General features: G+C 38.3%; 4 protein-coding genes and 1 long non-coding RNA gene across 8 annotated transcripts; 3 read left to right on the top strand and 2 right to left on the bottom strand.

Moving 5' to 3' along the window:
- The first annotated feature begins 6,106 nt into the window (after positions 1 to 6,106).
- Positions 6,107 to 8,701, top strand: LOC103420768 (uncharacterized). Its single transcript, XM_008358803.4, has 4 exons — positions 6,107 to 6,786; positions 6,985 to 7,070; positions 7,569 to 7,636; positions 7,789 to 8,701. Exons 1-4 carry the CDS (start codon positions 6,493 to 6,495, stop codon positions 8,523 to 8,525), a joined length of 1,185 nt encoding a protein of 394 aa, XP_008357025.3. The 5' UTR covers positions 6,107 to 6,492; the 3' UTR covers positions 8,526 to 8,701.
- Positions 8,702 to 32,870: 24,169 nt separating this feature from the next.
- LOC103432235 (uncharacterized) lies at positions 32,871 to 34,941 on the bottom strand. Its single transcript, XM_008370416.4, has 2 exons — positions 33,535 to 34,941; positions 32,871 to 33,116 (listed from the first exon to the last, which is right to left on the bottom strand). The coding sequence occupies exons 1-2, from the start codon at positions 34,798 to 34,800 to the stop codon at positions 33,051 to 33,053; spliced, it is 1,332 nt and encodes a 443-aa protein (XP_008368638.4). The 5' UTR covers positions 34,801 to 34,941; the 3' UTR covers positions 32,871 to 33,050.
- Positions 34,942 to 36,839: 1,898 nt separating this feature from the next.
- LOC108173059 (uncharacterized) lies at positions 36,840 to 37,315 on the bottom strand. The gene is made up of 2 exons (XR_001789669.3): positions 37,149 to 37,315; positions 36,840 to 37,014 (listed from the first exon to the last, which is right to left on the bottom strand). It is a non-coding gene; the product is annotated as an uncharacterized lncRNA (long non-coding RNA).
- A 1,042-nt stretch (positions 37,316 to 38,357) lies between these two features.
- On the top strand, positions 38,358 to 53,380 carry LOC114821068 (uncharacterized). The gene is made up of 8 exons (XM_070812253.1): positions 38,358 to 38,390; positions 40,893 to 40,918; positions 41,021 to 41,093; positions 43,480 to 43,549; positions 44,148 to 44,649; positions 45,450 to 46,226; positions 49,883 to 50,163; positions 51,899 to 53,380. The coding sequence occupies exons 5-6, from the start codon at positions 44,150 to 44,152 to the stop codon at positions 45,484 to 45,486; spliced, it is 537 nt and encodes a 178-aa protein (XP_070668354.1). The 5' UTR covers positions 38,358 to 38,390; positions 40,893 to 40,918; positions 41,021 to 41,093; positions 43,480 to 43,549; positions 44,148 to 44,149; the 3' UTR covers positions 45,487 to 46,226; positions 49,883 to 50,163; positions 51,899 to 53,380.
- Positions 53,381 to 54,716: 1,336 nt separating this feature from the next.
- Positions 54,717 to 61,943, top strand: LOC114820872 (putative disease resistance protein At4g19050). Of its 4 annotated transcripts, XM_070812354.1 has the most exons (5): positions 54,717 to 54,939; positions 56,711 to 56,846; positions 57,373 to 57,490; positions 57,595 to 61,481; positions 61,662 to 61,943. In XM_070812354.1, exon 4 carries the CDS (start codon positions 57,597 to 57,599, stop codon positions 61,479 to 61,481), a length of 3,885 nt encoding a protein of 1,294 aa, XP_070668455.1. In that variant the 5' UTR covers positions 54,717 to 54,939; positions 56,711 to 56,846; positions 57,373 to 57,490; positions 57,595 to 57,596; the 3' UTR covers positions 61,662 to 61,943. The 4 variants fall into 4 exon arrangements, with proteins under 4 accessions (XP_070668455.1, XP_070668457.1, XP_070668458.1 ...); XM_070812356.1 differs by lacking the exon at positions 56,711 to 56,846 and having other exon boundaries at positions 54,752 to 54,939; XM_070812357.1 differs by lacking the exon at positions 56,711 to 56,846 and having other exon boundaries at positions 54,752 to 54,939; positions 57,591 to 61,481.
- Positions 61,944 to 72,089: the final 10,146 nt, after the last annotated feature.

The raw sequence follows: 72,089 nt of genomic DNA, 5'->3' as shown, positions 1-72,089 counted from the left end.
ATACTTTGTGTCATTCGACACTTGCTACAATGTGCCTAGACACCTTGCCCTTATTCTCACCAACTAGGTGATGAAATGTGAAGAATAAACTCATCTTCATGTCACCAACCAGGTGATGAAATGTATAACCCGTACTCTCCTTCATGCCATCAACCAGGTGATGAAATGTACAACCCGTACTCTAATATCATTTGGCAACTTGCCACTCATGCCACCAACCAGGTGAAGAAGGAACTCATCTTCATGCCACCAACCAGGTGGTGAAATAAACAACCCGTACTCTCCTTCATGCCACTAACCAGGTGATGAAATGTACAACTCGTACACTAATATCATTTGGCAACTAGCCATTAATGCCACCAACCAGGTAATGAAATGTACAACCCGTACTCTCTTTCATGCCACCAACTAGGTGATGAAATGTACAACCCGTACTCTAATATCATTTGGCAACTTGCCACTTATGCCACCAACCAGGTGATGAAATGTACAACCCGTACTCTCCTGCATGCCACCAACCAGGTGATGAAATGTACAACCCGTACTCTAATATCATTTGGCAACTTGCCATTCATACCACCAACTAGGTGAACAAGGAACTCATCCTCGTGCCACTAACCAAGTGATGAAATGTGATGAAGGAATTCACCTTCGTACCACCAACCAAGTGATAAAAGCAATTCACTATTCATTCCACCTACTAGAAGACGAGTGCTACAACTTGTACATGTGAACTCCTAGCATTCACAAATAATAAAAAACCCTCAAGCTTGACAACTCAACTAGGGGAGCACTTATGCCCAACAAGAGTTATAGTCACCAACAAAGTCTTATTGTAAGCCAACAATAACTTCAGTGCATCGCATACGAAGATCAAGCTATTCAGCCCTTTTGCATCTGCTTCAAACATTTCCCCTCTGTAACAATGTGAACACTACAACTCGTAGAAAGCTTGACACACTCTTAATCAAGATAGTGGGAAGCAAAACCAATTTATGGTGCCAACAAGAGCTTTATCAAAGGAGTTCAACCACAATTCTCAAAAGCTTCACACACTTTTGATCAAGACAGTGTGAAGCAAAACCAATTTATGGTGCCAACAAAAGCTTCATCAATATAGGGCAACCACAATTCTCAAAAGCTTCACACACTCTTGATCAAGACAGTGTGAAGCAAAACCAATTTATGGTGCCAACAACAAGAGCTTCATCAATGGAGGGCAACTACAATTCTCAAAAGCTTCACACACTCTTGATCAAGACAGTGTGAAGCAAAACCAATTTATGGTACCAACAAGAGCTTCATCAAAAGAGTTCAACCACAATTCTCGAAAACTTCACACACTCTTGATCAAGACAGTGTGAAGAAAAAACAATTTATGGTGCCAACAAGAGCTTCATTAATGAAGGGAAACCACAATTCTTAAAAGCTTCACACATTCTTGATCAAGACAGTGTGAAGCAAAACCAATTTATGGTGCCAACAAAAGCTTCACCAAAGGAGTTTAACCACAATTCTCAAAAGCTTCACACACTCTTGATCAAGACTGTGTGATGTAAAACCAATTTATGGTGATAATAAAAGCTTTATTAATGGAGGGCAACTACAATTCTCAGACATTCGAAGCAAATTCAATTTATATAGTTCATCCAAACCTTTGACTACTACAAGGTGTGGCTTGCATCACAATCTCTTTCTCAATAGTGTGGAAGCAAAATTTGTATATGTTGTCTCTCCCACATTTTCAAATTTCAAGTTTCCCAAAAAAAAAAAAAAAAAAAGAAGGGAAATTCAACAAAGCTTCATCAATGGAGGACAACTACAAATTCTCAAAAGCTTCACACTATCTTGATCAAGATAGTGTGAAGCAAAATCAATTCATGGTACCCAATAAAAGCTTCAACTCCAAAACTTCACCTACAAAGCTTCAACTCCAAAGCTTCACTTACGAAACTTCAACTCCAAAGCTTCACCTACAAAAGCTTCATCAATAGAGGACAACTACAAATTCTCAAAAGCTTCACACTATCTTGATCAAGATAGTGTGAAGCAAAATCAATTCATGGTACCTAACAAAAGCTTCAACTTCAAAGCTTCACCTACAAAGCTTCAACTCCAAAGCTTCACCTACAAAAGCTTCAACACAAAAGCTTCACCCACAAAAGCTTCACCCACAAAAGCTTCAACACAAAAGCTTAACCTACAAAAGCTTGACCCACAAAAGCTTGACCTACAAAAGCTTGACCCACAAAAGCTTGACCCACAAAAACTTGACCTACAAAAGCTTCACCAACAAAAGCTTCACCTACAAAAGCTTGACCCACAAAAGCTTGACCCACAAAAGCTTCACCTACAAAAGCTTGATCCACAAAAGCTTCACCCACAAAAGCTTCACCTACAAAGCTTCAACACAAAAGCTTCACCTACAAAAACTTCACACTATCTTGATCAAGATAGTGTGAAGCAAAATCAATTCATGGTGCCCAACAAAGCTTCAACCTCACAGCTTCACCTACAAAGCTTTAAAATATATATATTATTTATTTATTTATTTATTCGGAAATTCGAAAATTCAAAAATTTAAAAATTCGAAAAAAAAAAAAAATTTGCCTAGGCCTCATCTTCTTTGGGCCTAACAACTTTCATAACAAATATATATGAAGAAGTTTGGGGCTACCACTTATAAAGGAAATGCCTCATTCGTTAACTCTTTCGACCAGAGATTTGGGGGACTCCTACTACATTGCTACGACTAAGAAGGGTAAAAGAATAACATTACTACTTGTTGTTAGGCAGAATCCTATATATGTCGACCTCCATCTTCCACGGACATGCAGACCTGCAAAAATGCTCAACCCTTCCTCATATCTAAGAGGGCACTCCCAACGAAGCCTCTCGAAATACTCAGCTTTCTTCCCCCCTAATAATACCTATGCAAACCAGCCACACCAGAGCAAGAGTATCTCATATCATCAGGGTCAAAAGCAAGAGTATCCCATATCATGCTTTTTCCATGTCTTTTCCTTTGCCCTTGTTCTTACCTGCAAGACAAGGGGAAAGAGAGTAATCAGTCAGCATTTGGAATCAAGCTTCCAGTCAGGAACTGATTGCCTGGAACCCCTTGCCTAATTACTTACTTGGCATTGCTCTTGAGTACTTATCTTCAACATCTTATGCTTCTAGAAAAGATACCACATCTGGCTGATGAACAGATAAGCTGCATGAGGAACAGATAAGACAAGTGAGAAGGATACAAGGAAACATGTGGAGACAAGCGCAACAGAACACATGCCAATTCATCTATTACTTCGTCAAAGTATCCCATATCATCAAGGTCGAACACACTCTTGATTTGATGGACTTGTTTTGACCCTCAAATTCTTGAGTCGGCCTTATACTCTAGAGGAAACCAGAAAACCCTCCAGACCAGTTCAAGAATAAGCCTGTGGAAAGTTACTTCTTCAAAAGCAAAAGTATCTCATATCATCTCTTCTCCATTTGCTTCTCCTTATCCTTGTTGCTGTTTACGACACAAAGAGAATGAGAACAATCAACCAGAAGCCGAAGTCGAACCTCCGATCCAGGTTGCTTGCTTGGAAGTCTGATTGCTTATCTTGTCTGTTACCTCTTTCGTCAAATCTCCTAGCTCGGCGACTTGGGGGACTCCTACTATAGGGTTTTGTATCGCACTTGACCAAGCCCGAAACTACAAGTAAGCTTCAAGTGAAATTGATACATTACCTTGTGCATCTTCATCGGTTAAAGATACCACCCCTAGATGGAGGAAAAGTACTTCCAGAGAAGATGCCACATCTACGTATGAGACAGATAAGGCAAGTGAAAATGATACCACACTTCGGTACTTAGAAGTTTCATGATTACTCGATGGCTTGGATCTTGCAAGTCTCCAACCGAGGAGTTTCCCTCACTCGGGAACTTAGGGAAGCACTGTTTGTACCATACTTGACCAATCCCAAAACTACTGAGCACCAGTCAACGTTATACGGTCAAGGACCCAGAAGAGTTTCCCTACAACCAGGAGGCCAATCACAGTGCGACACGTGTCGACATTAGAAGCAAATCATACGCGACACATGTCAACATCATAAGCCAATTACAACACGACACGTGTCAATGTCAGAATGAAACTAGAAACTCTCTTCTATAAATAGAGATCATTCTCTCACAATATTTCCTAATGTCATTTGTACTAAATCATTCACTAGTACTCACAAAATGAGAGCTTGAACCTATGTACTTGTGTAAACCCTTCACAATTAATGAGAACTCCTCTACTCCGTGGACATAGCCAATTTGGGTGAACCACGTACATCTTGTGTTTGCTTCCCTGTCTCTATCCATTTACATACTTATCCACACTAGTGACCGGAGCAATCTAGCGAAGGTCACAAACTTAATACTTTCTGTTGTACCAAAATCCTTACTGATTTTGTGCATCAACACACATCAACACAATCATCCTTTTGCCTATTTGAATTAGATCAAAGAGGCACAACAAATGTGGTGGTGGTCACTCTTTGATGTGAACTCAGCTATGTTAATACTTATCGGAAAAACACATCAGGTGCAAATGTATGGCAAAATATGATTGCCTCCAAAGAAATTGAGGGTTATCGATAATGCTTGCAAGGCCGCTCGTTTGGACTCGTCGGCAATGGCTAATCATCCTGCTTGGTTTATAACCCAAATAATTATCTTTTTGTTTTCTCCTAATGTGATTAAGGTATGTGATTTGGGCTCAAATCCCAATATTGATATTGGAAGCCTAGTGGGTTGCTATCCTCCTAGAACCAGTACAGATCACTACACCAAATATACTCGACATATACGCAAGGCAGGGAGCCACTATCCACATATAAAACAAGGAACACAACGTTGCACATGACCAAAGAACTTGCGGAGGCATTGTTCTTTAGCCTTGGAAACACCACCACTAGAAAAATTTCAACTTCTCCATACACATGAAAATTAAAGCAACTTGCACGGCATAATAAGTATACTGCTATCATGATATTGAAATACAATATCATGTAAAGATAAAATTATACGTGATATTGTAAAATTCGTAAGGGACATCTTAATTATGGTATACTAGTATCACATAACTTATTCTTCATAAAAATATGAAAATCACTATCTTCCTTGAGTCTTTTCTGTTTGGAAAATTTTATTCAGACTCAACATTTCTCTTTCTAAACCCAACTTATATTTTTTATTTTGAAATTCCTTTTTACCCTATATACTAAATGCATTTAGAAAAAGAAAAAAAAAAGCAAAATAACAATCCATTAATGAAAATACTGCTGATTACCCCGTCCCACCCCTCCATGAAAACAACCCCTCTCTCGAACCTCCGACCGCCAAACCCCTTTATGTTCCTATTGAATGGTTTAAACTCATTGAGTTTAAACCTCATATTAGTTTATCACAAAATAGTTGAATTTTTGTGAAAAATGAAGAATGAAAGAACTAGAGTTCTACATACATACTCATTGAACTAGTTTTTAGTGGTTGAGATTAAACAAATTGGCTTAATTATATGATATCTTATACTTTTATATTACCGTGGGATGAGATTTCGATCTTTGATTGTGGGTGGCAGGAGAGGTTCAAGTGGTGAGGCTAGGTGGTTGGTTTTTTTTTTTTTTCGGGGGGTGGGGGGGGGAGGGTGGGGAGGGGAGGGGTTTGAATATCATTGGTTGTTTTTGGGTTTGAAAAGGTAGGGATTGATGTCATAGGTGACTTTAGCTGAAATATGAGATAAATCATATATTTCTATGAAAAAAAATTATAAGTTGAATTTAGAACGAAAAATTATGAGTCTGAATAAAATTTTCCCTTTCTTTTGACTGCCACAATTTGCACCAAGTAAGAATACGTTATCGATAGTGGTGGGGAGAGTTGGGAAAAATAGTTTCCTTTTTTCCCTAATTTTTATTTCTTTGGAAACAAAGGAAAAGAAAAATCAAAGAAAGGCATCTGATGTGGGTCGTTGTTACATGGACTCTCAAAGGGTAGGCGGGACCCACCAGTGCCTTCTTAAAAGTATAAACGATAAAACTACCCACTCCCATCATTTTGTATTCTCTTCGTCCTCCCCCCTTCCACCCTGGCAATAATCGTCCGTACCCTGTACCCCTCCCTTCCTCTCGTTTACCGGCTACCCGCCCAGCTGGTTCCCACACATGTGCAGCCCCTCCTCCCCTTCCACTTCCTCCCATTTGACCGTCCCACACGTGCCACCCCTCTCCCTCCTCCTCTTCTCTTTGGTGCAACAAATAAAAGTTTGATACTTTCTCTCTCCTGGTGTAGTTTTTGACATGGGTTTTGGGTTTTCTTGCACCCCTCTCTCTCTCTAACTTTCTCCATCTACAACTACATCTTTTCTCTGTGCGTTTGTGTGATTGAAAGCATCAGAATCTGGCCTGAGAAAATCCAAGTAATAATATCTTCTTATCCAAAAAAATACCGATGAGGATCCGGAAACGACAGGTGCCCTTCCCTCTGTCGTCTCTCTCTCCGGTGCCTTTATCAGATCCCCTCCTCCACGACCTCAACTACTCACCACCACCCGTGGTGCAACTCCACCCCCAGCACCGCCATGATCCTCCAAATCCCTCCCAACCAGTTGAGAAAACTGTCCATGTGGGCCACCCCCCTCCTCAGCCCTCCGATCAGCGAGTCTTTCCGATCGGACGAGCAGGCAAGGGTTCTGATGGTTCTGGGGAGAATAAGAACAAAGAGAACAAGCAAGATTGTGGTTTGGTTAGTGAAATTTAATGCTCACAAATTTACAACCCTTTTGTTGTTTTTTACTTAATTTTGTTACACATGGTGATGTTGGTGCACTTTTATTTGTGTTGATTAATTTCATGGTTCTTTCATTTGCACCCACCATTGGAGTTTCAATACAAGGCCATATATATATGTGTATATATATAATATCTGGTGTAATTTTTGAAGGAGATATCGATATTGAAAGGGGAAGAAGATGAGAGAGAGTCCAGAGAGGGAGGAGATCAGAAGGGAAATGATGATGATGATATCAGGTAATTAAGATAGATGAGAAAATAAATTAATAAATAAGTAAAGTAAATTCTTCAATATTTCATGTGAAAGGAGACTTGATTTACTTACTTATACAGCTCATTAAAAGGAAAAATGAAAAAGGATGAAAAAGAAAGGAAAATATTTATAGTGTAAGTGGAAATACTGTTTTTATATCAGCTTTGGCTAGCCACCATACCTTCCCATCTAATCTAATCCTTTAGCTAGCTGCTCCTTTTTATTTATTTTGTTTTATTTTTATTTTATTTCCTTCCTCCTTATATTTGGCTTAACAAATGTACCCATGCGGTGCACGTTAGCATGGGTTAATATAATATGGTCCCCAATACTATAAACTCAAACTACATATATGTTGCACTTCTTATTTTCTGGGTTATTTGGGTTATTTTTTCTTTTTTCACCTGGACTAAAATTTGACCTACGTATTGATCTGTGTGGTTGTTGATCCATCGATCTTCTGGGTGTGGTTGTTTTTTTAGGGAGGAAAGCATATTGGTTGCAGAAACGTTAATGGGGTTTGCTTCGGGATCTAGTTCTTCTCACCCAGGTGAAATATTCATACTATTTCCGTATATAAATATGTACACACAAATTATTCATGAAAATTGTCTTTACCATTTCTTGCTTGCATTGTATTAATTATTGGTATGATCATGTTGTGACTGTTGTTGGGTTGCACTCATATATGTATATGTATAGCTGCTGGGAGTTGGTTTAAAGGAGAGAAAGCGTTTCCATTGAAGAAGCGAAGAGGAAGCTTCGAGAGAGGAGCCAATAATATCGGACAGACGATAATGGATGATCAGAAAGACAAGAAATCAACGAAAACGAAGACGAACAAGAAAAGTGAACCTCGACAGCAACAAAATGACGATGTTCATCAGAAACAAGACGATCATGTGATTGATGGCAATAGAGTCACTACTAGTGCTAGTGCAACAAGAAAGAGGGCAAGGGGAGGTGCACTCATGGAGGGGTCGCGGTGCAGTAGAGTTAACGGAAGAGGATGGAGGTGTTGCCAACAAACGCTTGTTGGGTACTCTCTTTGTGAGCATCACTTGGGGAAGGGTAGGTTAAGGAGCATGAATAGTGTCCGAAGCCGGTCAACGCCTGCGGCAACTGCTACTACCACTACTACTAGTACTAGAATTGCTTCTACTGAGACTGAATTCAAGCAACTATCAGCGTCTAGAATATTATCCGTGGAGTCATCACCGCCACAGAAAGAAGACACGAAAGCTGTTTGGCTGCTGGACGATGGTGATATTGGTGAAGGTAAAGGAAATGAAGGTGAAGATGAAGAGATCAAGAAGCCGTTGCTGGTTACAAAGAAGCGGATGAAGCTTGGGATCGTTAAAGCCCGATCCATGAGCAGCTTGCTAGGCCAAACGATTAGTCGTGCAATGGCTGATGAGGATGATGATAACAACAAGTAGGTCAAAAGCATATGTAGGCAAATCAATGGGGGATTTTATTCGGTGTAACTTGGGAGAGAGAGTATTTGAGGTTAATTTAGAAGTGTGAACTTGGTGCAACTATAGTTTCAACTTGCAATATGTGTGAGATTCTTATATATAAACAGATGCTGGATAAAGTGTTGGATTTATCATTATCGTCCTCATCTTTTTTTATCTTTTTGTTTTAGTGCTTTTGTTTCGTGAGTGATGGGTTTTTATATTAAATTAATAGATGCGATCGGGTCTATTTAATTTTGAACATTGGCAGAAATTCTATACTTTAACTTGAAATTTATATAGAATTTGGGTACTACCTCAGGAGAGGAGAGGCCTAAATTCAGTTGTTACTGTGTATCTTTTGACCAAAGCTGAAGCGTTGTATTTGTTCGTTTTATCAGTTGCGATGGATATTTAATCAGACGGTATATAACACGCCAACTTTTTAATCAATAATTCTACGTGGTATTGAATGGAGGTCCAGCTTTATTAGAAAGTGTGTCATCAAGTATATCAAGTATATTAATTTCGTACGTTTGAATGCAATATTCTTGTTTAATTAACTAGAGATTTCAAAATCAAATTTCATTCCTTAAGTAATTAATAACATAATTTCTGCAAATAATGAGTACTACATACAACGCTTATTTCACAAGTTAACATGAATGACTACATATGAATAATTCATTATAAGAGCAGGAATGTTGTATACACATGTTTGTTTATATCTCGAATGAATTCAAGGACATATTCAAAGTGTCAGTAAGAATGATTTTGTGGATTACGAACAGTTGGGTCAAGCGTTAAGCTTTGATTAGGTAATGCAAAACTGAAAGAAACAATTACCATGTAGTTTATTTAGTATATATATTTAACAAGAAACCCTAACTTCAAGGCACCGAATCCTAGCCTGTTGAGTCCTTAATTTGTGCTAAATTTTCTTGTAATTGATCGTGTATTAATTGTGTCCAAGTTGTGATGAAGTACTGAATCCAGATCTACTTAATTAAACCCCCACAAATATTTCAAGACATAAAGATCACACATCAGTTTGTGCATTGATTTTGTTTTTTCTTCTTTGTTGCTTGGTAGTATTTTCACAAGCTGGTTAGGGTATTCTTACACTTGTTCCTAGCATGCAAGAAACAATTATTGCTCACCAAGAAAAAAAAAAAAAACAATTGTTGAAGACGTTGCTTCTGACATTGATCATCGCCCCTTAGGTTCATAAGGTTGACTAATATAATCATTATTAAGTATTATAATTAAACTTAGTTAACGTTAACACAAAGATTGCCTCCCATCACATTTTAGGTTGGGATTAGTACTAGGAAAGGGTTAGGATCATTTCATCCAATTTAAGCAAACTTTTCATAATTTTTTAGGCTTTGTGGTAATTAAGTTGGAATAACTTGCATTTTTCCTTAAAGATGAGCTCATTTCTTCACTTGCAAAGGCTTTATGCTAATTAATTGTACGTATTTGTGCAAGGTTTCTTTTCTTGGTCAATACTTGGAGTAAGCCTTCAATAGGTCGGACTACTGGGTAACCCGGCTTTATATCCATTTGATTGATAATTAAGTAAAAAAAATATTTACTCAATCTAATCTTAACCGTTCATTTTTGTATTCTTGTGTAGTCCGAATTTTTGACGAAAAATTACAATATTTGTGCAGAGTTGTGAAGTTCGAGTAGTCTGGTCGAGCATATGTTTCACTAGCTCCTTAGATAAGGGGTCCCAAAGTGTTGTAGAAAAGTTTGGTAGTACACATTATGTACGAGTGAAAGCCTTATGATTCCGTGGTGGTGCTGTTTTAAACTACTTTTGTGGACACACACACACTGACACATCTCAACCTGGATTGTCCACTGGGACTACGACAGTGTCGGAATTGCCTATTATTGCAACATATACGACAGTGTCGGAGTTGCATAAACCACAAATATAGTCATGCCATAACTCAATCATTTCAAATAACACCATAAACTCACCTGAACTTACCTGCACGTCCCGTGTTCACCTTAGCACTTCAAAGCATTCACAACAATTATATATGTAATATGCATATGGATATGCCATGATGTAATCTAAAACTCAACCATATCATAGTATTTTAGAATATATATAACATGGCATAAAATGCATAAATCAATTTAAAAGCGTTTGTGGAACTATCGGTTTTATATATATATATATATATATATATATATATACGATAAAAAGAAAAAGATCCACTCACTTGAGGTCTGCGCTACGACTCCCTAGCACGAATATCAAGACGTCGCAAATGATCATCACCTAGAACAAATATTCAATAACGTCTCAGAACTCTTATCAATAAAACACGTAACTTACATAAAACACATCCCAAGGACATTCTAGAATGATTTGAACCCATTGACCAAAAGTCAATTGTCGGTCAAAGATCAATGGTAGGGTCCACATCCCTACGTAACTTAATCTGGAAGATTTGCATCTCGGATTTCTGATCCGTAACTACTAAAGATTCACATTATACTTCTAGGACATCATACTAAAGTTTCATTACGATCCAACGGTTGGATCTTCGCCAATTGTCAATTCAAGTGGCGATCAACGTTTTATTTTACGAACTTACAAATCCAATTTGGGAAGATCTATACGTTAGATTCCCAATCCGTAAGTTTCTAATATCCTCAAATATTACATACTATAATGTACTAAAATTTGGTGACGATCCAATGGTCGGATAGTCAATTCACATAATGTTCAGGTAGCGGTCTTTAACAAAACTATGTTCAAACGATGAGATTTCATCAATCGGACTTCACCTATGGAATTGGGGTGTGAAAGTTAGCTTAGGAAGGTCAGGGGGTGACTCGACTCATGCGCCGCTGCACATGGCGGTCGGCCACCCGATTCGCCGAAAAATTCAACTATCTCAAAAAATTCTCAAATTCTACAGAAATGAAGATCTCAAAGAGTAGAGCAAGTTTTATACCTGTGGACAAGTCCAATTTGGCTGAGAAAGGCTCCAATTTCATTCAAACCCGTCGGAACCCTAAAATGGGGGAACTTCGATTCTCCTTCCTCGGTGTTCCAACGTCTCTACCACTGGTTGGGTCTTATTCCTGGGTCCAAGGGAATTTGATTAAGGGTAGTTTTAGGTGGTGGAACTCACCGGATTGGAGGAATCACCGTCGAGCACCTCCGGTGCTCCGGTGGAGTTCCTCACGGTTTAGGCCTTAAAAAACCTTGATCTTTAGTGAAGATGGAAGAAGAGAGGTTGAGGAAGAAGTTACAAGTGGAGAATGGATGCAAATCATCTGAAAAATGGTGGAATTTGGCCAGAACAACTCGGATCCCCGTCGAGTTTGGTGTGCACGTTCACGGGAAGGAATAGCTGAGGCTTCTCTCCCCTCTCCTAATTGGTTGACTTCTTTTCTAAATTTTCTGATTAGTCACTCCTTTCTTCCCTTAAAACATATTGGTTACCACTCCCACATGGTGGGAGTTTGAATTAATTTATAACTAAACTTTAAATAACCAATTTCAAACGTCTATAACTATAACGCTATAATCCGGACTTGCAAACGGCTTTTGCCTATACGTTCGTAGCTTCAAAATCTATTCGGAAACATTGTGACTTCGAACGGTCAACGAAAGTCAAACATCCTCACCTCTAAGGGCATTTTTCGTAAAATCACTACTTTAAAATTTATAAAACTTAAAATTTGGGATGAGATGTCACACACACACATATATATATGAAGACATTAAAGGTACAAGTTATCCCACTTTAATTTTGTCAATTTCCTTGCTACGTGACTTTGTGTTTGCTTAACATTCGAAAGAAAATAAGTTGTAGAAAAGAAGGATGACTAGTATTTCACAGATCTCTATGTTTCTTATTGTAGAAAGTATGTGTGTATATATATATATATATATATATATATATATATATATATATATATATATATATATATATATATATATTGTTGTGACATGAATTACAACATATTAAATGTATGATTGTATAAATCTCTCGTAGATTGTATTTAGGATTCCTATGTAATCCAAAAGATCTTATTGCTTTAGGTTTGTATTACTTGCAAGGCAAGTAAGCCTACTAGATTTACTATAAATAAAGGCACAAATGATGGGAACATTATCACATAAATTACCCAACTCTCTCTCTTTTCTCTTTTGCCGCCACACCCTATCTCTCCCTTCGGTAAAATAGGCCATAACACATTATCAAGCACCCTCCTGACCCTGCGCTAAGAAACTGAAGGATATTCTGCTACAAAACCGTTCATAATATACATTAGTGCAATCCAAGTAACACGATTTACCATTGAACATTAACCCTAATTTTTTTATTATTGGTATATTCTATTTAAATTATTGTTTGCAATTATATTATTATATTGTTGTTATAATTGTGGTGAATTGAATATGTATGGATAAGAAAAGAAAAAGAAAAAAAATAGAGATTTTTCAAACCCTAATCGTGCCTGAGTTACGACATGAAGTCGTTGAGCTGTGCCAAGCCAAGCTGTCCATTCCAATCTAAACCCTAGGTCTATAATGATGCATATTTAGGCATCTTTTCCTTCAGAGACCAGGGGTGCCGCCTAGGTTGGCATGCAATCCACCTTGCCACATTCTTTCACCGTTCCTTAAGTGAAATCCAGCCATTTCCGATTACAGGAAGTTGTCCTTGATGACTTCTCCGCCATCCCTAATGATATAAGTGCAACTGGTACTTTATTGTACTAGCTCAGTGCACTAGACCATACATTTACTTCACAGTTAATCTTTTGGCAAGATATAGAAATGCACCGACACATAAACACTAGAATGACCCTTCATTACCTCAAGGGTACTTCGAATTTGGGCTTTTTTTTTTCTTATGCATCTCATAATAGATCACACCCCCTTTGTTTTTAGAATGATGTTTTCCTTGTTGGTTATGTTGGCACATGTTATTTGTCTAACCTGCACAAGACAAGTTCTCAAATAGGTTATGTCTTTACTGTTGGAGACATCGCAATATCTTGGAGGTTAACCAAACAAACCTTAGTTGTGATTTCTTCAAATCATGTTAAGATTCTCACCTTTCATGAAGCTACTATGAATGCTCCTGGCTGAGAGCTGTTGTTGAGCATAATCGAAGAATTTGCGGACTTAGTTCTATCATTGATGTCCCTACAAAGATGTATGAAGATAATGTTGCTTATATCAACCAAATCAAGAAAGGATACATCAAAGGAGGCAATATCAAGCATATTGTACAAGGTTCTTTTTCTTCCATCAGCAGCAAGAGCATCTGACACGCCCCAACTCTGATATCCCCAAATACCAAGATTAGCACGTGTTGGCCGACACCTGAGGGTGACGAAGCCATTTTTAAACATGCATACTAATGAAATATGTAATTAGAAAGAATTACACCAATGCAGAATTGTGTTTAGAGCATACAACTAATTAAGAATAATGTGAATGAATTATCATAGAAAGGTATGAACCGAGGAATGGGTCCTACATAGAGGAGACTCGAACTGCCTAAGTGAGAGTGCCCTGATGCTAGGATCGTGCGCCTCAAATCTAAATCCTGAAGGCTCAAAACAAAGAAGGTGAATGGACCATAATTTATATTAATACTTATAATAGGAAAACCAATTCATTTCTGACATACTAACCTCATGTTTTGAAAACATATATATATAATACTATGTTGATGCACAAAATCAGTGGGGACTTTGGTACAACAGAAAGTGTTAAGTTTCTGACCTTCGCTAGATTGCTTCGGTCACTAGTGTGGATAGGTATGTAAATGGATAGAGACAGGGAAGCAAACACAAGATGTACGTGGTTCACCCAGATTGGCTACGTCCACGGAGTAGAAGAGTTCCCATTAATTGGGAAGGGTTTACACAAGTACATAGGTTCAAGCTCTCCTTTAGTGAGTACTAGTGAATGATTCAGTACAAATGACATTAGGAAATATTGTGAGAGAATGATCTCTATTTATAGAAGAGAGTTTCTAGTTTCATTCTAGCATTGACACGTGTTGTGTTGTGATTGGCTTCTTATGTTGACATGTGTCGCGCTATGATTGGCTTCTGATGTCGACACGTGTCGCGCTGTGATTGACCTCCTGGTTAGAGGGAAATTCTTCTGGATCCTTGACGGTATAACGTTGACCGGTGCTCAGTAGTTTCGGGATTGGTCAAGTATGGTACAAACAGTGCTCCCCTAAGTTCCCGAGTGAGGAAAGCTCCTCGGTTGGGGACTTGCAAGATCCAAGCCATTGAGTAATCACGAAACTTCTAAGTACCGAAGTGTGGTATCATTTTCACTTGCCTTATCTGTCTCATATGTAGATGTGGCATCTTCTCTGGAAGTATTTTTCCTCTATCCAAGGGTGGTATCTTTAACCGATGAAGATGCATAAGGTAATGTATCAATTTCACATGAAGCTTACTTGTAGTTTCGGGCTTGGTCAAGTGCAATACAAACCCTATAGTAGGAGTCCCCCAAGTCGTCGAGCTAAGAGATTTACCGAATGAGGTAACAGACAAGGTAAGCAATCAGACTTCCAAGCAGGCAACCTGGATTTGAGGTTCGACTTCGGCTTCCGGTTGATTGTTCTCATTCTCCTTGTGTCGTAAATAACAACAAGGATAAGGAGAAGCAAATGGAGAAGAGATGATATGAGATATTTTTGCTTTTGAAGAGGTAACTTTCCACAGGCTTATTCTTGAACTGGGCTGGAGGGTTTTCTGGTTTCCTCTAGAGTATAAGGCCGACTCAAGAATTTGAGGGTCAAAACAAGTTCATCAAATCAAGAGTGCTTTCTCACTTACCCTATCTGTTCCTCAGGCAGATATGGTATCTTTTCTGGAAACATAAGATGTTAAAGATGAGTACTTGAGAGCAATGTCAGGTAAGTAATCGGGCAAAGAGTTCTAGGCAGTCAATTCCTAACTGGAAGCTTGATTCCAAGTGCTGACTGATTGCTCTCTTTCTCCTTATCTTGCAGGTAAGAACAAGGGCAAAGGAAAAGACAGGGAAAAAACATGATATGGGATACTCTTGCTTTTGACCCTGATGATATGAGATATTCTTGCTCTGGTGTGGCTGGTTTGCATAGGTATTATTAGGGGGAAGAAAGCTGAGTATTTCGAGATGCTTCGTTGGGAGTGCCCTCTCAGATATGAGGAAGGGTTAAGCATTTTTGTAGGTTTTGTAGGTGAAGCTTTTGTAGGTCAAGCTTTTGTGGGTCAAGCTTTTGTGGGTCAAGCTTTTATAGGTGAAGTTTTTGTGGGTGAAGCTTTTGTGGGTGAAGCTTTTGTGGGTAACGTTTTTGTAGGTAAAGCTTTGAAGTTGAAGCTTTGTAGGTGAAGCTTTGGAGTTGAAGCTTTTGTTAGGTACCATGAATTGATTTTGCTTCACACTATCTTGATCAAGATAGTGTGAAGCTTTTGAGAATTTGTAGTTGTCCTCCATTGATGAAGCTTTGTTGAATTTTGCTTCCACACTGTTGAGCAAGAGATTTGAAAATGTGGGAGAAACAACATATACAAATTTTGCTTCCACACTATTGAGCAAGAGATTGTGATGCAAGCCACACCTTGTAGTAGTCGAAGGTTTGGATGAACCATATAAATTGAATTTGCTTCGAAGGTCTGAGAATTGTAGTTGCCCTCCATTGATGAAGCTTTTCTTGGCACCATAAATTGGTTTTGCTTCACACTATCTTGATCAAAAGTGTGTGAAGCTTTTGAGAATTGTGGTTGAACTCTTTTGGTGAAGCTTTTGTTGGCACCATAAATTGGTTTTGCTTCACACTATCTTGATCAAGAGTGTGTGAAGCTTTTGAGAATTGTGGTTGAACTCCTTTGATGAAGCTCTTGTTGGCACCATAAATTGGTTTTGCTTCACACTGTCTTGATCAAGAGTGTGTGAAGCTTTTGAGAATTGTGGTTGCCCTCCATTAATGAAGCTCTTATTGGCACCATAAATTGGTTTTGCTTCACACTGTCTTAATCAAGAGTGTGAAGTTTTCTACGAGTTGTGTTTGCATTGTTACAGAGGGGAAATGTTTGAAGCAGATGCAAGAGGGTTGAATAGCTTGATCTTCGTATGCCATGCACTGAAGTTGTTGTTGGCTTGCAATAAGACTTTGTTGGTGACTAGAACTCTTGTTGGGCATAAGTGTTCCCCTAGTTGAGTTGTCAAGCTTAAGGGTTTTTGATTATTTGTGAATGCTAAGAGTTCACATGTTCAAGTTGTACCAGTCGTCTTCTGGTAGGTGGAATGAATAGTGAGTTGCTTTCATCACTTGGTTGGTGGTGCGAATGTGAGTTCCTTCTTCCCCTGGTTAGTGGCATGAATGACAAGTTGCCAAATGATATTAGAGTACGGGTTGTACATTTCATCACCTGGTTGATGGCATGAAGGAGAGTACAGGCTGTACATTTCATCACCTAGTTGGTGGCATGAAGATAAGTTCCTTTTTCACCTGGTTGGTGGCATGAGTGGCAAGTTGGCAAATGATATTAGAGTACGAGTTGTACATTTCATCCCCTGGTTGGTGGCATGAAGGAGAGTACGGGTTGTACATTTCATCACCTGGTTGGTGGCATGAAAGAGAGTACAGGTTGTACATTTCATCACCTGGTTGGTGGCATGAGTGGCAAGTTGGCAAATGATATTAAAGTACGGGTTGTACATTTCATCACCTGGTTGGTGGCATGAAGGAGAGTACAGGTTGTACATTTCATCACCTGGTTGGTGGCATGAATGGCAAGTTACCAAATGATATTAGAGTACAGGTTGTACATTTCATCACCTGGTTGGTGGCATGAAGAAGAGTACGGGTTGTACATTTTATCACCTGGTTGGTGGCATGAAGATGAGTTCCTTCTTCACCTGGTTGGTGGCATGAAGATGAGTTCCTTCTTCACATTTCATCACCTGGTTGGTGAGAATAAGGGCAAGGTGTCTAGGCACATTGTAGCAAGTGTTGAATAACACAAAATATGTTTAACCCTTTGAAAGCACAGTTGGCTTATGTATGAATGTGTTGGAATGTATGATTGAACGAATATACTGTGAAGCTGTTTGTTTATTTGTATAGTCATGTAGACATATACTTAGACTTTGTTTCATGTTGGAAGCATTCATGTTGAAGCTTTGAACCCGAGTGTTTCATTGCTAGGAATGTAAGAGGATTAGGATAGATTTGTCTAAATCACATCTTTATTGAATTCATGCCAAATAGTCTTCGTTACATAGGATGCCGAACGGCTGAAGCTTAACACTTGTACAATGTGAGTTTACTTGTAATAGTACTTCAAGTGATCAGTGTTCCATTGATGGCCAAGGGTCTTGCCATTGGAGCTTCTAAGCTTGTAGGAGCCAGGGCGACTGATGCCAACAACTTCAAACGATCCATCCCAGTTTGGACTAAGTGTTCCTTCACTCGGGACTCTGTCGCAGAGTAATCTTTTCTTTAATACCCAGTCGCCCACTTTGAAAGAACAAGGTTTGACCCTTGAGTCATAGTAGTTGGAAATGCGCTGCTTGTAGGCGACATTCCTCAAGTGAGCTTGGTTTCTGTGTTCCTCGACTAGATCTAAGTTGAGGGTAAGTTGTTTATCATTTTCGCTTTGCACATAGTTTTGGACTCTGAACGTTGCTTACTCAAGTTCAACTGAGACAACTGCCTCTGTACCAAAGACAAGTGAGAATGGGGTTTCTCCTGTTGATGCCCGATACGAGGTGCGGTATGACCAAAGAACTTGGGGTACAAATTCTGGCCAACAACCTTTAGCCTTGTCCAAGTTGGTTTTCAAAGTTTGCTTGATTATTTTGTTGATGGCTTCAACTTGTCCATTAGACTGAGGATGAGCTGGGGAGGCAAAACATAAGTTGATGTTGAACTTAGAGCAGAACATTCTGAACTTATTGTCGTCGAACTGTCGCCCGTTGTCAGTGACTATCGCATTGGAAATGCCGAATCTGCAAAGGATGTTCTTCCATACGAAGTCTTCTATTTTTGCCTCAGCAATGGTTGCCAAGGGTTCTACTTCGGCCCACTTTGTGAAGTAGTCAACTGCAACGATTGCATAACGAACCTTGCCCTTCCCTGCAGGCATTGGGCCGATCAAATCAAGTTCCCATTGGGTGAAGGGCCAAGGTCTGATCATTGGAGTAAGCGGCTCGGGAAGGGAATGAGGAGTAGTTGTGTAGCGTTGACACTTATCATATGAGCGGGATATTTTGATGGCATCTTGGTGGAGTGTTGGACAGTAACATCCTTGGCGAAAAGCCTTGTGTGCTAGGGATCGAGATCCAACATGATCTCCGTAGACTCCTTCATGTATTTCCCGAAGGACAGTTTCCGTCTCTGCGGGCGTAAAGCATCTTAGGTATGGTAGGTTAAAACCCCGCTTGTAGAGTTGGTCATTAATAATCGAGTAACGAGTAGCCTTGTATCGAATCTGCTTAGCTTGGACTTTGTCATTTGGAAGGGTGCCATGAGCAAGGAATCTATAAATCGAGGTAATCCAACTATCTGCTTGTTGTAAGTTGCACACTTCCGCACCATGGTGCTTGGTGCTGCCAACAATTCGACCTGAATTTTTCTCCCAATCTTGTCTTCCACCGCTGAGGTGATGTGAGCCAAAGCATCTGCATGATTGTTTGCTGCTCGAGGAATTTGGGTGATCTAGTAGTAAAAGTGCTTGATCAACAATTGTGTTTATGCCAGATATGCTGCCATGGAGCTATCTTTAACGTCAAAGTTATTGGTGACCTGGTTAACCACTAATTGGGAGTCACTGAAGATAACAATTCATTTAACCCCAAGGTGTTTGGCCAAACGTAAGCCTGCTAAGAGGGTTTCATATTCGGCCTCATTATTCGACGCTGAATTTGAAACGAAGAGCATACTCCATCGCCACTTTGTCAGGGGTCGTAACGACTAGTCCTGCTGCACAACCCTGTTGGTTTGACGAGCCATCAACATATAGACTCCATGCTGGGGCTGTTGGTTATATTTTCTAAGCTTCCGAGGGTAATGAAACCACTTCTTTAGGCGTAGAAACAATGTTAACATGATATGTAAAGTCGACGATGAAGTCTGCCACTGCTTGGCCCTTCTCAGCTGGCTTTGGTTAGTAAGAGATGTCAAACCCACCCAATGCTATCGCCCATTTGATTATTCGCCCGGAAATGTCAGGACTTTGAAGTATTTGTCGAAAATGATGATTGGTAAGCACGATGATGTAGTGTGCTTGGAAGTAAGGGCGAAGTTTTCGAGCAGACATAACCAATGCTAGAGCCAATTTCTCAATGTTGGATTATTGTGTCTCCGCATCTTGTAAGGCCTTGCTAGCGTTGTAGACAGGCCGTTCGACATTACCATCATTTCAAATGAGAACGGAACTTACTGCTGAAGCCGATACCGACAGATAGATAATGAAAGTGTCACCAACCTCAAGGTTTGAGAGCAAAGGGGCTTTACTCATGTAGTCTTTGAGGTTCTTCAATGCCTCAGCACATTCATCAGTCCATTTAATGTACTTCTTACTTCCCTTAAGTGCTTTGAAGAAATGAGCACATCTGTCTGTGGCCTTAGAGATGAACCTAGTTAAGGCTACCATCTTACCAGTAAGGCTCTGGATATCTTTTGAAGTTACCGATTCCTTCATGTCGAGGATTGCTTTGATCTTCTTGGGATTAGCCTCAATGCCTCGTTGGCTTATCATGAAGCCTAAAAATTTACCAGAGCCTACGTCGAAGGCACATTTGTTGAGGTTCAACCTCATTCGATACCTCTTCAGAATGGTGAAAGTTTCAGATAGGTTGGTGATGTGTTGGTCGGCATGTTTGCTCTTGACTAGCATATCATCAACGTAAACTTCCATGCTCTTCCCAATCTGTTCGGCGAACATTGAATGGACCAGTCTCTGATAAGTCGCTTATGCATTCTTTAGGCCGAAGGGCATGACTTTATAGTAATATAGTCCCTTGTCAGTAGTGAAGGCTGTGTGTTCTTGGTCCGGAGGGTTCATGAGGATTTGGTTGTATCCTGAGTAAGCATCCATGAAGCTTAGGAGTTCACACCCTGCCGTAGAGTTTATAAGTCTGTCTATGAGAGGAAGAGGAAAGCTATCATTCGGGCATCCTTTGTTTAGGTCGGTGTAATCGACACACATTCTCCACAATACCTTTTGGAGCAGGAGACTTTACTTGGTAGGATTCTTCTTAACAAGGACAACATTTGCTACCCACGTTGGATAATTAACTTGGCGGACGAAGCCTATGCCTTTTAGTTTTTCAACTTCTACCTTCATTGCCTCGTACCGTTCAGCGTCATAAGATCTTCACTTCTGTCTCATTGGCTTGGTCTTAGGGTCAATACTTAAGCAATGACAGATTATATCAGGAGAGATGCCTGGCATGTCCTCGTATGACCAGGCGATGACCTTAGTGTTCTCTTGTAAAAAAGAGATCAATGCCAACCGAATGGGTGGTGACAGGTGGTACCAATCTTCACCATGCGATCCGGATAATCTTTTGAGATAGAGACATTCTCCAACTCTTCAGCGGGTTGTGCTTGTTGGGTGAAAGAGTCATATCGAGGATCGTCGGGTTGACTATTGCCACCATGAAGATCTAAGTTGGCTTCGTCTGGGCTGGTCTTTATGACTTGGTCATGTATAGAAAGGGTTTCCTTGGGTACATGCAGGTGTTGTTGCCTGACCGAAGTGTTGTAACATGATCGTGCACTAAGTTGATCTCCTCTGATGTAACCATTGCCGTAGGGGGTTGGAAATTTCATCAACAACATATGTGTGGATACCATGGCCTTATGATCATTGATGCATGTGCGTCCGAAAATGACATTGTATGTCGTTGGGCAATCAACCACCAGGAAGTTAGTGGTAATGGTAGTTGTGTAAGGGCCTGTACCAATGGTGAAAGGTAAGTGTATGCTCCCCAAAGGTTGCACGATATCACCGGAGAAGCTTATTAGAGGGGAAATCGAGCGGTCGAGTAAGTGTTCAGCTACATTAAGTACCATGAAAGCTTCAGCAAACATGATATTGATCGAAGCCCCCGTGTCTACCAGGATTCGTTGTACTTCAAAGTTGGCTATATGAGTTTTCACGATCAGTGGGTCGTTGTGAGAGTAGATGATACCTCTTTCTTCCTCAGGGTAGAAACATATTGGATCCTAGTTAGGCTTTTGATACTTACCTCCCCTGACGTCTTCCACGTGAAACACTTGGTGGCCAGACCTTAAAGCTCGTTCACTATTTTTCATGGCCCTGTTAGAAGATTTAGATATGGGTGTGCCACCACTTATGGAATATATCACATTTACCTGGCATTGGTTATGGTTACCCCTTGGAGGGTGAATGAGGAATTGATCAATTTTTCCTTCACGTGCCAAAGCTTCAATATGATCACGAAGGGTGATACACTTCTCACCGTCATAGCCGTTATACTTATGGTTGCAGTAAAATGTGCCGTGTTCTTCGTGGGTTTGTAATCCAGGTGCCTCGGCTTTGGCTTCGGTATCAAGTGTGCTATGCTGGGGTAAATGGCCACGCATGTGGCGTTCAAAGGTGTGTATGCCTCATACCTCGGGGTAAGGGCTATCCTGACACATGCTTGACTTACTGTGTTGACTGCCTAGGGTCGAGGATTATCATGGCGATACCCTTGGTTATCGCGGTAGTGTCCCTTACTCCTTTTACTAAAATGAGACTAGTGAGGATGGAAATCTTTCCTTTTGCCCTGAGGTTGATATGTATGTTAACTTGGCAAAGTATTAAGTAAGGCAGGAGGAGGCACTGCTGCCGTTTGGAAGGTTGAGGTCTTCTCATTTGGTTGGATCTGGCTTCCACTCCCTACTTGCTGATAAGGGGTGGTTGTGGGGGGTTTCCCTTAATATGTCTTTGCCTTGGTGAAGGCATGGTTGTAAGCCTGTGCCATCACCTCAGAGTAAGTCTTCCAAGTGTTGGCATTGATCATGTACTTAAAGAAACAATCATGTAGGCCTGCCGTGAAGGCCTTGAGGGCGGTCTTGTTATCTGCCTCAGCGCAACTCATGGCTGAAACGACCAACATACTCTCATAGTGACTCGTCCGGCTTCTGGCGAATAGTGTACAAGTCATCTGCAGAATGCAAGTGATCAGTCTGGAAGATGTGTTGAGAGACAAACAGTTTCCTCAGTTCCTCAAATGTGTTTACTGTCTCGGGAGGAAGACAGCAATACCAGTTTAGAGCTCCGCCAGAGAGGGTATAGAGGAAGAAAAGACATCGTTCTTCGTCGGTGTGCATCCGATATGCCATGGTGGACTCAAAGAGGTTAAGGTGTTCAATTGGGTCCTCCTTTCCAATATAGAGTTGTAAACCAAGCTTTTGTTTTTTCTTCACTTGAAGGGGGTGTCAAGGATCCTCCTTGTGAGAGGGCCAAGCCTGGGTTGGTTCCAGTCAGGTATCTCGGCCTGACATTCGACGTTCAACTTGTTTACTTCCTCAATGAGCTGTATGACAAGGGGGTCTTGAGTGGAGTTATGTACCACTGGGATTTTCTTTCGTAAGTCTTCATCGCCTCTTGGAAGTAGGAAAGTTTGAGCAATGGCGTGTGATTTTTCCTTGGACTCACCTTACTAACTTGTAGGGCGAGTCTGTCGGAATACCTTAGAATCCCCTGTACCTTCATGTTCCTCTAGGACATGTTGTTCCTTCCCTAGATTGGCAACTGGCTTGGGTCGTGGGAGGGGACCGAGTCTTTCAGAAACTCTTGGGTCATTGATCTTCGAGCATATGTGGAGGGGATTCTCTCGACGTTGCTTTAGGAAGTCTCGGCAGTCACGATAAACAGTTTTCGATCCTTCCAACCCTTCTGCAAGGAGGTGTCTTCCTCCACTTCTCTTGCTTCAGGTCGAAGCAGCTGGGTTGAGAGAAGTCTTATGTTGATCAATGTTTTGATGATTAGCTCGTTCCTCATCAGGGATACCCATGTCGAAGGAAGGTGACCCTCCGTGTTGGGGGGCACCCAAATGATGGTTAATGTCCACAGGGGCAACAAGCTCGCATGTTTGAGTACGCATAGTTTCGTGGAGCATCTCAAAGAGCTTCTCATACTTCTCCTGGAGGACCTCATACTTCATTGTTATCTTGTTGTTTTGTGCTTCTAGCTCATCGACTTTAGCTTGAAGAGCAACCCTCTTTCCTTCCTTCTTTTGTTGCTTCGCACTAGGTGCAAGAGGGGTGTCATTCTGTGTGCTGTGGCTTCCTTCTCTCCCCATGTTGGAAAGAAATGCCTGGTCAAAAGAGAGTGTACGAATAATGGAAACCAGCTTGACAAAGCTGAAGAGAGTGGGAATAAGTGTCGTTCCCACAGATGGCGCCAAATGTTGATGCACAAAATCAGTAGGGACTTTGGTACAACAAAAAGTGTTAAGTTTGTGACTTTCACTAGATTGCTTCGGTCACTAGTGTGGATAAGTATGTAAATGGATAGAGACAGGGAAGCAAACACAAGATGTACGTGGTTCACCCAGATTGGCTACGTCCATGGAGTAGAGGAGTTCTCATTAATTGTGAAGGGTTTACACAAGTACATAGGTTCAAGCTCTCCTTTAGTGAGTACTAGTGAATGATTTAGTACAAATGACATTAGGAAATATTGTGAGAGAATTATCTCTATTTATAGAAGAGAGTTTCTAGTTTCATTCTGACATTGACACGTGTCGTGTTGTGATTGGCTTCTGATGTTGACATGTGTCGCGCTATGATTGGCTTCTGATGTCGACACGTGTTGCGCTGTGATTGGCCTCCTGGTTAGAGGGAAATTCTTCTGGGTCCTTGACGGTATAACGTTGACTGGTGCTCAGTAGTTTCAGGATTGGTCAAGTATGGTACAAACATACTACATAGTAAGTTTTCCGAAAACTCTACATGTCATGAAAACGTTCATAAAACATGTACGTGTAAAACAATGCTCAATAATAGTGTTATAGCCGCTTGAAGGAAAATCCATAAATCTCAACAATGTTATACTCACTAGGGGTATCATAGTGGCCCTAAGGCATAACCATCACCAAAGGTGAAGCTGTACAACTTCGGGTTATGCCGAAGAAGAAACATATACATATAACATCCCACACCGACACTAGTCCCGGGCTAGTGAAGCTGGGGGTATAACATAAATCTCCTCAACTGTGCTCTATGGCCATAGATGTCTACATATCCGTGTTGTGTGGATGTGTTGTATGATAACCCACTAGATAAGCACCGAATACATACCTCAAAACTCATCCAAACCGGAGCTCACAAGGTCAAAGCCTTATTTCATAAATCCAAGATAATTCACATCCGTAAATCCAAATAAACCACAATCGTAAATCCATGGAATTTCATAAGCGAAAACCCAATATTTCATAACCTTTCGTAAAACGTAAATTCAAGAAGTTATAAACATTCCGTTAAACAATTTAAATAATTCATAAGTATGAAAATCCATAAAACATATTATAAATCATGCTCCATTCATGAAATATGCAATGCATGCAAGCCTAGCATTTTATAAAAACATGCAAGTTTAGAAGGGGTCCACTCACAGTATTCCATCGCCTGTGAGCCTTTCAAACTAGCGAGGATGGTGTCACTTCCAACCGACGGTACCTAAACACAAAGAGAGGATATTTAATAAAACTCTACTAAAACAACATAATTTGGGAAAACGGACAGCGGATTCGGATTCGGCAAGTCAAAAAACCTAAGGAGGGATCTCGGGTTCCCCCACTCGCCGCCGCACGCATCGCCATAAGATGATGGCCCGGAAGGCCACGACATACCCTTGTGCGTCGAAAAACCTAAGGAGGGACCTCGGTTTACCTTATGATCAACATCATTTTGTCTGGTTGGATTTTTGTTACCCGATGATGTTTTAATGAGTCACCTACTCTGGGTTGGTCATACCCTTATCTGCGTCCTACAGAAATTCGGTAGATGTTTAGTTTTAACTTAATGATTTAAAGAAGTAGTCTAACCACCAACCTCCACTTCATGTGGTTTACATAATATGATTGTGTTTGGGTTAAGGCTTAAACTTTGGGCTCAAAAGGGAGTTGGCCCAAAAAGAAGAGAGAAGCCCGAAGTAAAGCCCAAAACCCAGAAGACAGAAGAGGCCTTTTTTGACTAGGTGCAGACCATTGGCACCACTTGCTCACCTACCCAAAGACCAAGTGGTGTAGACCAGCCAGCTAATCAGCCCAAAAGTATTTTATAATGGCAGTACAAGTAAATAGTTGATGAGTCATTATCCTTCAAACCGCATTCGGGCAAGATTACTGCTACAAGAGGCCAAGCCAAAGTGTCTATAAAAGAAGAAAGAGAAATCAGAGTTGGGGACACTCAAACAAACAAACAAATACAAGCACAAACTCTGCTCAAAAGCCAGATTTGCTTTCAAACGAAGCTGTAGTCAGCCCAAGCCTTCATCCCTTTCGGGATAAACCCTCACTCAAGCCTTTGTAATAGCTCTGCTACCCTGTTCAACTCTTGTTGTAGTATCGATTTCTTTCTGTAAACTCATCTCCCTACCCCTCTTCTAAAGCTCTCAACCCCCTTGATAAACCACAAAGATAGAAAGTTGCAAGACGATCAGCCTTGCCCGACAAGGTTAAACCTTGCCCGACCCTCTTTGTTTCTGTCTTTTCATTCATTAACCTAGCAATATGTTGTATACTTCAAATTGTATTCAAGTTATTTCTAGTAAAATGACTATTAAAAGGCTTTCTCAGTGCTTGAATCCGATTTGAATATGTCTTCACAGTTCAAACCAGATCTAAGTTCGAAGCCCTCGGGCATGTAAGATTTGATCACTTAAAAGTCCTTGGCCTCAAGGCATAAAAAAGAACCTCATGTGGACTTAACCCATCCACGACAAGCTTTGATAAACAAGAAGTCCGAAGTTACTTGGGGTGCAAGTAATCGACCTATTCCTTAGTTTTATTTCTATTATATTATGATTACCATAGAACATTTGAGTATGCAATGAATTCTGATAGGAAGCCTCAAGGCCTACATCTAAGGCCCCACAAAGGCACCTATTTGGATTCATTCTATTCCTCGGGCTAGAACGTTTGAGTATAGAAGGAGTTCTGATGGGAAGCCTTAAGGCCTACATCTAAGGCCCCACAAAGGCACCTATTTGAATTCATTCTGCTCTTCGGGCTCAGGTAATCAGAGGTATAATGGTTATAAGACTCATACAATCAATGAAGAGGACATTATATGTTCGAGTACTTAGTTAGTTATTGACTGGAAGCCTCAAGGCCTACACCTAAGGCCCCACAAAGGCACCAGTCATAACTAACATAGTCTCTCGGATATATATACAACTAAAACTCAACATCTGTTTTACGTCTGCCATGCTGAAGATGGCAGTGGCACGCCTGAGCACTTAAAAGTTAATCTTGATTGTGAGCCTCAAGGCCTACACCTAAGGCCCCACGAAGGCACCTTTCAAAGTTAACTCTGTCCTTCTCTTTCAGCTTTGCCCGACAAGCTTTGCCCGAGAAAGCCCACCAGTGAAGCAGAAGCCTAACAGAAATCATCAACCGGCGCCAACCTCTCGGGGAGCTGTGTGCTCGTCGGCCAGGGAACATCCCTGACGGAAATTCCTGCCACGAATAGATTGAAAAGATAGTTTCTATAGCATCTAACCAAAAATATAACGATATATTCTCTAGTGGGATTTGATTTCAATTTGTAGACTATGTAACGTAATAAAGATTGGAACTAATTATGGCAAATGGTGTAGTGGCGCTAAAATTTTATTTTGTTGAAAGATGCATGTGTAAATTTTATGAACGATAATTGGTGAGTGAAATAAAAAATATTAAATACATATTTTTTAATAAAAAATAATAATAAATTAGGCGAATCGAATATATAAAACACATTGTACACATGCATGCGTAAATGGACCATTAGGGCAAAAGAGACCCTTGCATGCGCCAAGGATGGAGACCCCCATTGCTTGAACCCTAGCAAAATCCTTTTCCACAAAGCCGGCCGAGCCGAAGATCTCATTGCTCTCCGCTATCTCGTTTTGACATCTTAATCAAGCAATGTAGCCTAAAGGAGTTATAGGCAAGACTAGAAGATATAAAGACCCATTTTCTAATGCGCGAGATTCAATATAATATTTAGCTTAGCAGAAATATTCCCCACATCCAAAGTTTAAGAAAAATTATTTTGTACAGCACACTTTGCTGTATTCTAATAAGAAATTAGTGAACCTAGAGGTCTCACATATTAGTTTGTTATTGAAAGTGTTCACTAAATCCTGCAACAATAGTGTGTGTTTATTTTCTGGTGGTGCTACATATACATTAAAATTTGTGCACTTAATGATGTGACACATTCTACACCATATAAATTTTTCCTACAACTATTAATCAAATTCCAACTTGAATTAAATTAGATTAGTGACATATCATTCGGTGTCCAAATTTGGTATGCCTAGCATTATTCTTATTCTTTTATTATATTATTACACTAAGTGAGATGAAGGAGATGAGAAAATTTGAACCCAAGACCCAATGAGTTGTAGAGAAAGACCTATATACCATTTCTTTGTGCAACAACAGTGTATTTTACTCTTTGATTATGAGCTCAAACTGAACCTTTTTTCTTCTTCTACGAAATAGTAAAATACCTTGTTATTTTACTAATTACAATCACCAACCATTTTTGAAAAATGTAAAGTCTTGTTTCGGAAATGTACCTGTTTGTGGCAAAATGTGGATCTAGCCCTTCACACAGCTCCCCAAGGGTTGATGCCACCTTTGTGTATGTTGGTCGTCAAGCTCTAGCTTGTTGGTGTGCTACAAGAAGAATACAAAGTTAGTTCTGAAAGGTGCCTTTGTAGGGCCTTAGGAGTAGGCTTTGAGGCTCACAATCAAAACTGACAAAGTGTTAGGCGTGCCACTGCTATGTCAGTATAGCATATGTAGAACAAGTGTGTTTTAAGTTGATTACATGTGCCCCAAGTTATTCAAACTTCTTGTTATCAAAAGATTGTCGCAGATGGGCTAAGTCTGCATTAAACTCTTTTTCTTGCCTTGTAAATAAGGACTTTTAGTTCATGATCTTGTATGTTCGAATGGAGGGAGTCCAGAGCCCTTTAAGTCATTTGCTTGATTCCAAGTTGCTCTTAATGAAAACAGATATATTAAGTTAACCAGATCCATATGCAAATGAGACTCTTAAAATAGGAAACAGGTGGAAATGATTTGAATACATGCTAAAGAGTGCATTAAGCAACATATCTACTAATTTAGAGGACAAACAAAGAGACTTGGGCAAGATTTCACCTTGTCTGGCAATGTTAAACCTCTTGCAACCACTCCCTTTTGAGTTTGCAGGGGTTGTACACTAAAAGGGATGGATGGTAAATAGGTTTACAAGAGGGAATCGATACTATAACACTAGGGGAAGTAGCAGAGCTTTTACACTAGACAAAAGATAGCTTTTCTAAGGAAACTATTGCTAAAAGGACTAAATCTGAGTTGATTTCAGCTTTCTGGATGCAAATCTGGCTTGAGAGCAGAGTTTGTATATTCTTGAGTTTGATTGGTTGAGTGTCCTTGTTCCTGATGCTTGCCTCCCCTTTTATAAGCAGTTTGGCCCGACTGCCCTTAGTTCTACTTTTGCTCGAAAGCTCTTGGAGGGTAGTGAGTCATCATCTTTTCACTTGTAATGCAACTAGAAAATGCTTTTTGGCTGATAGTAGGTTGGTCTCCATTACTGTCACTTCAATTATAGATACATGGCTCATGTCTTGGTTGAGAAGGCTTCAATTTGCTTCAGATTTCGTGGCTGGGCTTTGGGCAGATTCACCTTGTTTTGACATCTTTGGACCTTCCTTCAGTCTAACCCAATATTCAAATATTAACCCAAACACTACTAAACTGAATACATTTTATATTAGTGGTTACACTACTAATTACATTAAGGCCTTTTGTATAAAACTCCACATTTATTAGATATGCAGTTAAGTTGGATACAATAATAATGGTTCCACTACTACGTACTAATTTCACTAATATCTTTTGTATAAAACCCTACACCTATTGAACTGCACATGTAGTTAAGATAGTATTGATGATGTTTAGTAGTTGTTGATGGGCCGTCACTGAAACTTTGACTAGATATCAAAGTGAGCTGACCATTTGGGCGTGATTGAACCTAAATTGGGACTACAAACTGAAAACCTCGAAGTCCCGAGTTGGAACACCCGGATTGAATCTCTGAAACGGAAATCAAACAAATAGGGTTAGTGATGTTGAATTGACTTCATGTGTGGTCCAATAGAGAGTTGTTGTATATGAGGGAGTGTGTTAAAAAATATAAAGTCTCACATCATCAATCTAAAAAAATAAATACACTTATATTGAATGATTTCGCTACTAATTATATTGACCTTATAATATATCATCCCACTATTATATACGTTCGACCGTTTCTCAAACTTTGACAGCCACAAGTTAGGATCCCTTTCTTCTTTTTGTTTGTTACATTAGTGTTGTTAGTTTTTCTGATGTAAACAAAAATTATTTTTAAAAGAAATGAGAATGTGAAACATTCTTAAAAAATCTATGTGAAACATTCTTAAAAGATCTATTGAAGTCACTGTTGCATCTCTTGAGCACATGATTAACCTTGGTTCTTGTCAACTTTCATCGATTGATTCGCAAGAGAAAGGTTTGCTCTGGTTGGCCAAGGGTAGAGCACGAGGCCAGTGTATCATTGCCAAACTTGCATACATGTTGGGCACTGGAGGGCCCCAACAGTAGCTATATGGTGGGCTGTATACCCACTGAGAAGATAACTTCAATTCTATATGATGGGGGCTTTGAGGGCTTGCCAATCACATATCAAACTAATATTGTTAAATCTCATTAAATCCTGAGTGTATTATTGGGTTTCTTTTTTCTTTCTGACCAATTTTGTATATACAACCTTAGTATATGTCCAAGTTTTTAATCTTTCATATACAGAGCTAAAGCTACCAGCCGGCAGATGGTACAAACATAATTAATTAGAAATGGGGAGCTTCCAAAAGGTTAGCCTATAGCCAGCCAGGCTGTGTTTGCACTTGCACATCACAAATAGTAAGTACTTTATATTGAACCGAAACCTGTCTAAGGTTAAAATCACAATGATTGGTGACAAGTTCAAGCTTTGGCTAAATATATGGAGAGAAGCTTAGATACCTATAAACAATTGTTCTATATCATCACGTCGTTACAAGTATTCTTGGCAATCTAGGGCTATCTCCCCATCTCCTTATCTCACATTATGTGAGGTCATGTGGAGGGATAGGAAGAGCGAGCTGCGACCCCGGTCCGATCGTATGCTAATTTGATGAATAGGGATGGCATCCCTCAGAAATGTTTGATTTTGTAATCTTGACAAGAAATATATGTATTATTAGATCATCTTTTTGGTCTTGCTACAAGATTATGTATAATTCATTGGTACAAATTTTATTCAAGATTTAACTGTTACTAAGATTCATATATTTCTATAATCAAGATCTAATTGTTGATTTTTCTATACCACTCAATAACACGTACCATGAAAGAAAAATTGCATTTTTTTTACTGCACTTAACTGATGGTTACGAAACATGATCTTTTAGTTCCATTTGCAAAACTAAAAAGTACTGTTGAATAAGGACAACGATGATGAACCCATGTGATGAACCACATTTGCACAAGTGATTCGAAATTGCGGCTTACATTCTGACTTCCATGCTCATGCATAGGAAAAGTACTAATTGTTTATAACGGAATGAGGGGAAAAAGGGAATAATAAAGATAAAGTAGATTAGCTACTCTCTTGATTATTGAATGCTTTTATCTTCACTCTGGTCGAGTCATGAACCACCAAAGAAAAAGTTATTTACAGTGCGTCTCATGTTATATTGCGATCTATGTAGGCTGGACATATTCAGCAACTAAAGGTGGTGCTCTTGTACAGGGTTTAGGATGCCCACTTCTCAATATCATGCCAGTATTATGGGTTTGAGATGTCACGATGATATCTTTAAAGGTGTAGGAAGTCACGATGATATCTTTAAAGGTGTAGGAAGTCACTCTCCCAACAATCATATTCCAAACGGCCAAATTCCATGACGGCATCCCTAGGGCCGGTGACCATGTCGGTAATATTGTTGGTGACACTGACTGAAATGGCGAATGAATAAGCATCCAGCTTGTCAAGTCTTCCTCTGTCTATTTAGTTCCTCCTTCCATACAAATATCTTAGTGCTATTTATATACAAGGCCATCTAGACAGTGTTACTAACTTTGTACTAATTAGTTGAAGCTGTTGATGATAGGGATATTGTGTGCATGCAAATAATATACAAATCTTGATGCAAATCCCATGTAGTTTGTGCTAACCTGCATAAACCAGACGATGCAAAAGTCAAATAGTAATGCTAGTACGTACAATGTGTTGCTTATTATAATAGCTTTTGTTTGTACCTAATTAACAACATGAACATCCAACTAATAAGTTTTATATATTAATCGCTGCCGTCTTACTTTGGATATTGACCACATTGGATGGCTAAATGCACTACTCTAATATCTTGACTACCATTGAGTTAGTGGACCTGATGGCTTTAGTGATATATACACACCAATTGCGGTAATTTAAAAAATAATATACAACTTATATCAAATGATTACGTTTTTAGTTATACTTTTGCGATAATATTGCACATTTATTAGATTGCACAAGTAATTAAATTAGGGACAATATCTGTGTAATTATTAGTAGTGGGACACTCAATCCGTTTTTATGAAATCTTGACACATTGTGATATATAACGTTGAGTTCTAACCAATCCTGCATCGCTTTGTGAGGGAGATTAAATAGCTTATTTATATGTACATATTCTAACTTAAAGTTGGCTTAAAGCAGACAATATCTTGCCCGAGACTTTGGTTGTGATACATACAGTTTTAAAATGTAGGCCGGGAGGGAGACAATTAACAGGAGGAGTAGAATGAAGAATTTGACATTAAGCATAGTGTTGATCACTTCTGATGTGAACAAATAACAACGAAATTGGTATGTGATGACAGCTGCAATTATCTTGTGTTCGCATTGCTTTGCTTTTGGTTATTGGTGTCTGCATCATGACTCATGAGTAACTGAGTCTTATACTGCAACCGTTAATCATTATTACTGGGAAAGAAGAGGGTTTTTCAACTCATGCATGCTCTTGAAACAATAAACAAACATTTGAATTGAAATCGAATCGGGATCCTCACAATTCGTTTTTTGTAGCTCTTGTACAAAAATTATTGGAACTATGATATGAATTCTCAACATGTAAAATCACACTCAGAAAAACTTTTCGGTAACTGATCAGTTTTCTTATGCTTCTGGCCTCCTGACCACTTTAATCCCTACCTCTTTCGTAGCCCGTATTGCAGCAACTCAGCCAACAGGAAGGGCTGTTACTATCCTGCAAACATATTAACATAAGTTATAGAACTCTCTTCTGTGAGCATGGGTTTATTAAGGAATAGTAATTTCTACAGCTAACTCCTAATGTCGAACTCTAAACCAAATTTCTTGATGGCCAAGGAACAAGAGAAATAGTACTCTCCTCTAATTATTCCGAAGCAAAAAGAGAAAAAAAATGAAAATAATACTAAAAATTTGGTATTTATGTGACAGATTCTGAACCAATAGTCAATCAAGTTATAAACAAAAATCCTCTTTTTCCTATTTTTACAGTTTCGAGAAAGAAGACTTAATTTGGAGATTCATGCACTATCTACAGATGATAAGTGAAAATAATGAGTGTGATAGACAGATTCTTCATTTTGCAGACACATAAATAAGGATCAATTGATGGTATGAAATTCGGTATCACTTACCATATCTGATTTAGGACTCTGATTTCCGGTGTCTGAGCTCCCCATGGTATCACTAGCTTTTCTCTTCATCTCCTTTGGGCCTGATTCCTTCCTTGTAAGAGTGTCATTTCGAGTCAAGAATGCTTCATTCAGCTTATTTTCCGGTCCAATTTTAATGGAATAATTAGTACCTGATACATTAACATAATTGGGTTGCTTTGCTGTTTTGGCGCTGCTCAAAACCTTCTTGGGGGGAATAGTACTGTCGGTGTAGCTTAATGTTCCTTGGTTTGGACCTTCCCTGTTTGCTTGAATTTTCTGACCATAAGATGTGGACTTCGCCAAATCTATCGAAAAATACGCATCGCTGAATTGATAACTTGGAGTCAATGTAATGTCTTCAGAAACCGAAGTTGCTGTATCTTTTGAATTCAAAGAAGTGATGGCCATGTCTGCATCCGTTTGATGTGATCCACCATTTCCAAGTTTGCTAGTTGTAAAGTTGAACTCTTGTTTCGGAGAAATTAATCTCTTATCCCAGCCGGTGACTGCTGCACTTGAAACCTTTTTGTCACCAATGCTTTTAATGTTACCCTTAAAAACTATCTGTCTTACCAAATGCAAGAGTTCATTGCCTTCACTGTTGTAATTTTCTGCCTCATTGATCCCGAAAAAAGCTCCTGAAGAATAGCTGCTCTGCCTTGTAAACCCGTTGGCGGGCGGTGGGGGAATTGGATTTTGGGTAGGTTCAAGACCTGGTTGCATATTATAAATGGCACAAGAAATATGAGAATCAAACTCACAAATGTGACACCTATACAGCCATTGATCATAACCAGCCTCATTGCAGAGATCACAGCTCAAATCGAACGGTGGAGAAAATGATAATTTCAATGCATGAGGGTGCGATGAAGTTTTAATGGAGAAGGGCAGGCCCGAGCACAAGCTATGATAGTAAAAGCCACAATCGGCACAATCATAGTAAAACCCCACGACATGAGTTCGACAAGCCCGACAATTCAAGGCCCCTTTGGTGCTTGAAGGAGGAGAAGGATGGAGGTTCAAGTAGTGGCTTGGATGTGCCGGATGACGCATCTTGCGGGGCATGCTGTAGCATACTTGGTGCAATAAAAATGGGCAGGTTGGGCAGCTGTAGTAGTCCTTACCGGACTGTATCATGAGCTTGCACCCTGCACAGAATTTGTTCTGTTTGGAAGGTGAATAATTTGTAAGCTCCAATGGATGTTCATGGCTAAAGTGATGAAACTTCAACTTCTGATTTTCCATTATTTCCACTGCTTTTGCTTCTTGAAAAAGTGCTTTTCTCTGCAATAAATTCAAGTTTTTGGGGGTCTCAACAATTTCTTGAAATATCCGCAACTGGAACTCCTATGTCCTTGACCGATTGGACTATTTTCAAGCAGTATTTGGCCGGCACATACAGTCCAATGCTTGATAAGCTGACAATTTGCTGCATTCATTCAATAATAATATTAGTATTATTATTCAAACTGCTGCAATTAATTTATTTTTTATGCTGTTAAATGCTTGGCACATCAACATCAAGGACAAGGTTAGCACAGGAAAAATGTATAAAGAGAATGTCAAGAATAATTCGTTTTTCCTTGAGATGATTAATTCTCTTGAAAATATACAAAGAGACCCTCTTTTTCCTGCTTTCTTGCAAGGGGGTTTTAAATTTGAACTCTATGCTGTGTACCCAAAGAAAGAATAAGAATTATCCAATATTTCTGTTGCATTGCAGGATTCGAACGCTGGATCAGTCTTAATCCTAACCCGTTACCCCACCCAACCTCACCGTTTGGGCTAAGTGGAGGGCTTTGCATTACCGGGTCTACGGAGAGGACATGCATGGAGATTAAACATTTCAGTCACAAGCATCCATTGATGTTTAAGGAATTAGAGCAGAAAAATGAAAACAATAGGCTAGTTTTCTGCAATGGATGATCGGACGCAGAGATTGGCACTTGCTACTCTTGCAATCAAAGGCGCCTTCTGTTGATAACGTGTTTAAGTGTCGTATGTGCAGCAGTTTTAGCAAAGGTTTTGTCTACATTTGTAAAAAGATGTCCTTCTAATTTGACCTATGCAATCTTCGTTTGCATTCAAATATTAGGCTCATAAGCATCCCGTCAAATCAAAGGAACAAAGCCTGGATGTCCTTGCACACAGGCCTTATTAAAGAGAGGGGCATCCCTTGCCTTGTCTATGGAAGTAAAGCAGTCGCCCGCTTCAGTTGTATCAGTGCGCAACTTTGATATATGTGTTCAGCGTGTTAAACTGCCTACGGCTGCAAGGCACAAATCCGAAAACCATTGCCGATAGCTTAGCACATCAATGTTAGTACAAAACTCTATCTAATCTCTACATGATCATAGCTTAGCAGATCATTGCTGATTTTATATATTGCTCATTACACCGAGAACAACTTAAGAATCCTTCCTACAGCTCAAACTAGTTGACAGAGGATTCAACCTAGTAGATCATTGATAATTTAATACTTAACTAGTTGACAGAGGATTAAACACATAAGAATGATGTGAGCTGTTAAGTGACTGTTAAGTCTGTTAAGAAAGCTGTTAGTAGCTGTTAGTGTGTTGACACTGTTATAAGAAGTTTGTTAGGTAGTTAGTTCTGTTAAAACAGGTATCTTAGAGTGTAAGTCATGTGTGGCTATATAAACAGAGTAATAACTCTGATCATTTCGATTAAGCAATACAGAAATACAATTTACATTTTCTCTCTTTCTCTCTCAAGAGTTGTTCTTCTCTCTTCTTTGCTTGTTACTTTCTCTGCAACATTGTTACATTCTCAGCAATCCTTCACTTCTGTTATCATGTATCACTCGCGGGACAGTCCTCAGTGCCGGTCTTCCGCTGGGTTCTTTGAAGTTCTTGGATTAAGATTTGCGCTTTTTTGTGATTTGGGTCAAGATTTCGACCACCATCAGGTTCTTTTGTTTTCTGGTTTCTACAACGCACATAAACTCTTTTGCTTTTGCTACTCTTTCCAATGATGCTATAGAGCATGTCATTGGATGAAAGAGTTCACAAGAAGCCAGGAACTGCCTACAAGAAAGATTTGCATCAGTAACAATGGTTCGTTTGAATCAACTGAAGACAGAATTTCACACTACACAGAAAGGAGGAGATTATGTGGACAAGTTCATGCTCAGACTCAAGGGGATTAAAGATCAGTTAATTTCTGCAGGAGAATTTTGAAAAGGTCGCTTGCGCTTTTTTCAAAATTCTTGAGTCCGGTGAAAGCCTGCCCGATGTAAATAAGACCTTTAAGTAACTTTTAGATTTGAGTAGCCATCTTCTTCTCAATGATTTTAACATGAATGCAGGGTAGGATGCAGTTTAGCACACGGAGTGCACAAATGATTTTAGTATGCTGGTACAGATGACAATCATCTTCTTAAGTTAAGTATGATTAGGAAGAACCCATCCTGCAGTTCAAACCACCCCTACCCTGTCCCTGCAACATATAAAACAGGGTTAAACACTTCAATCTAGCTGGTTCGAAGATTATAAAACATCCGACAATAGGAATTAAGCCAATATACACCTTAGATGGTTTGTAAAATGAAAATGCATCAAACCAATATATACCTTTCTTATAAACTCATCGACTGAGAAAGGGAGCAAGCAAGCAGAGGTCGCCGGCAACAGAAAAGTCAGTTTTCATTTGAGTAAAATCCCCAAAAACCGTAATTTATATACTCCCAATCAAACGCAAAAAGAATAATCGACATATCATAAGACGCTTTCTGACGGCCAAATTCATCGCCAACGGAGGCGGTTGTCGACCGTCACTGTACCTCCATTTCGTGCCGCCATGTTTGAGGCTTTCAAACGTCACTACTTGGTTTGTGGGCTTCACATCGAGAGATATGGGGAGCGGAGAGAATGGAAGAGCAGAGGAAGATCAAAGATTGTGGGTTTTCCAGTAGAAGGAGAGAAAGGAGGGATGAGAGATGAGAGATGAGAGGAGAGCGCACGTGTAGGAGATTCAAACCCAATTTATCAAATTATATATACTAAAACTCAGTTTCTTAACACTGTTCATTAACAGTGAAATGGCGAAATTGCCCTCTATTTCTTCTTGGTTCCCCGTTCTGTTCTCTTATCGGTGCAGTGAAATGGCCTTTTTGCCCATGTTGGGCACGGGTCCATCGTCCTACTTCTTTAGCCTTCAATTAGGTTTTTTCTTCCCCTTACCTTTCTGTTGGCTTTTCTCTCTCGCCGATCTCTGCTTCGATCCGTCTTATTTTGCGTTCTGTTCTTCTAAAAGCTTGCGTTCCTCTCAAATCCTCTGTACTTTATTTCACAAAATATTCACGAAATTGGCCTCTAAAGTTTTATCCTTTGTTGTAAAATCATGCGTTCCTTCTTTTTGTTTTTTGGGGATTTTGTTTGCGGTCTTCGTTTTCAAAGAAGTCGTGCATCCCTGTGAACGTAGATTTGTTGACGTTCTGTGGAAACTCATAAAATTGGTTTCCAAGGTTTTATCCTGAACTTGCAATCGCTGGGAAGACTTTGTGTCTCTTTTTGCGTCTGTCATACCGGTGTTGTCACCGGATTTCCGACGAATTTTCAGCCCAGTTTGGGAACGGCTTGTTTTCAGGTTATTGTCCGATAAATTCCATTGAACCCAGGTGCGTTTTATAATAGCTGTGTGTGATTTTTTTTTATTTTGGATTTTTATTGATTTGAACGAACGAAACCCTAACGGTTTGGTTTTACGGTGAATTGTAGTGTTTTCGAGGCTTTGCTGGCTAAAAGAGGATTCTGCCTTTGAGGTCCTCTGTTGAAAAATCTGAAATTTGGCAGGAGCTGGAACCGTTGTTTTGGGTATGGTTTCCCTGCCTCCACTTCTTCATTATTCTGTATGCATTTCTTATTTAAATCATTGGAATTTGTGTTTTTGTTGAGTTTGATTTTGTGTGAATTCATTTCGGTTGATATCTCAAAATTTGATAAGACAGTTGTGCTTTTATCAAATGTTTCTTTGCTTTGTGTGATTTCATTTAGATGGATGCCTCAAGGTTTTTTTCTACTCATTTTCTGATAATCCTGCCTGCTTTTTCCATTGCTATAATTTTTTGAGCATTCTTGCACTCCTAGGGAGACGAAATTGATATTAAATGTGGATCACAAATTTGGGTGTGTATTAGAAGAGAAATGTTGGTTCTCCTCTCTTTCCAAATTTTTTAATTGGGTCTCTCTCTCTCTCTCTCTCTCATAATTGGTGGGTTAGAGCAGGGGATTAGGGGGTTGGTGTCTTGGATGCAAGAACTGGCCAACAACTAAAACTAACAAATTTGCAGAGGTGGAGTTGTTTGGGAAAGCTATTGTTTTCATCCAAGAAGTTATTTGGAGTCTTTTGGTGACTTTGTAATCTCCAAATTCTCAACAATGTAGTTGGCAAAAGGAGGATGTTGTGGTAATTTCTTGAGTAAAATTATGAGTAGAAAGAAACCTTCATTTTGGACCTTCTCCATGGGATCTAAAACGTATCATTCTGGGGAAGAAATTGGCAATTTAGTGTTGTGGTACTTTTTACAATGCTTTTCCAATCTTTGAACATCACATCATTTCATTTTGTCAAATGATACATCAATTTCCATCTTTGCTATTTTCACGTGTTGTTACAGTACTTTAACTGATCTTTGTCCATAATTTTTTACTAATTTTAATTCTACATTCTCATTTTGGCCAAATTGTTATATAATTTTAACTTACTTTTAATTTCTTGATATCCATGTCGTTTACATACTTTTTAACCATAGATCACATAACTTACATTTACAATTGTATTGTTTCAATTGTTTATATAATTTTTTCTTTGTTCCCTGTAACATGGTGTCATGGTATGCTTTACTGGTATTGAATATAATTGGACAAACTCCTATGAATCTGTTATTTCCAATTTAAACACTGCTGATAACTTTGAGGTTCATTTATTAGTTCAAGTTTATGCAACAAATGTATAAACCAAGATCTATAATTTTTGTATTTATCTATTTTCACAAAGTACTGTTAGCTGATTGATGTGAATATCAATTGTATGGTTTGTGTTGGTCAGTTTATGCTTAATACAATGTCATCTACGGGATCCCTTCATATATATTAGAATTCTTAGTAAGATTTGTGCCAACTGTTTTTGTTATGTGGAAGTTGAAACCTTTCTTTAGGGTTGTAAATAGAGTCCCATATATATGTAAATAGTGTATATACACATTATAACTTTCTACGTATTTTATACAGTTTTAAAACCCGCAGCATCGCGCGGGCACTTTTGCTAGTATGAAACTGGAATATGAGACTGCATTTGTATGAAGAAAACCTCATGGTGGTGGATTTCATATAAAAAGCAAGGTTTTAAAAGACGCTAGGCACTAGTCGGGCGGCGGGCTAGGGCCTAGCGCCTAGGCGGATTAGGCGGATTTAAGTAAATTCATTATATTTCGTGTAAATAAATGTCTGTTTATACTTAAAATATATATAATTTCATCATAAACTACAAAATAGAATGACATATGTATTATAAAGTATTGGCATATAATGAAAACATGGGGAACAAGCATATAGTGTGTGCCCATTTAAGTATTCAACAAGTCTCTTACAATTTATTGAAAAAAATTAAATGCAAATTGAAAGTTATCTATTTTCTATCAAAGTGAGTCGCAACCTAGGCAGGTGCCTAGGCGAGTCTGAGCGGGTTAGGCGGTCTAGGCGCCCTTTATTAATTTTCAAACGCCTAGGCATTAATCAGGATAGTGACCAGCCGCCTAGCGCCTAGGCGGCGCTAGACGGGGATTTTTAGAACAGTGATAAAAAGCACCTGGACAATTCCCCATTAAAAAAATATGTATCTATAAGCATGTGAAATTTTCGAATATGAAGAAGAAAATCATATAAGTAGAAAAAAAACCGTCCAAGTTGTGCATATCATCATGGTATAGAATCTTTGTGGAAAAACATGTATACCAAAAAACATTAGGGGAAACTTGAAATAAGTCCAATTTTATAGCTCAACATTAGAATTAGTCCAATTTTTAGCTACTTTTGACTTAGCTCCAATGACTAGGACTCCATGTCAGCAATTTTTCTGATTAAGTTGATTTTTTTGCATTGTTATTACTATTTTACCCTCCTATGACTTTTGCACGTTCTCCATATATTTCCCACGTTTTAAATTTTTATTAGAATTCAAATTCATTGTTTAGTTCATCTTTCTCCCTGATTTCTTGATAACAATTTTTGAATTTGAATTTCTTATCAGTCTACTTTTAAGGAAGGCTTAATCACTTTTAACTTTCTATACAAATTACATGTGTTTTATACGTGCAGATTTCTTCAGGAGACCTATTCTCCAGGTACAATTTTTATGATCGTGTTTTTCCTTCGTGGTTTGGCGATACTCAACCTTCTCCATCTATTAAAGACCTAAAATACAGCAAATTGAATGCCACAACCAGAAATCTATTGGGGAAGAAACACGCCCCAACAAGTGCAGTAGGTGTTATTGAGTGCCAATTATTTTCAAGTCAGGTATATTATAATTGTTTTCTCCTTTATTGTTGTTTGCTATGTGAATTCAAAACATGAAGACTTTATCCTAATTCCCTTAATCCCTTTCTATCATCTCTCATTGATATGCTTCTTTCTCTTTTTATTCAAAAAAACCAATGCACATAAGGTGTTCGATGTTATGCCTCTTTGAAAATTTAACAAACAAAGTAATATACATGTACAATCTCCTACAAGCCAACACTGTAAAACCCCACCCCTAAAAGTAATGTAATTTTATTTTGTTTTGGGTATTGTTTTCTTTTAAAAATTGTTTTTGGTGTTAAATTGTGTGCCACGTGGGGCCCATCCCCTTTTTGGTCTCCTTCACCCTCTCTTTCCCATCACTCTCCCTCACTTTCTCTATTTCTTCTTCTCCTTCACCGTGCCACACCCATAACCCATATCCTAAAATCATCATCAAATCACAATTTCAATATCACCATCGTCTTTATCTCGTCACTACGAACTCAACCATAGTCTTGGCATCTTGGAAGTCGAACCATGAAGTCCCGTACACGAGCTCCAACGCAGACCGCCCCTTTCGAGCCAAATTACGGCCAAAACACTGCAATTTGGCCAGCGTACAAGATATCAATCTCTTCGTCTCGTCGAGTACTACAACTTTCATTTTTGTTTCACCCAATTTCGTTAAGTATTGAAGAAGTTATACTCATTTGAATCTTACCCAGTTTCCAGCAACCTCGTGGCTTTTGAGGTATGTTTCGGCCAAACCACGGTGAGTTAGACGTCATGCAAGATACCATTCTCTTTGCCTCTTCGAGAACTATGACTTTCGTTTTTGAATCACTCGATTTCGTTAAGTTTTGACAAAGTTATGGCCGTTTAAATTTGGTATAGCTTTCCGGCCGAAATCTGGTCTTCTCCTTCCTTTGAATCCGGCAACCCAGAAATCCCAAGATCTTTGGGCCTTTCCTGCCGAGCCCAACCCAAAACCTATTTAAGTTTTTATTATTTATTTATTTATTTTTAATGTAAAAGGCCCTTGGGCCATTTTAAATCAGGGCCTTCGGCCCATCCTCCTTAAAACCCTTTACTTTAAGTTGTTTTTATTTTTATTTACTAAACTAAAGGCCCTTTGGGCCATTCCTTAAGTCTTAGACCCTTGGCCTTAAGCCCACTCCTTAAAACCCCAACCCATTTATTTTAAAGCCTAACCCATTTTCCCTTAAACCCATTTCTTGTTTAAAAAAAAAAAAAAAAAAAAAAAAAAAACCAAAAGGCCTTTAGGCCATTTTCCTTTAGGGCCTTAGGCCCGTGCATCCTAAACCAACCCTTTAAACCCCATTACCCTAAACCCTTAACCATAATCTATCCAAACCCTTTATGGGAAATATTCTGTTAGGGAATATTCCATTAGAGAATATTCCGTCAGGGAATATTCTAGGAATATTCTATTGACTTTTACGAAATTTAAACGAGACCCTTCTTAGGGTAATTCGACGTTCTGAATCCATTTCCAACGTCCGTTTTCCCAAATTCAATTGCTATTATATAGTTTTATTAATTGGACTCTTTATGTGCTTAAGGGCAATTATAGTGTCGTTTCTGTCTTTGCTAGTTGCGTGACTTTTCGATGGCGGAGTACTGTGAGTGGACCCCTTCTAAAATTACATGATTTCATAGTTTAATTGTATAAATGAATAGCATGCCTTACGAGTTTATGAACTGAATTTTATGTTAAGCATGTTTATTGAAATGTTGTTTATCGTCTCGTTATTTTGTAAGGAATTAATTGTTGGCCTATATTGAGCTATGTTTTAATATATCATATTTTCTATAAAAACCATGAACTGGTAGACTATCTGATGGATGACGATATGATGCTAGCACATGTTTTCAAAACCCATCTTTATAGTATAGACGATGGATGACTTTATACTATGAAGTGGTTATATTTGAGAGGTGTAACTATTTGTGCGTACCTAGTGGACACTATGCCGCCTGGGGCGAGGATCTGGTGTTGGCAGTTAGACCGGGAGAAATAATCCCTAGCTACGGGCTAAGGGACACGGAGCAGGCATTGGGCCGGGAGTTGGTAATCTCTGGCTATGGGCGCAGAGACCACGATGCTGGCATAGGGCCGGGAGTTATATTTATTCAGTAATCTTACTAGCAGCACACCGCGCTTACGAGACAATTTGTGAGATGATTGATATTTTGGTTTCCGCGATATGTCTTCTGAGGTGTTTTTGGCATGCTAGGGTTTTCAGTAAACCTATCACTTATTATGCTAGTAGTTTTCTTTATATAAACCTGGGGGTTAGTACGTTGATAATTGTTTTATTATATATATATTTATATATATCAACTTGGTCCACTCATGTTTGTTTTGCGTCCCCTTCAGAACTTAGAATCGAGGCATACAATCCCGACGTCCAGGCACTTTCGCATCGGCATCTTCGAGTCCTCTCGGTGTAGGACCCACTCCTTTGCTAACTCAATTTGTATATTATTTCTTTTAGTGTTCTAGTTAGTTGTATGCTCTGAACACGTTCCTTAAATGCATATTCTTTATTCTTTTATATTTATAAGTCTTATTTATTCCCTTATTCTCAGCATTTGCACTTAATAAATGGCTTTCGTTACCCTCAGATGTCGGCCAGCACGTGCCTATCCTGGTATTCGAGGAATATCGGGATCGGGATGTGTCAAACACAGATTAGAAGCACAGTAGCCTTGTGTTCTCACTGCAGAATTTGATTCATCCACAATATCCTACAAGCCAACACGGATTAGAAGCACAGTAGCCAAAATGTAATATACCTGTACAACTAATTATGATATGCATATATGCTTAAGTTCCTAATATTATATGAAATAGTTAATTATGATATGTACAATTATAGTATGCTGAATCATTAAAGATTTAACTTATCTATGAAAATCAGCTGCATGGTTAAACACTGCAGAGGATCAAAATTCTTATTCTTAGAATTACTAAATTTACATAGTCATATCTTTTTCCGCCTATTACATTTATGTTTTTTTTTCCTTTGTTTTATAATTGTTTAGTTATGGAAGGAGCTATCATTGCGAAGTGCACTTTTGAGAGCAAGACCCTTTTAATTCCAGTATTTAATCATACTAATTTCAAGGATATTGCTGAACAAATTTGTTCCCGATTTGTGGGATTAAGTCTTGAAGTCATGGAGTTGAAGTACTCTCTAGGAGAACACCAATCTTGTTTACTGCAATCTGACATGGATGCGAGTGTAATGAAATTTTCATGTTGTGCTGAAAACATAGCATCTATTCCTGTCAGTGTTTCCATGGTTGAACCAGTTGAGCAACATGATCCCATTTCTTCCCTACATGATAAGCATATTTTGACATATGAAGGCTTAAACCCCTCAGATGATCGTGCAGATTTAGGGAAGTTTGCCACTCCTCATGGGAAGACATATTTGTCCCATGCTTGGAGAAACTACATTAGCCATGTTGGTCAAGAATTTCCAGGTGGTGTCAAGGAGTTTAGACAAAGATTGATGAAGTATGCAATTGAAAAGGGTTTCAGGTATGTCTATGTAAGAAATGATAATGAACATGTTACTGCTGAATGCTTCAATAAAGATGATGAAGGTTATGTTTGGTGTGTGCATGCCATTTTGAATCATCCTAGCAAGTTATTCTACATTAAAAGTCTGAATAATGTACATACATGTAAAGCTAGGTTTCGTGATAAAAAAAGCATCAAGATAGGTTCCAAAATTGTGGCGTCGGTCCTTGTTAACGAGATTTGAACCAATCCAATTGTAAGACCAATCGATGTTGTAAGACCAGTCCATGGTGATGATATACAGTCATATAGACAACTATTATGGTATGCAAAAGCAATGCTAGCAACCAACCCAAGCTCCCATGTCCAGCTTGAATATAATGATAGTTCATGTCGGTCCGAGCGTTTATTCATTTCATATAATGCTAGTATTGAAAGGTTCAAATTATGCAGACCTTTCTTGTGCCTCGATGGAACTTTTATAAAAAAACAAGTATAAAGTCATTTGTTGGTAGCCATTGGGAAAAATGGTAATCAAGGTATGATTTAGACATCTACTTATTATAAGCTAATAATTTTTTTTTTCCACATTGATAGGTAGTTTAAATGTTTATCCATACTGTTGACAAAATTGATCATTTTGTTAATTTTGCTCCATGTTAGGTAGTTTAATAGGGTCCCAAACAGTAATATATGAGAAAGTATTGTTTTATAACTTTATACATGTTGTGTCCATCCTTTATTATAACTTGTTCTTATGTATTCATTCTTAACAAATTTTTCTCTAACATGTTCTTCTTCCTTAACACATGGCTCAGGGTTTTTCCCGCTAGCTTTTGGCATTGTGGACTCTGAAAATGAAAACAATTGGACATGGTTTCTGGAAAATTTAGTAGAGATATTGCTTCCCCAAGGTCGTACAGTTACATTCATATCAGACCGCAATAGAGGTTTACTTGAAGCTGTTTCCAGCGTTTTTCCAGAAGCACCACATGCATTCTGCATGTTTCATTTGAAATTGAATATACAAAGTAAATATCCAAAGCAGATGGGTTCTGGTTATGGTAAAGTCATTGCTAACCTGTTCCAAAAATGTTGTTATGCTCCATCCCAACTTGTGTTCGATCAGGAAATGAAAACTCTCATCAAGGATGGTGGTACAATAATTCAGAAATTTTTGCAAAACACACCCAAAGAAAACTGGTCCAATGCCTACTTCAGGGGAAAAAAATATGGTGAGATGTGCTCTAATATTGCACAATCTTTCAATTCTTGGATTTTGGATGAACGCAAGATGCCAACTTACCAAATGATTGATAACATACGTGTGAAGTTGATGGAGATGAGTTCTGATAGGCAACGTGAAGCCAAAAGATGGACCTCACCAATATGCCCAACAATGGATGACAAAATGATGAAAATGGTTGAAGTTGGAAGACATTGGAATGTGTGTCGTTCAAGTGAACATATTTTTGAAGTCAGAGATGAGTATTCTGTCATGGTGGACTTACAAAGTCATACTTGTTCTTGTTATCAATGGCAAATTAAAGGGTTCCCTTGTGCACATGTTTTGGCTGCTATTTTGAAAGATGGAGGTAACCCATATGATTATGTCGAAGATTATTTCACTACAAATTTCTATAAGTCTTCGATATTTTAGTTTACTCATATTCTTCTTTTTTCCATTATCTACTTACATGTCATATGGCTTATGCAATCTGCGAAGACTAAATATTTATTATGATATCATTACTAAACCTTCCAAATCAAACCTATATGTAACAAGCAACCATAAGATGTTAAATTTTATCCTACCTATCAATTTGGCTTACAATATAAACTACCTATCCTTGTAGAATATGATTTTTCAATTCACAATTAGTTGTATAGGTATATTACTTTTTGGGACGGTTTTAAACTACCTAACATGTAGGAAAATTACCGACAACCATTTTTATCAACACTTCGAAAGTACATATCCTTGTACAATTTGAAAGTACACTAGACGAACTATCTCCAGATAATGACAACATAACATTATCTGAGATTACAAACAAATCTTATTGTGCAATCAATAAAGGAAAACATGAAGAATATCCCCTTTCAATTGAAATTAAAAAACAGATATGACAAAGCATATCTCAGTTCACATAACATCCAAACTTATCTAGCAAAAAATGAATTTGGATGGATTGGAGTCCCATCATTTATTAAATTGAAACACTTAAATGAAACAAAAACTCAAATTTCGCATAACATCTTTATCTTACTCTTCCTTTTCCCAGCTACCACCACCCTCATTTATGAATCTACAAAGGACATGTGCTCTCATATTCTTCATTGCCTCTGCCGAAAAGACAACTCCACAGTCATAACTGTTTAACAAAAAAAAAAGGGGTAGTGAACTTAAATATTACATTCTATCACCAAGAAACCAACAAATAGGCATAATATAGATGAAATTAACACTTACATGTTAGGAAATTGTTGTAAGCATGATATGTTTGCTTTCAGTGGATACTCAACATTAGTTTGCCTCAGCCACATGGAAATTCTCTATCATCATGGCTAAACGTGTACAACAATGTATGTACCTTATCACCTTTCATGATATGTTTGCAAATAGAGTTCTCATTGAGCTTTCTTGAAATACTATCTTTCATGTGCTTAAAGTAGTTAGAAATTTTCACATGCTACAAAAAAAATAAAAAAATAAAAAAAGGACACATTACAAAGTTAGTGTGTGAAATAAAATTCGAAGGATAAGAGGTATACTACATAGTTATCAACTTACCAATTTTTTAGCCTCTTCGAAATAAGGATCCACATACATATTCAACTTGGTTTGTAATGTGTTGTAATGTTCCCATCATACACTTTGTTTGTTGAACACAAGCAAAGTACAATGCATTCCTTTGAAATGGTTAATCAGAAAGAAAACATAGTCGTTCTCCCGCACCTTCTTCAATAGAAGTTCAAGATAAATATATATTCTCACTGCAAAATTCAATTCATCCACAATATCCTACAAGCCAACACGGATTAGAAGCACAGTAGCCAAAAAGTAATATACCTGTACAACTAATTATGATGTAAAAATCATATTCTACAAGGGCAGGTAGAAGATTCTCTAGATTAATGCTAGAAGATCATAATAAAAATGGATTACTGTGTTATAGGGGCAGGTTAGTTTATAATTACCACATATACTAATAAAAATGGATTAGAAAAAAATAATAAAAATCAACATTTGATAATTACACTACTCATCACTAAATAGCATTGGACGGTATTCAACTAGCTAGAATGGAGGAAAATTAACCGCAATGTTTGAAGAACTAAAATTTAGGCACCCATGCAATTATCGGCATAGATCCATATTTTAGCTGATCTTTTGGAATCCCAATTTGGTCGTTATTCAAAATGTCGAAAAAAGAATCAACTACCTACAGAAAGAACCAAAACATCTTATGAATCATTTGTAAACCTCTCATTCAAATATAATTGTATTCATTGCTATCTAAGTCAAATAATTATAAAAATTACAAATACCTGTCGACTAACACCTCCCTCATTCAAGAGTGCGAGGATATCATCACGGATCACTGCACTATGCTCTCTTTTCCACATTGAAACCCTATATATATATAGTTCAAACAACATAATCAACAACTTGATAACTAACAGGTAAAACAATGTAAAAATAAGGATGAAAAATTATACACTTCCTATCATCATTCAAATCTAGAAATTGTTTCAACTTCTCTGTGTACGGTATTGGAAGACACTTGCCCACTCGTAGCCTACGCACAACTATTGTCTTCACTGGTGCCATTATTTTTGTGTTCCCATATTCATGCATTTGAATTGCCCGTGAACCAACACAATTTTTATCCATATGAACTACCATTTTTTTATTAACACAAGCATCATACTTGTAATCTGGCATCAACAAAGGCTTCCTTTGTTTTTATTTCACCCGCAAAATCATTGAGTTTTGTTATGGAGATTTGTCTTTCACTATGTAATTTTCTTTACATTTCAGCTCCTCCTTCATATTCTCGTTTTCAATAGTAAGCTTCATAATTTTTGACCGGGAGTCCTCCACCAAAAGACTCATCTCTTGTAATTTTCTCTCCAAGTCATTAAGGTCCGCCTTACTGTTGGAAGGCTCTCCCAAGTTGTTTTCCATAAATTCTGATGGCAGTATATCAAACATTGGGAGAAATTCTTCATCTGACACTTTGTGAGGCTCCACATTTATCCCCCCACCATGTGAATGCAGTTGTATGATTTTCTTCTTTGTTTCAGGTGTTTTTGGATTGCCCCCACCTATATGTACAACTTCTTGTAACATAAACACACCATGTTTAATTTTATTAAAGTACATAAGACTTTAGTTACATAATCTGTTCAAAAAATAACATACCTACTCCAACATGGGAAATCCAAAAATGAACCAACTCATAGTCTAGCTCACTCATGGATTAGATTAAAATGGGAAATCCAAAAATGAGCCAGCACATATTAGAATAGAAGCACAGTAGCCAAAAAATAGTATACTTGCACAACTAATTATGATGTAAAAATCACATTCTACAACTAATTATCATGTAAAAGTCATATTCTTCAATGGTAGGTAGTTTATATTTTTAAACCAAATGGATGTGTTGGATAAACATACCTCCAACTCATGGATCTTCATAATTTCCATCTTTGCATACAATTCCGACAAATTTCACTTAACAACCTTAAGAGGCATATTTTCCCTTCCTCTGATTAGATTGATCAAATGAGTATACGCTCACAAAATCAGAACTGCATTAGCAAGATATTAATATGTTATTTCATTTGAACACAGATAGAATAAAATGAAATAAAATGTAGATTAACATACCAATAATCCAATTACAAAACCAGTTACACTTTTGTAACGTTCTCCCATATTATCAATTGTGCCCAACAACCAATTCTTTACTGCCACAGCCCACGCATAATCCTTCATGTTGGTAATATCCTCAACGTACCCAACCATGTACAAACTAGTATTATTTCCACTCGTATTGAAAAACAGTGTCAAGCAAAAATATAAACAAACATGTCGCACAAAATCACCCTCATGCACGCTACCATGCAACTTAACCACTCTCAAAATCATTTCTTCCAATATCTTCTTACTTATATCTTTGACTTCTGCAAGACATCTCTCATAAAAACCTGTAAACGCATTTTTTCTTTTCCTACTATTCAGGTTGATCTCTTCCCCTTCATCAGGCAACCCGAAATTTCAGCTATATCTTTGGCAGTTATTGTTGCAGTTATTCCACCAAACACAAATGTTTTTTGTACAGGGTCGTAGCACTTCAATATAGACACAATATTCGCATCACATTTCCTGCAAACACCATCAATGATCAAATTCTCATGGTACGCTTTGAACAATCTCCCAAACGGTGTACGATTCATTAACTCAAGATGCGCATTTGTCACACTAAGTCTCATTTCTTCCATAATGCGACAAAACTTCAAAAGGTTAGACCTATACTCTAGGCTTTTTTTTTTTTTTTTTTCTCTCCATGCAAAACATCTTTGGCTACAAGTAATACAAAGTCTGCTATAAGCATGATTATTCCAAAACATACTAAATAACGCCCAAATGATAACATATCAAGACAAACTACATATCATATTTATATAAGCAATGTTAAAAAGAGACTAATTTAACAATATGAACTAATTATTCTAAAAGTAACTCTAAAAAATAAACTACGTATCAATTTAAACTACCAATGATTAAAGTTCCAAATAATTGGTAATTTAAATTGATAAAATTAAACCTTCCAAACTTAAACAAATCATTACTAAACCTTCCAAATCAAACCTATATGTAACAAGCAGCCATAAGATGTTAAATTTTATCCTACCTATCAATTTGGCTTACAATATAAACTACCTATCCTTGTAGAATATGAAAGATGAACTATAGTACCTGTAATCTAAGTATCAAATACCACAAAAGTAAAAGGCCAAAGCAGCATACCAAAATACTAGAGAAACAAATTCAACCAATCATCATCCCCCATTTCACATGCATAAGCAGCACCCTGCAAAAATTAGAGCAAAGATACGGTAGCACCTATTATCAAATACTGGTATTGAAATCGAGGGAGTGTAATACCTATTATCCAAGTAACGAACACTGCAAAAACAAAGCCCAAATCACCAAACCAAAATATTTGAAAAAAAAAAAAAAAACTAGATTACCATGTACGAAGCTGAAATCTTCTGAGAAGATACAATACTTGTTCTCCGGGTATACCAGAAACCCGAACCAGATATTCGCCTATTTTGTTTTCATCATATACTGGGAGAAAATTTATAACTTTCATAGCTTCATACGGATTTAGGATTCAAAAAAGGGTTTCCGCTAGATACGGACGCAAACCAATTTGAAAGATAGGAGGATAAGGTTTTGAATAAAGGGGTCTTTTGATCTACAAGAGACCTAATAAACGGGGTCTTTTGAATAAACAATGAGATTAATATGCAAGAGACCTAATAAACCATCTAATGGCAATTGTTGTAATTTTGTTGGTAAATTATGTGCATTTTGATTGCTAACATGGATGATTGTTGTACTTACTAGCCCTCACTTATGCTTATGTAATATAAGTGGATTTCATTCAAAACAGGCTTATAAAATTGGACCCATATCAAAAGATCCTAAAAAATTATACCAAGACAAACTTAAGAGCATCATCAAGTCTATTGGTTGAGCACAAAAGAAAACTCCAAACCATGCAATGACTCTAGCTCATATAAAATCGAAAAATTCAAGAATCAAAAGCCTGTTAATAACGTGTTATGAATAAAGTATAGAAAAATGTACAGAAGAAGAGAGATTGGGAGGGGAGGAGAAATTAAAGTGTCTCATTCATCTTATTAGATGACCTATATATAGGCTTAGGATTTTTCATATTTACAACAATGAGAACTAAACTATTAACATATTACATAGAGCCCAGAATGTGGACATCCACCTTTCAAACAGGCCAGATCAGGTCTGGTTTAATTTAAAACTCATCCCACCCCGTCCTGTTTTATTTTTAGATGAGTCCGATCTCCCCAAGAATTGGGTTCGAACCCACCCTTGCCAACCCCTAAGGATTCGTGCCACGGATGATATAAGTGATTCTTGCGTTGCCTGTCCCATCATCTTTAATGCTAATGGAATGCCCCCACATTTTTCTTTGACTTCCAATTTCAGATCTTCCAAGTTTGAGGGACTGGATGGAATCCGATTATTCTTAACAGCGTCCTTGAATATCTCCCAGAAGCTTTCATTATCTGCCAGATGTTCCAAGTTTGAGGGACCGGATGGAATTGAAATCCGATTATTCTTAACAGCGTCCTTGAATATCGCCCAGAAGCTTTCATTATTTGTCAGATCTTCCAAGTTTGAGGGTTTGGATGGAGTCCGATTATTCTCAACAGCGTCCTTGAATATCGCCCATAAGCCTTCATCATCTGTCACATCTTCCGAGTTTGAGGGACTGGATGGAATCCGATTATTCTCAACAATGTCCTTGAATAGCGCCCAGAAGCTTTCATTGTCTGTCAGACCTTCCAAATTTAAGGGACTGGACGGAATCCGTTTATCCTCAACTGCGTCTTTGAATATCGCCCAGCAGCTTTCATGATCCGAAAGGGGCAGAAGGTGATGTATATTTTCCTTCCCGACCATCATTTTTGTTATATCTTCATTCTGACTTGTGACTATGACTCTTCCCCCATGCCCTTTTGGGAGTCCAAATGCAAGGCCGTCATCCCATTCCTTATCACGAGTCAAACACGAATCCAGCTGTCCACACCATGAGTCCGTCTCCCTGGCATGATCAAGCACAATCAGATACCTCTTGCCCAATAATTGCAGGCGAAGAGCATACAGCAGTCCCCCGAGGCCATGCTTCTCACAAACGGACTTGACCATCTCCTTTCCAACTCCGAGGTGCATCAACATTCTTTTGACAATTACTATTTTCGGAGCCTCATTGTCGTTGTCATCCGGGTGTCTGGCCATGCACACCCAGATCCTCGGAAGGAATGTGTTTTTCACTTCTTGTTCGTTGAATAAGAGCTGGCAAAGTGTTGTTTTTCCTATACCTTCCCTACCAACAATGCCTACTGCCCTGAACCGATCATCAGTTCCTTGCTGTAAAAGCAACTTCTTCATCAAAATCACATCATCATCAAATCCATAAACCTTGGATGCATCCACTGACCGAGTAGTCCACCTCGAAAGCTCTCCACCCGTTGAGCTTGCTTGACCATTATTAGGTTGTGGATCGGTATTTCCATTATCCCTTATAAACTTGAGCTCCCTCCTGATCTTGTTTAAATCCCTTCTGATTCTGTTTATGGTGAGTAGCTCCTTGGGAGAGTTGAAACCGTGTTTTCTCGAAAGCATCTGGCACTCAGTCAAAACATTGTTGAGGTGGTAAAGCTTGTCTCTGATGGATGAATCATGCAAGGATGAGCTGAAAATGCCTTCAAGCAAAGATTTTATTTCTTGAAATTGGCTGTACCCTGGAATCTTAGAGATACTTTTGTCTTTCCCATCAAGTCCATTCTGGAACTTATCCATTAGAGACTGTTCAATTTCTTGGGCCATAGAAGCAGGCTATGCAACTTCTTATCACTCGAAATTGTAACGACAACTGGCAAAATAAATAATTTAGAAATTTATGCATCTGGGTTTTATGTTACATGAGTAATGCAGACAGTTTGAGAACACAATACATGAAACCAAAGAAGAAAGAGAAATACTTGATGTGTTGGGTGGATTCGAAACTGAAAGTCCAAAACACGAACAAGCTGTGGAGACTGCAGAGAAAGGAGGACTAACGAGTTTATGAGTCTCTTCACCTCAGTACTGTTAACATTTTCCAAATCAAACTTTACTTAAGTGTCATAAGAAATCTCATATGACAACAAAGAACGGAACAGAGAAGTAAATAAAAATAAACCCAATTATTTGGGAACATGATAGCCCAGAAAAAAGGTATGAAATGGAAGGCATCATCTAAATAGTTGTACAGGTAAATCACCTTTGGCATTTGTTTGGCAAGATTATGTAAGCACCTTTGGCAGCCTTGTCACTCACTTATCTGCGTTGCCAAGTAATTCCTCTCTTTAGAACCGGAAAAAAAATATTGCATTATTCCTGTTCCACAGGGCCAGAAGAAAAGTTGTCAGCAGTATCGAATCGTAAGGGCTGCTAAAATTTACATCTTCAAATCCAATCTCTGCTGATCTGCATCAATTCTGCAGAAGAAAAACAGAGATAAAGGCCTTAGTGTACAAGTATATACACTACAGAGAACATGGAAAATGTAGGAAACAACAGTAACTGAAATATGAATTGTTCAATCCCTCTATTCTTAAAGCCAATTAGTTTTAGTTCAACCGTTCCGCGGATCAAAATTGAAACCCTGGTTCCCATTTCTTTTTGAGTTGGACTATAAAATATCAAGTCCAAAGAAGTCTGAAACATTGTCCACTCTTTCTAGTGCATATTTGAAACTCAAAGTGAAACACGAACCAAGTAGTGCATAAGAATAAGGAATCTGCAATTTCCTGTTCGGTTTTTTAATGTCCAAAAGGATGAGGCAACAACGGATTGTTTATTCACTACATGACAAATGTCTAATGGTTGTTTAAGGTCTAAAATTAAGAGATTAACAAGGCCCAGCCATGAGAAAATCTTCAGTAGGGCTTCCGTGCCCCAACACGTGTCCGCCCAAGGCACACAAAAGGGACCGGAGGACAGTCCCTGTTCAAGAATTTCTCTTCAACCAGACAAGACGCCAAGTACAAAACTTTAGAAAAGAGGAGGAATCCAAAATATTTGGATTTTACGCCAAATAATTCCAAAATTGTAACTAAAGAAAAGGAAAAGGAAAAAGGGGAAAAAAAATTCCAAAATTGCAACTAAAGAAAAGGAAAAGGAAAAGGAAAAAGGGTAAAAAAGAAGAAGAAGAAAACCAACTCGAGGGGGTTAACCAAAGTTCTTTTTTTTTTTTTGGAAGACTTAACCAAAGTTCTTTGTTCAGAATAAATAGCGATACTGGGAACAGGATTAAACATTTAAGCAAAAACCAACTGGAGGGGTTAACCAAAGTTATTTGTTCAGAAGAAATAGCGATACTAAAAACAACATTAAACATTAAAGCAAGCTGGTCTCCTTGGCGTTGTCCTGCAGAGCTTGGTTTTCAACTCTCAGACTTGCAGGTTCAACTCCACCATCAGGTTTTTGCTCTTTCTAACTTTCTTCATTATTATGTGCACGATTATTTCTTTTTATTTGGTTAAAATTGAAGTGTTAATTTGGTGCTTGTGGCTGACATTATCTCTTCTCTACTAATTAATAAAACACTCATTGTCAACTAAAATTCTATAAAATTATCAGTTTAACCTTCTAATTAAAACAAAACATGAATAAGAAATAATGTAATTTCACACAACCAAATTTTGTTTTTTTTTCTTTTCAAAACCTTACCTACATGTAATCCTAACATATATCTAATTTAAAAAAATAAAAAATAAAAAAAATTCTCACTCCCACATTCTCTATCACTCTCTTCCTCTCTCCTTCTATTTCAAAAACAAAAATAAAAAAAATTTCTCGCACACTTTGTGTATGCCCATATGCTAGTTTTGAGTGTGAGAGCTTTTTATTAGGTGATAAAAAGACAATTAAGCTATACTGTTTTCTTGTGTAAATTTGCTTAATTTTTGTATTAATTTCTTAGAGATTTGTAGTATCATGATGCGGTTGAACAGAGATTGGTTAAGAAGAACAAAACAAAAATTTATATCGTCGAATTAAACCTCAACAATTAGTACAAATTAATTGAAAACATTTAAATTTGGTCTACAATTAAGAATACATTTATACCACCTAACAATTCTTTTCGGTGTGCGTTTGAGATTCATTTAAAAAAACGAGGATAAATAAAATACAAAACCATAAACACTAAAATAAGGAAATGTTAGGTTCTCATCCCTCTGTTTTATATTTCATTGATTAAAATCTTATTTCTTTGTAATATTTTATCAAGGTCCTTAGGTTTTAATGAATGTCATTATTTCAATAATAAAATATTTACATATTAGCATAATTAAATTAAATTTCTAAAATATATTAATTTAGTATTAGAAACGTTGCATTTGTACTCTTATTAATTTAGTATAAGAAATTTCTAAAATATGAACCCAATTTTTTAATGTAAAATCTATAAATATACCCCTTTTTCAACCTCAAATGTACCCTTATTTTAAAAATATAAAATAAAACATTTTATTTTGTGAAAAACTAAAAAAATCTGATAACTGTAAGACGAATTATCAATCTTTGTAAGATTATAGGGAGAAATTAATATTAAAATTTAATATTTTGTCTTTCAGTTAAAGTATTCAAATTAATAAAATTTTATTTTAAGATTTTGGTATAATAAAATTTCAATCAAAATAATGTATCCATATGAATTTTTGGGTACATTACTATATAGCTTATTTACAATTTTTTAACACTATGGATACATTCTTTTGCTATTTATGATTTCATATTATTACATTGTTTTTATTCATTTATTCAATAAAAAATTTTGAAAATTTTTTACTGTAGCCATTTCATATTATTACATTGTAATATAATGAGGGAGTTTAAATCTAGGATTTATATGCCACATATATATACACACACAATATGGGAATATAAATTTCATAAATGTCAAACTTATAGAAATATACATATTAATATTGATATTATGAGGTTGTCAAAGTCAAGGGACTTTGATGAAAAATTGAATACAATTAAAGTTTTAGTTAAAGAGTATTCGTGATTAGGGACCAAATCCAAAGTCTCCCCTAAAATACCAAGACCGGTTGCAACCGACCCAAGCATCAAAAGATTAAGTAGTCGAGCGGTCGTGTGACTTGAGCTAGGTGACATTGCTTCTGCTTTAGAAGAAGATATAAATTTCTTTTTACAACGTAATGGCGCGTTTTCAAATTACAGTATCACTCTCCAGCTTCAGTTACTAGGACAGCTTGACGGTGGTGGCCATTTCCATTGCAGTGCACTGCCGTGGTGTGCGAGGCTATCTCCTCCATAGACAAAGCCACCGTAAATAAATTTCTTCAAAGGTTTTTACGTAAGTTCATTCATATAGACTTCAGGCACATGTTTCCTACCAAATTTCATATTATGGATTGTATTCAACAAGAATTAATTCGATATGCCGAAAACTGGCTCATGTGTTGTTTTTCTGTTACTCTCTTTATAGCGATATTCTAAAATTCAGGACAACTTTGTTATCATCATATTGTAGTTTGAGCTCTCTAGATCAAGAAAGGATACTCCGTTTATTTCAAATATAAAATGGTTCTATTTTTCGGATCCACAATTCTTTAAATTTCGATACAAAGGGTGAATAAATTGCTGAGTTATCAAAGAACTTGTGTGGCTTTGTACATATTTGTAATTTTGTATAAGCTCCCTTTGAAATCTGAATTCTGAACCATATAATTCAGTTTAATCAAGCTTTAATATTCACCCGAAACCTTGCAATTCCATGACATATAATAGTTGAACAAAAAAATTTCTTTGTTTTTTAATTGCTGATTCGTGGTTTACCATCTACCATCTAGCAAGCTAACGACTGACTCAATTCAATACAGGCTGCCCCAAAACTGCAAACCTGGTATCATTCCAATTTAGCTACCTCGGGTGAGGGGAAAACGGAGTTTCTTTAACTTTTCAAGGAAGTATTTGCGTTTGCTTGCACTGAAGGATTAGGTATGTGAACATCTGATTGTACTTGGTTTAGTTTTTCCTTTGTGCTGATAACTCTGCTATTTTACTTTCTTCTGAGACTTATTTTGTTTAATTTTTGGAGTCAGAAATGGCTTTAGGTATGAAGGAATGGATAGAAAAGATACTGGAGCCGCTGAAGAACGATGGTGTAACAACAATCGTTCTTGATGGTATGCGTGGAGCATGGAAAACGTGGACGGCAAGAGAGATAAGCATGAAGAGAGACTTAATCCATGACATTCTATGGGTGTATCTGAATAAACAATATGACAGCAGCTCTCTACTTAAGAACATTGCCGGCCAGCTATCTCTAATCTCTATTCCTGAGGAATATGATGACGATGACGTCAAGGTGGAGGAGGAGAACATGAGGTTGGAATTGAAACAGAGAATAGCCATCAAACTTAAAGGATTGATATCCGCAGCACATAAAGAAGACAAATATTTTCTACTAATCCTGGATGATGTTCCTTACGAGCGGTCTGTGAAAGACATTATCTCAGAACTGAAGACGCTGCCGGGTTTGAATGATATGAGTTCTTTTAAGGTTTTAATAACTAGAGATGATGGTGACAAAAAGCGCAACGCAGAGGAGAAGCGCACCACAGAGGAGGAGCACGGAGCAATTCAGACCATCCACACAAACGTAGATCAATTGTCTACAGAAGAGTCAAAGCTTTTATTGAAAGAAAATATCAAGAAAGTATTTTCCGACTCTCCGGGCTTTGAAATGTTATCCAAGGTGATTGTGGAGATGAGAAAGTCCATGCCTAGTGAAATCATCGCAATGGCAAAAGCATTCAACTCTGTTGAACATATTGGTTCTGGGGTTTGGTCATTGGAAAGTGTTTCGGAAGCAGCAGCTGATGATGAGAGAGCTGCAATAAATCTGCTACATCGTGCTTGGTATGACACGTTGCCAAGCGGTGTTCTGGCAGACTGTTTTTGGCATAGCATGCAATTTTTCAGCAATAATGTCTGTCTGCATTACAAAGAGTTGATCACTCATTGGATAATGGAAGGGTATGTCGGATGCATTGATCATATCGAGAAAGCCTATGAGCAAGGACATTGCATTCTGATGGAGCTTATAGATCGTGGCATGCTAAGACGCCAGGAGAATAATATCATGGGAGGAATCTTTTCAAGTATAGCTGATCACCGCCGTCGTGGGTTTACTGGGACTGCAAGCCTGGGATTGGTTAATGTGTTTGCAAATTCCAAGTGGGAAGGTCTTGGGAGGCTCACACACACTGATGGTATGATAAAATCGCCGTGCAGTGCTAAAACCTGGGGAAAAGTCTCTACACTTGTGATGGATGGACGCTGCCTCAGTAGAGAAGTCCCTGAAAAATATTTTCAACCAATGCAGGAGCTCCGGATATTAACTGTATTGAATCCCAGGTTCAGATCTCTACCCTTGTCCTTGACAAGCTTAAAGAACCTTTCTATTCTTGTGCTCAGATGCTGTGATCTCTTGGAGAAAATTGATCACCTCCGAGAATTTAAAAACTTAAATGTTCTTGAGATATCTGGTGCTACCTGCTTGGAGAAAATCGATGATGATCTTTTCACAGACATGCCTCACCTTCGAAGCCTTAACCTTTCTGGTGCCAATATCAAATCACTACCTGGTTCTCTCTTTCAAAAAACTGAACTACGGTGGCTCATCCTTAGAGGTTGTTCTCAATTGACAGAGCTTCCAAGCTTGAAATCGTTTGAAAACCTCCAGGTGCTTGATCTTCATGGTGCTACATCTTTCAAAAAGTTTCAAGACAAAACCTTTGCTCCGCTTCAGAAACTTCAGTTAATTGATCTTTCCAATTCCCAAATTAGTCGCCTACCTTTTCTTCACAATCTTGGTGATCTCACTCGGCTTCTATTAGCTGGTTGCAGAAGCTTAAAAAGACTGCCCATCTTGAACACACTAACTCAGCTTCAAATTCTTGATCTTTCGGGTGCTACAAGTTTACAAGAAATACAAAAAGAACCATTGGATGGCCTTAAAGTCCTTGATTTATCTCAGACTCAAATTAGTTGTCTGCCTTCAAGTGTTAGCAACCTTTCTGATCTTGTCTTAAGAGATTGTTCTCATCTTGTAAAACTGCCCCCCATAGGAGCAACTAAAGAGCTTGAACAGCTTGACCTTTCCGGCTCAAGAAATCTGGCTGAAATTGAAGACAAATCCTTACAACATATGAGGTTCCTTCGAGTTCTCAACTTTTCGAAAGCCAAAGTAAAAGAATTACCATCTTTGTCCAACCTAGTTAACCTTCGCCAACTCCTGTTAATGGACTGTACGGTTCTAGAGAAACTGCCTGCGATGGAGGGCCTTCTCAGACTCCAGGTTCTCAATCTTTCTGGTTGTGTGGCATTGGTTGATTTGCCCCACCTGAATGCCCTTGAAAAATTAGAGATTCTTGATGTTTCAGGTTGTACGGCATTGAAAGGAATACATGAAAAGTCCTTTGAAAATATGTCATGTATTCGTACACTCAACCTCTCAGACTCTAAAATTGAGTTTCTACCGTCCCTTCCCAAAGCCAGAATCTTCTGTCATCTCATACTCAGAAATTGCAGCAACCTAAAAAAGCTCCCTCCTCTTGAACATCTGTCAAAACTTGAGGAACTTGATCTATGCGGTGCCATTTCTTTAGTTGACTTTGAAGCTGGGTTCTTGGAGCATATGGATGACCTTAGAATTCTCAACCTAACAGGAATCCCACTTACAATGCTACCGTCCATGTCCAGACTCACCAACCTCAGACAACTCGCACTAAAAGGTTGTTCGTCGATGGAAACAGTGCAAAACCTAGAAGCACTAACACTACTTGAGATTCTTGATCTTTCTGGAACAGCAATTGGGAGTCTGCCACCTCTAAACACTTTTAGCAACCTCGTCCAACTCTTGCTGAAAGATTGTTCACGGATAGAAGAGTTGCTGCTGCTAGGATCACTTAGTCGTCTGGAGGTTCTGGATCTTTCAGGAACCAGAATGAAAAAATTTCCCTATGAGATATCTGAATTGACTAATTTAAAGCACCTTTATCTTCCAGACGTGAGGAGTATGCATGATCTGGATGTTGGAAAGATAAAGCGTATACCACAAGAGGTCAACTGGGATCAATGTGGTATCTTTGAGCATGCTGATATCTTTTGTGACAATGACAAACCTTCCATATCTGTAAGTGGAACGGAAATTTTTCAGTTTTTGGACAAAAATCCCAAGGTGTGGGAAACAAAGTTCAAAAAATTTTGTTTCTTTGTAACCAAGAAGCAAGGTGAAGATGGAGATATCATCTTCTGCAAAGATGAAATTGTCAAAGATGTGTACTCAAGCACCAGACACTTGTGTTTTCCTGAAGAGCATGATCGGTCTTTGGAAATCCATGGATCATATGGTCTTCCTCATGGTTTCCCTCATGGTTTCAAAAGTGTCCTCAAGCATTCCGACTGCATATCTTTGGTTGACAATGACATTATAAGTTGCCTATCTGATTTAGGTGCTGACGTTGTGGAGGTAATGAAGGGCTGTTGGATAGAGAGATGCAGTAAAATTGAGAGCATTCTCTGTGGAGAAGAGGCAAATGTCAGACTGGGGAGAAGTTTAGAGATTCTATGGGTTTCGAACCTTCCGAAGTTGAGAAGTCTATACAATGGGAATGCGGAACCAGAGTGCTTTAAGAATCTTAAACAGTTGTTTCTAGATTGTTGTCCAATGATTGTGAATGTCTTTCCCTCATCCCAGCTTCCAGAAAACCTCGGAATTCTCCATGTGCAATTTTGTGATAGATTGCAAACTTTGGTTGAATGTGATACACCATCTAAGTATACATTCAAAAAGTTAAGGACACTGTATCTGTTGGAACTGCCAAAGTTGACGAGCATTGGGATTGAATTGCCAGATCAAGTGGATGTCGAAGCTATGGAATGCCCTAAGTTTACGAAGGACCCTCCTGCTATGGTCGACTAGGTGATAAGCTCATATTTATATATATTTTACATCAAATTCACTTGTCTTTTCTTAGTTAGTTCCTTATATTTTTGAGCTATTTACTTTGTTTTTGTGTTTTGTATGATATGTCAAGCAAAGAAAGGAAAAATAGCACAAGTGGGATTTTAAGTAACAAATTCGTCAAAATTGTCTGTGCAGATCAGCTGACTTTGGAAGCAAGCTGTGAACATCTCTGAACGAATTAGAAAATGGGCGATATTTGGTTGGAAAGCCCTGGAAGTCTTCTTTCTCATGGTCTTTACAGCTTGTGATTCGGAGTTTTCTACAAGAAGTTATGACAGAATTAAAAGGAGCTGTTCAGTTACAAAAAAGTCTCATAGGATACTTATTCATAATGTACTTTCCCTTCAATTAAGGGAGTTTGCTTTTCTTGTTATTGTAAATAGATAAGGAGTGTTTTTAAGGAGTGATTCAAGGAGAGTGTTTTATGGATTGATTCAAGGAGAGTGTTTTAAGGAGTGATTCAAGGAGAGTGTTTTATGGATTGATTCAAGGAGAGTGTTTTAAGGAGTGATTCAAGGAGAGTGTTTTAAGGAGAGTGTTTTAAGGAGTGTTTCAAGGAGTGATTCAAGGAGTGATGTTTCTTCACTCTCCTCTCTTTTCTTTTCTCTCCTATATAAGTCTTAGGAGAAGAAGGGAAAAAAGACTCAACATGAAAATAGGAGAGACAACATCAAAGAGAGGAGAGGAGGAGGAGTCTTCAACCTTGAGCCGTTTCTAGGTTCTATCCTTCTTAACTTTTTATGTTTAATTTAGATTGTTTTTCAGTTATGATGAACACGTGTAACCAAATTTTTAGTAGTTAGGGGTTGTTTTGAAGCCCCTAATATCATTGCAAGTTTGTTATGACATTTCGTTGGAATTATTTTTATGAATGGATGAAATTGGTTCACTACTTATGTCATTGATGAATTCTTTATATGTTTTCTATGGATGCATACTTAGTAAACATTTCTAGGATTATAAAACTATGAATATATGTGTATCTACCCTTGTCGAATGAGGACCTACATATGTTATAGAGTAGTACTTGTTAATTGCGATTAACATGTGAACCAATTTCTGGGATAAGTAAGACAACGCTAGTACTTACGATGCATTGTGATTACTCAAACTCTTTTCGTTCTTAATGATTTCTACTTGTTAAATTTTTACTTGTTAAATCTATGAACACTCTAGATTGCATGCTAGGGACTAAGTTAAGTTGAAAACGTCATTCTCTTAACATACTACATAAGAAAGAGTAATAGGTTGAGTTCTAACATTGAGCCAACTTGAGCATCTTCATCCAGAAATAAAAGGAATTTGAATGAAATATAACATGCTTGCATGATTATTTGGTGGTGGATAGCAATTCCCATAACTCGTTTTTCTTAATTTGTGAACTACTTAAAATCTGTTTCTGTCCTGTTTTTGTGCAATTTAATTTTAATAGCAAATCAACTCCAAAAATATCAAACTTTTGTGTCAGTGTAGCTTTGTGTGTCTAGTGTCTGCATATAAAATTTCGTAGACTTTAAATAAGTGTAAGTCGGTCTAATAATTATTTAACGGTGGCTGGTCAGTAGGGACAGTAACCTAGTTTTTGTGACATTTTAAGTAGTTAGATAAGACAATCTTCTGCGGGAAAGACCCTTATTTTCATATGCTATAATTGACAAATCTTAGCGTCAATAAGGAAAATCAATAGGACATTTGTGTGCTACTTTGTGGTGTGCTTTTAATCCTATCACTAGGTCTACAAGTAATCCTCAACCGGGGCAAGTTTCCAGATGCAATTTATGTTTTGTTTGTGATTTGATTCTACTATGTAATTGAACTGGTTATCTGTGCGACTAATCATACATTAATCAAGCCATATATAGTTAACTTCAGATTTTCACAAAGAAAAATACAATTTTAGATGCACTGCACGGAATGTTCTCCCCCTATCAGCAGGCACTTTTGGATTCTTTGCTTAGGTGACAAGTAAGAATAACAACTTTTAAGTAATAAATAACGAAAGCTTTACCGAGCATGGCTTATAAGATTTATGCTAACATATATATATATATGACACATCACGAATACCAGGATAGGCACGTGTTGGCCGACACTTGAGGGTGACGAAAGTCATTTATTGAGTGCAAATGCTAAAAACAAGGGATAGATAAGACTTATAAATATAAAAGAATAAAGAATAAGCATTTAAGAAACGTGTTCAGAGCATACAACTAACTAGAACACTAAAAAAATAATATAAAATTGAATGAACAAAGGATGGATCATACACCGAGAGAACTCGAAGATGCCGATGCGGAAGTTCCTTGACGCCAGGATTGTATGCCTCGATTCTAAGTCCTGAAGGGGGCACAAAACAAACATGAATGAACTAAGTTTATATATATAAAATAAAACAGTTATCAACATACTAACCCCCAGGTTTTATAAAAACACATATATCATGATAAAAATAGGTTTTCCGAAACCTAGCATGTCGTGCAATGTCTCAAAACATATCTCGTATATATCGTAATCACTAGTAAATGTCCAATATCCCTTCAGGCCCCATGCCAGCTCCTTGTCTATGTGCCAATTGCCAGAGGAAAATCACCCCAGGCCTGGTGCCAGCTCCCCGTCCCTATGCTAATAGCCAGAGGAAAACCATCTTCAGGCCATGCCAACATCGTACCCTCGCTCATGACGGAATTTATCACTCATTCCGTAGCGAAATAGGGACCACTAGGTAAGTACAAAACCATTGAACATATATATAATTGGAAAGCATCTTCATAGTATAAAGTCATCCATCATCTATACTATAAAGAAGTGTTCGAAACATGTTCTAAATATTATATCGTCATCCATCAGATATCCTATAAAGAACATGGGTTATACGAAAAATAGTAATAATTCAAAATAGTCTCAGTAAGCATGTTATTTCAAAGCGTTTCACAAAACGTAATAATTAACTCATGCTTTTCATGTATGCATTTCTACTATTAAAACATGCATTTTTAGAAGGGGTCCACTCACAAATACTTAACCGCCGAAGAGCCATGCAAACTAGCGAACACGGAATTGTCACAAATAATTGCCCCTAAGCACATAAAGGGTCCCATTAATAAAACTATATTATAACAATTGAATTTGCGAAAACGAACGTCAAAAAAGGATTCAGGACATCGAATTACCCCAAGAAAAGTCCCGGTTAATTTTCCAAAAAGTCAACAAAAGTCAACAGGGAAATATTTTTAGAATATTCCGTCTGATGGGCTGGAGGGTTTGGGCCGAAGGACCCTAGGGTTTTTGAGCTTAGGTCCATGCTTCACACGGCCCAGGGGCCTTAGTTCACTTAGGGTTTTGGGTTAGGTTTTAGACAGTGTATTAAAACGCGGTCTGTGTAGCCGCCTAGGCACTAGGCGTCGGGCTGCCGTCGCGATTATTTAAAAAATGTTCAGGAAATTGACAAGGGTATTAGGCGGTGCCTAGGCAGCCGACTAGGCGGGCTAGGTGCCAGGCTAAGCGGCCTCCACGGCGGTTCTGTTAAAATATTTCGTTTCACTACACCATGAGGGTGACGAAAGAGAAACCGAGAGAGCGTGAGGGAAGAGTAAACGTGTGAGAGATATGTAGAAGGAATTGGAATAACAATGCAATTGCAAGAAAAAAAAATGAGAACTTTGACCTGAAAGCCCAGATTTCTTCTCCAAAGAGGATTGCTTCGCTGTGCTTGAGGAAATTGACTGGACTCATGATTAGGTTTTGGAAAATTATATAGAGCAAGAAGATGGAAATTAGGCGGAGAGTTAGGGAATCAGGCGGAGCAATCGAAGAAGAATGGAGGGATAGGAAACGAGAAACTTAATTAGGTGGAGAAGATGGGGAATTCTGGTGGAGCAATAGAAGAAAAATGGGAGGGAGAGGAAACGAGAAACCCCAAATTAAGGGCCTTACCGATTTCCAATGTGTCAAAAGTCACTGCCCTCTGTCAAAAGCCATCCCTCCTGTTAGATCAAATTCCAAGACGTCAAAAGGAAGGCACTAGGCTTATGAATTATATTTAAAAACGTTACCTACTCCCATTATTAAACAAATACATTATATATTATTATCTACTCTCTTTTTTTTTCAAATTATGTACTTAAAATTCTTTACATTATATATATATATATATATATATATATATGTTCTTTTTTTTTTTTTAAATAACGTGTTACATTACCTATATATGCTTACTGTTTTTTAAATATTGAACATGTTGGATGGATGTACTTTGTGTATTCTTCTACTATCATTTTACATTTTATCATTATTCTATTATTCATACAAGTATAGTTTGCTTTTATGGTAAATAGGCAATTATTTACAAGATATATAATAAATTTACATAAATTCACCTAGGCGCCCGTCTAGACCCCGCCTAGCCGCCTAGGCACTAGGCCCCTACCCACTGCCCGACTGGTGCCTAGCGTTTTTTAGAACCTTGGTTTTAGAATTAGAAAATTGGGTTGGGTATAGGTAAATGGGCTAAGGGGTTTAGGCCTAAAGGATTTTGGGTTTCTAGGTTAATGGGTTAGGGAATTGGGTTGATAAAAGGGCCTAGGGTAATTAATTGGGTTTGGGCTTAAAAGGGTCACGGGTTGGGCTGGAGGCCCGTGGGTTTTGGACTGGTTTCAAAGGACTTGGGTCGGGTTGACCCATTTTTAGGCCAATGAATTGGCCCGTTTCTGGGTTGATTTTCCAAGGCTCATAACTTCTTCGTTGCTCATCCAAATCAAGTGATCCAAACATGAAAGTTGTAGCACTCGACGAGATGAAGAGATTGATACCCTGCATATCGGCCAACTAGCTGTAGTTTGGCCGGAAAACATCTCGAAATGGGAGGTGCTCGCAGGAAAACTGCGTTTTTGGCCTAAGGTTTAGACAATTTTCAAAGTTTCGTAACTTCTTCGTTTCTTAACCAAATTGGGTGATTCAAAAGCAAAAATGTAGTTAGGAATGTGGAGAAGATATTCATAGCAAGTGAAGACCGAGTGGTGGCCAGAGTTGGCTGGAAAATGGCTTGAAAGATGGCCAAACGACCACGGCCAAGGAAATTTCCAGATTTGCACAGTGACTTCCCTTGAGCTTTCTGAGTTCCTACACCATCAAAATCACCCAAAAACTTACTAACCGTGAACCTAGACATGATCTAAAATGATAGGGACCAATTTCGAGGCTTAGCTTCGTCGGAAATGTGAGAAACTCGACGAGGAAGCTGATGAATAGTGTCGGCCGAGGGTGAGGAAAAGGTTTGGGGTGTTTTCTGGGTTCATGGGTTCGCCTAGAGGAGAGAGGATGGTGGTGGAGGGTTGACGTTGTTGTTGTTTGTTGTGGAAGGCCCTTAGAAGGGCTGTTTTTAGAGAGAGCCGAGAAGAAGAGAGTTGCGAGAGGGAGAGTGAAAGAGCACACAGAAAGGAGAAGAGAAAGAGATGAGAGGCAGGAAGACACAAATCAGGGGGTGGGCCCCTTGGGCTCACCAATTAAGACTCAAAAATCAATTTTAAAAGAAAAAAAAATCTAGCCGAAGGTGAAATTTCACAAAAATATCCCCTTTGTTCCGATAAAATCGGGACGGGTTGTTACAATATATATTAGCAGAGAGCACACACTTTGTGTGTGTGTGAACAATTTCTCTTAATAAGTGCATATTTTTTTTAATATTACATAATTACTGTTTTGTCCTCTTTATGTAAATATTATGCATCAAAAGTGAGGGTAAAATTGGAAAAATATGATTGTTATTATCTAAAAAAAAGGGTAAAATAGGAAAAATAGGGATATGGTTGTTATTTTGTCAAAAGGTACAAAATTACTATTTTTCCCTCATCATGTCAACATTGTGTATTCAAAAGTGAGGGCAAAATTGGAAGAAAATGGGGCAAAAAGTTGACAAGCCCTCTTCTCTTAGTAGAATAGATATATTTGTGTGTGTTTTGTGTGTACTTCTGAAGGAAGATCAATGGAGCTTCAACATTTTAGTCACAAGCATCCATTGATCTTCAAGGAAAAGCAGAAAAATGTCCAACATAACTTCTGCAATGCGTGTGAAGACAGCGTGCTAGGCCCTAGCTACATTTCCTACCAATGTAGTGGTGTTTTCCCCTTCATTCTCTATAAATCATATGCAGAGCTACCCTCAAACTCTGCATCCATTGCACCCCAAACACCCACTTATTCTTACCATAGAACAATGTTGTTGTGTTGCATGTGGCCAAAACTCTAACAACTCCAGCTTCTCTCTTATAGGTGTTCCGAGTGTAATTCAACCTCAACCTCAAGTGTACTTCCAATCCACGCATGATACTAAAAGACTTTCACGACCACAAATTCACCATCCTACAGAATAAAATGAAATCTAAGTGTGATGTCTGTGGTAAAAATTTGACTGAAGACTACGAGTTCGACTCATTTTGCTTTTGCAACAGATGCTACATGTTTAGTATCTGCCAGCTCTTCGTCCATAGGGACTGCACGTCAATACTACGACACATGAAAATAGCCCCCCACAACACGCCCTCATGCTCACCTGGTTTTTTTAACACACTTTCCCCCAAGACCAATTATGTAGGCTCTGCCATAAAAACATGGGAAAAGCCACGCTGTTTATTGTTGGCAACACTGCACTTATGCTTCCCAAGATAGATGCGCGACAAATGAGGGTTTCTTGACTGAAGCTACTTATATAAAAGAAGAAAATCATGAACCCGGTGATGACACAACCATCAAAACCATTAATGATCATAAGTCATCCACATCCAACAATCTGATACCGGGGAGCCCTTGCAGATCATCAACATGGGAGTTTAGGAGAGGAGGACCCAAAATCTGAATCAGCCCAACAGCGGATACAGCACTTCAGTCAAGATCAACATTTATTCGCCTTAAGTGATGAGGTTGCAGAGGATGAAAGAAATATTACTTGTGACGGTTACAAGCAACCCATTACCAATGCCTTCTATAGGTGCACACAGCGATAAGAGTATTACTTGTGATGGTTACAAGCAACCCATTACCAATGCCTTCTGTTACAAGCAACCCATTACCAATGCCTTCTATAGGTGCACACAGCGAGAAAAGTCATGTAATTTCTTTCTCCACAAAAGATGTGCTCAATTACCTCAACAGATGATTCACCCAATTCACCGACACCAGCTCACACTCCTCCCAAAGTCTCCGTTTACTGACAACAAGTTTCAATGTTACATGTGCGGGCCATAAACCAAGGGTTTCGTACCATTTTAAGAAATATGTCTTCTTTGTTGACCTCAATTGAATCTCGGCTTTAGACTGTTACGCATGAGGCTCACGAGGACCCCCTCCACTCCAACAAAGAAAGTACATGCTCTTGTCAAGGTTGTGGTATATCTCGTAGCCTTTTCTCTTCAGTTGTATGAAATGCGACTTCCATCTCTATATTTCATGTGTAAAACTACCTAAAACCGCTAGGCACAGATATGACACTCATTTTCTCAAGCTCACATATGGTACTCAACTTAGTTACAAAGATGAATTTGACTATTTCTTTCGAAGTGCATATGGAAACAATCCAAGTGATGATGACGAACATTACTGTGAAATGTGCAAAGGAAAGCGAGATCCAAAACATTGGTTCTACTACTGCACAGAGTGTGAGTTCGATTGTTCTCCCGAATGAGAAAGGACCATTGCACCCAGAACCCCACCCCATCTCCCCGCGAGTCCCCCTCTACCAAGTTGAGGAACTAAGCCAGTACCCGCTAAAGACAATTAACGAAAACGATAGGCCGGAACTGTATCAAACTTGTTGACAAGGGAAAGAGTGCCCTACCTTGTAAGGCAGGTGGCAAACCCACCCAGCTTTTGGTCTTCGAATGCCATTGTGTAATCTGATAAACAACACACTCCGCACAGCCCGTTAGGAGGAAATTCAAACATCTTATCCTCACAACCTCTCCCGCAAAAATCTCTTGATTCCTTCGAAGATGTTGTTCAGTCATAGTCTTGCTATTACTAGAATTTTATAGTTTTGGATTATGTATTTATCCCTTGCATTATCAGTTTGTTATACAAGAGTTTGTTCAACTTCAAACTCTTCTTTGTAACCTCTATATAATGATGAATATACAGAAGCAAAGATTATTGAGCAGAACTATATTCAATCTTCACTTCCTTCGTCCTATGACTCAAACGCATTTCGAAACCCTCACGGCTTTATCCCCTGTAAACACCATCTCCTACCCCCAACGTGGCAATATTTCTTACTATAAAATTGGATCACAACAATTATCCTTTATGGCGTGCACAGTTCATCCACTTCTTTGAAGCCGTGGCCTGCTTTGTTTCGTCAAAGGCACCACTATCTGTCCTCCAGCCTTCATGTCTAATGATGAAGGGATCCAGCATGATCAGCTTGTTCTCTCATGGTTGGCGAGCTCTTGGATGCCCAATGCTCTCTCCATTAGAAAGGTATGCATCTTCCTCGCATAACAGGGTGGTTCAGCTTCGTAGGGGAGCTTATGAACCTGAGTCATGGTGACCTTTCCATCAGGGAGTTTTTTAACGGAATCAACTTGTTGGCTAATCAGCTTGCCTTCGTGGCTCACCCATCACTGATGATGATTTAGTTGCTCTAATTATGAACAATGTGGGTCTTCAGGCTCGTGAAACGCCCATTTCCTATGATGCTCTTGAAGCGTTGTTGCTTAGTGTTGAATGTTAACAGTTAACGTTACTCTTCCTGGTGATTCTGGAATCACCACCATAGCTGCGACTTATGGTCACCGTGTCTCTGCAAATCCTTCCCATGGAGGTTCTTTATCTTATCCCTATAGAGGCTCTTTCTTTGGTTCCCGTGAAGGTTCTTTGGTGGTTCTTCTTCAAGCTCTAATCCATGCCCTGGTCTCTTGGGTGCTACTCCCAACAGCTTGCCATCCTCCACCAAGGATCGTTTCATGGGTAGTAGGATTCAATGAGATATGTTGAATGTATAGACACTTGACCCTTGATTGTTTTAATCGCACGTATTCCCAATGCACATCTTCTGACCTACGCTGCCCAAACTCTTCTCATGCTCCACTTGTGCAACCCGCTACAATGTGGCTCCTGGACAGATAGTGGAGTTGTCGACGAAAGAAAGCAGGCCATGTCTTCGAAAAAAGTGGGATAAATTGTGCATGCCATAAGGGTTTGGAAATGTGCTTAAGTCGTAGGACAAAGGAATGATGATACCAATATAGAAAAGTGAAGATTGAATATAGTTTTGCCCAAGAGCAGCATAGAGAATGGGTGTTTCACGAGCCTGAATGGATGCAAAAGTATTTTCATACAACGAACTTGTTCATAATTGTAGCAAATCTTCATCAGGGATGGGAGAACCAGAGAGGGTGAGTTGATTATGTACAAATAATCTGTGATGGAAAGGTCACCACAGCGCTGGTTCATGAGCTCCCCACAGAGCTGAACCACCTTGTTATAGCCATCAATCAAAAAAAGCATGCCACAACTTCGAATAAGTAGGATGAATTGCGTTGTTGCGGTCTAATTTTATAGTAAGAAAAATGGCCTTGTTGGGGTCTAATTTTATAGAAAATTGGCCACGTTGGGGTGAGAGATAGTGTTTGCAGCATTTAAAGCCATGAGGGTTTGGAAATGTGTTTGAGACGTAGGACGAAGGAATGATGATACCAAGATAGAAAGTGAAGATTGAAGCTCTGATGCCAAGATAGAAAGTGAAGATTGGATATTGTTTTGCAGCTTTTGCTTGATAATCTTTGCTTCTGTATATTCATCATTATATGGAGTTTACAAAGAAGAGTTTAAAGTTGAACAAACTGATAATACAAGGGACAAATACATTATCCAAAACTATAAAACTTGTCTTTGAAGAAGAATATTGCGACTCTCATAGCTCTTCCCACTTCCATTCATAAAATCTCAGGTCTCCAATCCATGAAATATTGTGTGTGCATGTATTTATATGAAATATGTTTGTCCATTTGTACCAACTTTTATTCTACAGCTAGCTTGTTTTACTCAACAAACCCTCCCTGTGAAATTCCGTCCCCGAATTTCACTATTTAAAGGTACGTATTTTCGTATTATTAATTGCAACACATTTATATGTACAACGCATGTTTTTTTTATGAGAAGCCCTCGATCGCATATTTTTGGAAATAATAATAATAATAATAATAATAATAATAATAATAATAATGTTAATGTTAAGAAATTGAGCTGCCAAATGGCAGCTAAAGAAAGAAAAAAAGGGGGGAAGAAAGGGGAACCAATCAGAATTAAGGATGGGGTCGGATTGAGCAAGGGAGAGAGGAGAGGAGAGTTGCAGGAGGGTAGAAAAGAGAGAGGTGGCCGAATGGGGAGAGGAGAGAGGAAGGATGGTAACCAATGGAGAGTGAAAGCAAGGAGGAAAGGGAGAGAAGGGAGGAACACAGGATCCCGAAGGATCTGGTTTTGACCCGTCGGCCAAACCCGGTTAGTTAGCCAATTCCGGCGATTTTTCACCCTTTTTTCCGACGAATTGGGAAGAGCCACCGCTCCAAATCATTA

Source organism: Malus domestica, chromosome 14, assembly GCF_042453785.1.
Source record: "Malus domestica chromosome 14, GDT2T_hap1".
NCBI classification, from domain to species: domain Eukaryota; kingdom Viridiplantae; phylum Streptophyta; class Magnoliopsida; order Rosales; family Rosaceae; genus Malus; species Malus domestica.
The sequence above is the reverse complement of the archived record's forward strand: the minus strand, read 5'-3'. Positions and strand labels throughout refer to the sequence as shown.

Bases quoted from the DNA above. Each gene is read 5' to 3' on its own strand.
- LOC103420768 (XM_008358803.4), top strand. From the start codon at position 6,493: ATGAGGATCCGGAAACGACAGGTGCCCTTCCCTCTGTCGTCTCTCTCT. The intron at 6,787-6,984 runs GTTAGTGAAATT...TAATTTTTGAAG, and splicing joins ACAAGCAAGATTGTGGTTTG to GAGATATCGATATTGAAAGG. The intron at 7,637-7,788 runs GTGAAATATTCA...GTATATGTATAG, and splicing joins ATCTAGTTCTTCTCACCCAG to CTGCTGGGAGTTGGTTTAAA.
- LOC103432235 (XM_008370416.4), bottom strand. From the start codon at position 34,800: ATGGAAAATCAGAAGTTGAAGTTTCATCACTTTAGCCATGAACATCCA. The intron at 33,117-33,534 runs GTAAGTGATACC...ATATGTTTGCAG, and splicing joins AGAGTCCTAAATCAGATATG to GATAGTAACAGCCCTTCCTG.
- LOC114821068 (XM_070812253.1), top strand. From the start codon at position 44,150: ATGGAAGGAGCTATCATTGCGAAGTGCACTTTTGAGAGCAAGACCCTT. The intron at 44,650-45,449 runs GTATGTCTATGT...CACATGGCTCAG, and splicing joins GCAATTGAAAAGGGTTTCAG to GGTTTTTCCCGCTAGCTTTT.
- LOC114820872 (XM_070812354.1), top strand. From the start codon at position 57,597: ATGGCTTTAGGTATGAAGGAATGGATAGAAAAGATACTGGAGCCGCTG.